The 70,782-nt window shown below is 38.2% G+C and overlaps 1 protein-coding gene across 1 annotated transcript; it reads left to right on the top strand.

The window, feature by feature from the left end:
- Positions 1–10,896: 10,896 nt before the first annotated feature.
- On the top strand, positions 10,897–21,254 carry LOC149770782 (nucleotide triphosphate diphosphatase NUDT15-like). The gene is made up of 3 exons (XM_089949125.1): positions 10,897–11,260; positions 13,559–13,755; positions 20,664–21,254. The coding sequence occupies exons 1-3, from the start codon at positions 11,106–11,108 to the stop codon at positions 20,786–20,788; spliced, it is 477 nt and encodes a 158-aa protein (XP_089805251.1). The 5' UTR covers positions 10,897–11,105; the 3' UTR covers positions 20,789–21,254.
- Positions 21,255–70,782: the final 49,528 nt, after the last annotated feature.

The following is a 70,782-nucleotide window of genomic DNA, read 5'->3' as shown; positions in this document are numbered from 1 at the left end:
TTGTTAGACATCGTAGACTAAAAAAACCAGTTGGATGGAAAAATAATCACGGATATTTGATATTTGGTGCTGGGAAAAAATCTATCTTGTTCACAGGGTGGTATATGAAACGTTTAAGGGGCCAATCGAGGATGGTTTCGTTATTGATCACATTGATTCTGATTGTCTAAATAATTCTCTTATAAACCTGCAATCCATTACTCAAAGTCAGAATAACAAAAAAGGTAAAACAGGGAAACACGCAAAAAAGGCAAAGAGTGTCAAATCGTTTGATACAATAACGCACGAAGAAAAAATATTTCACTCAATGAATGCGGCTGGTAGGTACTTCGATATTTGTAGTAAATCAGTTCGAGATGTTGCAGAGAATATAACTAAAACAGCGATCTCAAAAAGACCGGGCACAGAATTCGATTTTCATATATAACATCAAAGGGGAATAACTCGTGATGGTATATCACCGAGTGACGAAGTTACCGACAGTGTGAACGCTACAGTCTATTACAATTATTAAATTGTCTGTTTTAAAGAAAACTGATGGAATAAATTGTCTTTACAAACAACTGTAACATTCTGTTTTATGTTTCATCGAAGTATTTAGTGTTGTTTAAACGCTATTGATAGCGTTTTTTAAGTAATTTAACGAAATACAATAACACACCTTGTGACTGACGCGGTTGTATTAGTCACCTTATATATAAGCCGACTCGTTATAAGCCTGGGGCTTTCGAAAGCCAATTCAACCAATCAAAACTAACCCACGCTCTTGACCCGGGCGTGTGGTTGTCTTTTGTTCACAATCATGCAACCGGGTTAATTTAATTGGGTTGCTTTTGATTGGTTGAATTGACCGTAGAGTTCCGCCCCGCCGTTTTATGTCTGTGCCGTCTTGTGCCGTCCCATCATTAATTAAGTACATGTAGTGATGTCCCCCCAAGCATATCTTCTGGGCGGTCTACGATGACGTTTGTCACCCTAGGCCTCCCTCCCGGAGATGTATGTTTCGGGGTCCCCTTGGGCTCAGATGGATGCGAAGGCACCCAAGGGGTTCCAAGATGTGTTGTTGATGGCTTGTCCTTAATTAAGTTAATTAAGTAACCTCTGGGTCTCTCTGACGTCATAGGGCGCCAGCGAGATTGCCAAATGGGTTATAATCGCAATCATATAATTCTCTAGGCAGTAAAGATGTTAACAGCACCTTTATGTGCCTAGAGATCATTTTGTAAAAATAATTTTTTTTATATTAGAAATAAGATGTTTATAAGAATATGAATATCGAAGACATCAATAATATATTAACCGAGATTTCAAAATTAAAAAATCAAGGAATTGAATTTTCTGATAGTCTCAACAGCGAAAGAATATTATCCGATTATGAAATTATTAACGAACAATCGAAACGGGGTCGTTTTACCCTGGCCCGCGAGTATTCTTTTATAAAACGATTACAACATACGATTAATGAAAACCTGTACCTCAATGACGTAAATGCATTCATTGGGCTATTCACTGCCGTTGAATCAATACGAAAAAAACTTGGACGTGCCTATGAACGACGGCGGGAGATTTTTAGTAAGATTAAAAACATTAGAAAGATTATAGACGAAAACTCCGTGGAGCCCCAATTTAATGGCATACCTGTTCACGTAGCGTACGGAAGTGAATTTTTACGTTGTATACATTTTTTTTCCCCCCGATAGGTCGTGGTAACGTTTTAATTACAATAGTCCTGTAATACTAAAATAGTAAGACGATTGCGTCTGACGCGACAGGTGTTCGGGTATATTCCTGCCACAGGATGACTCGGCGGGAAATTAGAAATTGCGGAGCAATTTGCAATAATGGTAGGTGAATCACTTACTACTCGGCTAGCCAGAGAGCGGCTAGCAGCGCTTAAAAAGTTCATACCGTTACGAGACAGGGTCCGAAAACAACTTCAAACGCGGCAACAACTACAAACTGATTTTGCTGTTGGAAGCGAACAACTCTTTGCCCCGGTAAAAAGTGCAACTGTGCCCGTCCTCGGTGCGCTTGAAAAGATAGCAGCTCAGACCGAACAAACAAAAAAGTCTCTGGAAACACTTCCTGCGGAAATAGCAATCGCTACAACACACCAGCGGCGAAGACCACCACCACTTGCTATAACGGACCCACAAGAACCTTATGTTACAATGGCTGATGAAGAAGAACTAGGCGCTACTGCAAGAGCACCAGAAGAAGAAATACCGGAAGAAATACCGGAAGAAATACCGGAAGAACAAGAAGAGAGAGGGGGGAATATACCCCGTAATGTACTTACAAAGTCCGCAATAGATCGAATTAGAGCCTTCGACAGCGAGGAAACATTAATTAATTTTATTGTTGTAAACTTTGATAAGGATTTTCGAGAGGGGTATATCAAAAAAGGTTACGAGAAAAATGTAAATTCGGTGGAAAAATGGACAAGAATGGTGTATTTAGCAAGTAGATATAAAGATACAATACCACGTGGTGATACCGATTACAAAGCATTCCTCGAGAAAGTAAAAAGTAAAAAACCAAAAAGAGGGAAAGGATACTCTGTTGGAAACTTTTCTGGTAAAAAATCCTACGGTTTTTCAAACGCTAGTGTTACTTGTCCTGGTAATGTTCTCAGTGATATATCACGGCTGGAAGTACTAATCGGAGGAAAACGAGCCGGAAATAACTCTCGTGAAATTATTAATGAAGCCGCTGATATTTGCAGGCGGTTATTTGCAGGCGGTATCATGGACATTAATGTATATCGAACGCTCATAGACGAACTCGTGGATGATTGACCAATCAATTACTAATTGGAAAACACTAGCATGATAATAATAAAGATGATCATACACTACAACCATGATAAACCAGTCAGCGTCTACGTGGTAAACTCACGATTGCCTGTATACCGCGCGTGGTACGGAGATGGTCTCGGTAGCACCATTGCGGGGTTATTTACAAGAATGGCTCCAAAAGTGGCGCCGTTAGCTAAACAATTATCTATGAAAGCCATTGATGTTATTCGTGATAAGGGAATCAGCGCTATTGGAGATGTTGCCGGAAAGGCGTTTTCTGCAGCAAAGGACAAACTAATGTCGTTGGTGAGAAGAAAAAAACAAACGCCGTTGCGTTCTACAACAGTGATGCCTGCAAATGTCAGCAGGGTAATAAATAAGGCGGTGAAAAAAAAACTAGCGTCGATGGCTTCGCCATTGGCGACTTCGATGACTCCGCCGATGGCTTCGCCGATGATGGCAACGACGGAGTCGTCGTCCACTGATGCAACAACCAACGCGCTCATGAACGCGATAGCTGGAAGTGGTCTTAAACCGAAACGAAGACGACGCTGAAAATCGTAGATTAGTTTGCAATTGAAAACATCAACATGATAAATAATAAAATGTTTGCTCGAACCGCTGATCCCGCGTTTGATATGGATGCCCCAGTGCGCAAGGATGATTCTGTCCGTGATTATCAATTTTATTCCTATCAACCACCACAAGCCGACCTACGATCGCGAATTGAACTTCAAGTCCAAGATACCAGTAAATACTTTTTGCCGTGTGAAGCGTTTATCGAAATCGAAGGGGAACTTGTAACAAATGCTGCCGATAATGCACCATACGCAAATGACGGTCGTGTTCGAGTTGGTTTTGTCAACAACGGTATCATGGCGTTATTTGAGAGTGTCAGATATCTTATTGACGGGCGAGAAATTGAATCAATAGAACGCGAGGTTGATGTTGCAAAGACGATAATTGGGCTAGCAAGATACTCAGATGATTATACAAGATCGGCGGGCCCATCTATGATGTTCGCAAAGGATACCACTAATAACGCTGACCATCTTCAGTACATTAACGTGCCGACGGGAAGAGATAACGCAGTTGACCCACAGGCTGAAGCAGCCAATCCAGACCGCAGGGCAAGACCAGGTGACAATTTTACTATTATAAAAAGTACTAACGATAATTTTAATCTAGGATTTGCAACACGAGTAGCAACATTGCAAGGACAACGCCGACAGTTTTCGTGCGCGATTCCACTCCATCACATATTCGGATTTTGTAGAAATGTCAGAAAAGTTATCTATGGGGCTAAGCATACAATCGCATTAACGCGAAGGGGCGATGATAACAATGCAATATGGCGTGCTGCTGGCGTCACTAACGGTAAAGTCGTTTTAACTAAAATGGCATTGTGGATGCCGGTGTTGACTCCATCAGTTACCACGGAAGTACGATTGTTATCATTTATGGAACGGGGGGAAAATCGTTGTTGAGTTGGCTAGCGGTAACAACTGATGCTAAAGAGGATAATGTCGCTGATACATTTACATGGCACTTGGCATCAAAACAAGGCGTTTCAGCCCCGCGTCATATATTTATAGCGCTACAGAATAGGGATCGATTGGGTAATCAAGAACGCAGCCATATGATATTTGATCAATTAGGAGTCAGGGATGTTTCACTGAGAATAAACGGACAACAGGAACCATCCGAGGATATACAGCTTAATTACGGTGACAACCATGTCGCACGTGTGTATCATCGATTGCTGTCATATATGGGTCGCGATCAAAACGTCGACACTGGTTTGCAAATATCACAACTTGATTTTAAAAACCTGTATCCGATTTATTATTTTTCGTTGGAACATCTTGACTTAACGAGACAATCCGTCGTTGATATACACTTCCGAGCTCGTATAGCCCCGGGTGGTGTTAATTATAGAGCGGTTGCTGTCATTTTCAGCGATAAATCAATGCTGTTGGAAGGTGTTGGTGGACGAATGAGAATCGTTGATGCACCAGTGGAAAATATGTAATTAAAAACACAAACGCGTTTACAATAAAAATGTCGTATAGTGTTGTCAGTGTAGAGTTAACCGATGGTCAAGTCAAGAAATTACAATCAAAGTCCGCTAAACAATGTGGAACCACAATAACGTTAAAGCCGTCACAGATGACTGGTGGCAAGCATAAGATATCGTTGACGGCGCGTCAAATAAAACATTTCAATGATGCAATGAGGAATAAAAAGGGTATTCGAGTAACCTTCTCAGCCGCAGCGATTAAAAACATGGAAAAGACCGGCGGGATATTTCCGCTGTTAGCTGCGATTCCAGCGTTGATTGCCGCGGCGGCCCCAGCGGTGGCGAAGGCGGCGGCGTTAGGAGCCGTTGGTACCGCGGCGGGAATGGCATTGAAGAAGGCAACCGGGAGAGGCTATAAAAAAAAGAAACGAGGACGATCCGTAGCCGGAAAGGGTCTAAGACTACCGGGAACCCCGTATTCATGGTACTCGGGGAAGGGTCTAAGACTACCGGGAACCGTTTATTAACGCAAGAGTCTATGGTTCCGTTATCCAATTTTGATTTAATAGATGCCGCAGACGCGTTAGCGATAAAAAACTTCAGAGGTGTTTTTATGAGGGATCAATTACCGACAAAACCAAGGAATGTTGAAACCGGCATAATTAACCTCGATAAATCCTCCGGAGCGGGAACTCATTGGGTTGCATACGCGATTGATCCGCGTGCGATCGTCTATTTTGATTCATACGGGTTAGCCCCGCCAAACGAGTTCATGCGGTATATCCGGGCGTGTTCAGCCCCGGTTTTTTATTCCACGCTGCCAACACAACAATTAAGTGACCCACCGATATGTGGCCGTGAGGTATTGAACGTACTCGCGGCGATTTCATCATCGCGGAAACCACCTCATGTGGTTGTAAACGAATACACTAGTGGGAAATTTAGAGACAATTACATTAGATAACAATGATTGATATCTGGGGACGACCGGTTTCGGCGCTGAAAAAATCCACGGAAACGCCCGCCACCGATGACATAAAAAAACTAATCGAGGATGAAATCGCTGAGACGTTGAACCTAACAAGTGTTGACCCGGGCGAAATAGTTGTATTTCAAGACCGCCAGGGTAAATTAAAATCCAGTAATGTGTCGCTGGATGACGTTTTAATACGACAGCGTGATGCCGCCGAGAACACTATCGCGTTGTATACCAGCGACGGACGACTCAAACCGGGTGAACATATATCGACGATAACGGATAGGGTAACATTAATCCAAGACGGTTTTATGATGTTAGATAGATCGGTGACCAAACTTGACGCGCAGGTGAATAAATTCGCCGAGGTGGAAAAGTCTGTCACCGATATACAACTCACTAACGCTAGTTTTTTTGGGACCCCGACGGTGACCGAACCGAATCTTGCAGGGATAAAAAATACTATTTTGGAGTTTACAACGCTGTCGGGCCAATTTTACACGTTACGAAAAAATGTTAACAGGATCGATGACAACTTTGATAAATTCTTTGGTAAAAAAAATACCAAGCTGGATGAAATTACAACAACTATAAATGATATCACTGCGTATGGACAGGAAATAAAAACAATCAAAATTGATGTAGCAGCAAACAAGAATAATGTAGACGCGCATACACAGGAAATAAAAACAGTCAAAACTGATGTTGCAGCAATCAGGACTAGTATAGACGCAAATGGACGGATAATAAAAATAATCAACACTGATGTTGCAACGATCATGAATAATATAGACGCGCATACACAGGAAATAGGAACGATCAAAACTGATATTGCAGCGAACAAAAGGAATGTAGACGCGCATACACAGGAAATAGAAACGATCAAAACTAATGTTGCAGCGAACAAAAAAAATGTAGACGCGCATACACAGGAAATAGAAACGATCAAAACTAATGTTGCAGCGAACAAAAAAAATGTAGACGCGTATTGGGGGGAAATAGGAACGATCAAACTTGATGTTGCAGCGAACAGAAGGAGTGTAAACGCGTCTACACAGGAAATAAATATACTCGTTACTAAGGTTACAGCGAACAAGAATAATATAGACGCGCATACAGGAAATAGGAACGATCAAAACTGATGTTGAAGCGAACACAAAAAATGTAGACGCGTATTGGCGGGGAATAGGAATAATCAAAACTGATGTTGCAGCGAACAAAAAAAGTATAGACGGGCATACATATGAAATAGGGACAATCAAACTTGATGTTGCAGCGAACAAAAAAAGTATGACCGAGAATACACGGGAAATAGAAACAATCAAAACTAATGTTGCAGCGAACAAAAAAAATGTAGACGCGCATACAGGGGAAATAGGAACGATCAAAACTGATATTACAGCGATTAAAGACAGACTACCGAAAATGACAGAGCAATTTGAAAAAATAAAAATCCCTCATGAAAACGCCATCAACACAGTATACACAATTCGGCATGGATCATTTACCTGGACTCCTACACAGAATATAGTAAATATTACCGCAACTGTTAAGGGCATTTATCGATTGACACTGGTTTCAATGATGCAGTTTAATATATCATCGTCGAGTTCATCCGGGTTTAACGGTACAATATCAACAATCATTGACAAGGATGCAACTGAACGGTTTATAATTAGAGCCGTTGATAGAAATTTAAATACTACAAACATCACATGGTATGTGGAATTTGTAGTGGATCTAAGTAAGTAATTGAAAACACTAGTTCTTTTAAAATAAAAATGACCACCAAGGTAATTGAATCAGAGGTATCACCGACGTCACATCAATATCGATTCGATACCGTAAAAGAATTTTCCGCGAACTTGAAAACGCTTTCCGAACAATACCGTGTAAAAATAAAAAAATACCGTCGAAAAATAACCACCATCGACGTGGCCGTATACTCGGTGTCCGGTATAGTAGCTGGTACCGGTGTCATTTTATCTACGGTGACCATGATGGCCCCGATCGCTGTTCCAATCGCTATCTCCGCGGCGACAACAATTGCTGGAGTTGCCAACGCAATCACTAAAAAGATATCATCGTGTTCTCAGAAAAAACTCAACGAGTATACAGTAAAACATCAAATAGTATCCGACGCGTACTCGAAATTATCCGGGTTGATCTCGTTGTCGATTGATAATTCGTTCATATCCGATGTTGAATTCTCCACGATGGTCCAGTTGTATGACTCCGCGATGTCAAAAATCGAGGATTTTCAACTGGAAGCTGGAAACCACGTCGCTGAAACCACTTCAATGGGCTTAAAACATTCTCCTGAAAACAAGCAAGTTGTTAATATTCGGTGTTGAAATTGAACACTAAAAACAGCGAATAATAATAATGTCGCTGAACCCCGAAGGGTTTCAATTACTTCAACGGATCGCGGAGAACACCACTCCGGTACAAACAAGTATGATATCGATAACGTCAACGAAACCCGAATTCAGTGTGAACTTCCCATCATCGGTTCCAGTAAAGGAAATAGCGCTGACAAAATTGCGAGTATATCACAGTTGGCCTAATATCCGAGCGGATGCATTTAACGGACAACAACCTAATAACTCGCTGGTTTTTGCATGGACAAATAAACCCGATGGGACCCCAGACTGGAAGGAGGTTACAATACCAACTGGGTCATACCAAATAGAACAAATCAATAAAGAATTTCAACGCAGGATAAAATCAATCACAGGAAAAGAATCAAAAATCGCTATTACGGTTCATGAACCGACGTTATCGTCGACGATTGAAATAAGCACACCGGGGTATATGGTTGATATTTATAACAGTTCAATAAGAACCATACTAGGATGGCCTGAGAATCCACCTCATGAAATCGCCGCGGACTTGCACACGAATGCGCAATCGTATCATGAGATTTATCCAGGGTATCGAGATGATTTGTCTATTATAAAAAACACGTTATTACCCAGCAGGTTTATATTTCAAAACAGGAATACCATGCAATGGTATTTTCCGTATAAGGAAACTCCTGAATCGTCCGCCACGGTCACAGTTAATTTAAATGATATCGCTGGTGCTTTTACCGAGATTAATTATATTTACCAATCACAACTAGAACAGCTACGGAAAACAAAAGCACGAAAACACGTTGAGGTGTTAAATCAACTTATATCAGACATGGAATATATCAATGAACGAATCGTTAAAACAATATCTGCTAACAGCGATGATAATAAACAAAAATTCCTAACCGAGTATAATATCACAGAAGCCGATTTACCCGATTTCAAGCTTCCAGGATACAACGCGCCAGAACTAAGAAAATCTCTTAATGATTTTCTCGGCCCATCAACTATCCTCAGACACGATAACGGAGAGGGTGGTAGGCATATTGCTCCATACAACGTAAATATTGCATCGGTGATAGCAATCAATCTAGTGTGTGATGTTATCGAAGGGAGTTACCAGGTGGATACCAAGCAATCAAATCAGGCTCAACAGGGGTATATCCTTTATTCATTTTCACCAACAGCCCCTCCGGGATTTTTAATTATTGAGAGTCCGATTAATCCGGTCTATATGCGATGCCATAATCGGTTTTTAACGAGAATTAATTTCAGACTTACCGATCAGTCAAATAACCTAATTGATTTACAAGAGGAGGAGTTAGTGATCACTCTGTTTGTAAGATCATAAGGATTTTCATTGTAAATAGCCCCTTAGCAGCAGAGGGGGCGATGACATCGACGCGGTCGTCGCGCTTTTTTACCGGACGCTGACAACGCTGGATCGCTGAGTGCAGAAAGTATATTAAACTAAATGACGTTCGATTTGCCCCCCCCCCCCCCCCGACGACTACGTCGTTTTTTTTTTACCAGGCGCTGACGACGCTGGATCCGCTGAGTGCAGAAGGTATCAATTAAACCAAATGACGATTGGACAAAATGTCCGATTCGCCCCCTCTGCTGCTGCTTTGGAACATAACTTACGCTAGACCTGTTATATGTGGTAAGCACTGTGAGAAAAGAATGCGTACCCAGGAGGTAGGTATTTGTAGAAGTGCTTCGTATGGGAATGACCGGTGATGAGAATAGAGTGAGATATGATATTATTTATTAAACTTTGTAACTGTACTGAACGAATTCAAAAGATCTTCGTAAATTTATAGATTACTACGAAACTTTATATCACTTGCAACCAATAAGATTTAAAACTGGCCTGTTTGTTTAGGGATATATTTAGACTTCAAACAGCCAAAACTATAAATGCTGTCGTGTGGAACGATAACAAAATTACAAATGCATTCGTGTGGAACGATAACACAATTATAAATGCAGTCGCGTGGAACGATAACAAAACGAATAACTAAAAAAATAATCTGAAAACTATACACAAGCATTTCATTGTATGCGGAAAATAAATAAACAAATATACAGACAAGCCCAAGCTCAAAAGAACTCTTAATTGTTTGGCGGGTCATTATAATGGCTTCGTGACGCTTGCAATATATATGAACATTTAAGTAATCAAACCTCAACATTGGGTGCGTAGAGTAATATTTAATACACGGATTATCAATTTGTATACTAACTGTATACATGTTTAATTCCCTTATTATCTTTTTTTTTTAAAGAAACAAAAGAAGGTGAAATTTTCCTCAATTACCAAAAATTTCAACTTTATCCCATTTGTTATCTATCATAAAATGAAACACACTATCCTTATGCGGGCCAGCAGTACTAAATTTGTCTTTGTAGGGTTACACATTTTAGTCTCGAGAAAACACTGTAAAATACGCAAAAAGTTAAATTATATATATATATATATATATATATATATATATATATATATATATATATATATATATATATATATATATATATATATATATATATATATATATATATTGTTTTTTTTCTTTTTCTTAAATACATATTTAAATGTAGTCCCAACAAATATATTTTTTACAATTACTTACCAGATTTAACGAAAGATAACGTGTTTTGTGTGCGGGGAATTTTAATACGGGTACGTGTGCGGGTTATATCTTTTAATCTACAGCACGTTTACCAATGTAAGGGAAAAAACTCTTCCGATCTTAATCAACAATTAGACAATATATAAAATTTGCTAATTTTGCAAACAAACAAATGAAAAGCCAGCTTTTTGCATTTATTTTGTTTTCATTTAACTGTATACATGTGTTTTAGCTAGTTAAGCCTGTTTTTGGGACAGTCTTGGGGTGTTGGGGGTTGTTCAGGGGTGTTTTGGGGTCTTTTAACGGACCGTGTCTCTTTTGAACATGTCAGAATCACTTTGGCGTGAGCGGCCCAGAGTTGGAGTTGGAGTCTTCGTAACAAGTCCCAATCATCCAGATTGTGTATTAATTGGAATGAGGAAAGATCGTTCGCCGGGTTCAGGGCTGTATGCTCTTCCAGGGGGACATTTGGAATTTGGGTATTTGGCCCAGAATTACTGATACTTCTATTTAGGCAGCTGCCATTCCATGATTCCATTATGAATCGTACCCTACCTTCAGTGTCCAAAAGTATATTGACCTGGAATACTTAGAAGCCCTTCAAACCTTGAAATTTTCAAACCATACCTTGCATACCACGTAAATTTGTATAATTTATAAAAAATATGTAATATTCGCTGGGTAACTAGAAACGCCGAAATACGGTACAGTATAGCTAAATTATGTATACGAGTCATATCCGTGGATATGACTTTACTGCTGCGAATATGACTCCTTTCATTGAAATGGTTGATAAATTATAAATAAAACGCTGAATTTGATAAAATTAAAACAAAGAATAAACACATATCGATCGAATCGGCGCAAAGTAATTTTTTTAAAAAGCTATTTTGCCGAGCATATACAAGTCGTATGCTGATATGACCACCTTGGCATACTATGTACACCATCGATTATTCGGTGATATTTAGTTATAAAATCTTAAAGTATCATATCAATAAGGATGTATTTGATTCACAAGTTTTATTAAATTAATCACCTAGAATTTGCCGTGCTCATACATTGGAGTGTATATGACATTTTTTATGTCGTTATTTTCAAACAATAATAAATTTACTTCCTAAAATATGAATTAAAATTTATCATACGTATAGTGTACATCCTGATTAATAATAATAAAAGCAAAAACATCATTGATTTAAACAATTTTGATAGGAATTATTTACTTTTTACCAATTTATATAACAATTCATGAAATTATGTCGCTTGGGCCTACTTGATTTTACTTGATTGGCCAGGTATGACAAATGGTGAATCAGTCAGGACTTAAATTATAAGAGTGAGATTATGATTGTGAGATGCCAGAATGTGTATTTACATATCTTCAGTGTGTAGATCACATACTCGTGTCTTTTAAAGTAAACAAAGATGAAACTTACACACAAAATGAGGTGAAAGGCTGAAATGCATCATACAAACATCCAGCAGAAGGCAGATTAGATCAGGGTAATTTTCTTGACATGGGAATATTGGAGTAATTGTTCTTCATTGAATGGATTCCATGTGGCTTAAAAAATGTCTTCTTCATTTGGAATAACAAGAAAAACTTTTCTTCAGTCAACCATGATGTGGGATACATCTGTCAGTTAATTCCCTAGGTCATTCCTTTCTATCGGGCAACATGAATCTGTGCATAATTATTTTTATCAAATAAATGGCAGCTTGTCCTGATCCATACTCAGCTGAAAAAAGGACCACTTTTATACAAGAAAAAGGTCTGGTAAGAATTATTTTTAATCACCGAATAATCTATGTCATACATAGCATGCCAAGGTGGTCATATCAGCCTCGACTTGTATATCCTTGGCAAAATACTTGTGTATATGTGTGTTTCTAGTAACCAGTATTTGCTTAAGGTAAAGTCACTTTTATTCAAATTGCATTATTGTGGAATGTTTTTCACATAATAAAAAAGGATAAAACAAAGATATACCTTTAAAACAAGCAATGTTTTGGATTCAGATAATTTTGTCATTTGTGGTTTTATCTCCTCGATCTCAGGAGGGTATCGGATCATTTTATTCAGATAGAAATACTGTTCTTGTGGGGCAGGAAGATTATGAATCCAGATGACTCAGCATAAGGCAGAAGGGTCTTTGACAATCATTCCAATGCTGTCATTACCTCATAAGTATTGATCTTGGGAGGAAGACCCCAAGAAGAGAGTGAATGTACCCCTAGCCAGAGGTGAACAGCATATGTTCAGAAACAGTAGTCCAGTAAAAGCCATGAGCAGATTGCATCTCCCTGAAAAGAGACAGCAGTGATCTTGCTGTATAAAATCTTCTGATATGAACTGCTCTGTGAGAATGTTGAAGAATTTTGGGATACAGTGATATTTCATTAATATAAATACAAAACGTCATCCAGGCATTAACATCAGAAAGCATTAACTCTGTAAACAGCAGAACTAACTAAATAACAATATATATATATATATATATATATATATATATATATATATATATATATATATATATATAGAGTTGACTACTGTAAATCAATTAATTTTAAAAAGCATGAACATTTTACAAATTTGCAAGGAAGCTAAATTTGTAAAAATACATTTCAGTGCAAAAAGATTAATTCAAGATTGCTTGGATGCATTTACTTGATCATTAGTTCATAATTTTAATTTTATGTGGCAGATGTACTTCATTTTAGTCTAGTAAGAATTTATTGACGCTAAAATATGATTTTCTATTAATCATAATCAGGGAGTCATGGGAAGCATGTGGTAAAAGGGAGGCCATGGAGGAGACTGGATTACAGTTGAGATGTGTTCATTATGCCACAGTGGTGAATGCAGTCATGGAAGAAGATAACTTCCACTGCGTCATTTTGTTTGTACAGGGTGAGGTTGACACAGAGGTCAGCAAGGAACCAGTCAACATGGAACCAGACAAATGTGAGGGTAATTATGCTTATTTTGTTTGCAAGGACCAGTTCATTGTACCAACTACTTACATGTTACTATAATAATACTTTGATAACACTGGTCAACAGTGAAATCATTACTGACTTGAAAAGGCCCTAATCTGTAGTATTTTGGTGTGCCGAACACGAATATAACCGTGAAAAATTTGTATTGGCTCTCGTTTTGAAGATATTCATATACCTCATTTTCTATGTTTCACTGTGTAAATTTCTCCAGTAGGGCTGCAGCAACATCCGGAATAATGATGTAACATTGCATAATACCATCATGCTCACATCATCCACAGTTGATTGCATCATTTTCTGATGCAGTGCAATACTAATGCCATGCGGCTGCTGAAGTAAGTTGACGTCAGCAGTGTACTATACATGTGTAGGCCTATTATACTAATGCCAGGCGGCTGCTGAAGCTGACGTAAGCAGTGTACTATATAAAGCCCAATCAGATAGGTTCAGCATTTAAAATATTTTAGACGTTGTGCGAGACAGTTCAAGCTACTGTTACATAAAACTTATTATTTTATCCATTTACGTACAATAAAGAACAGTAATGCCTCGAAAGTGTGTTAATACCGCGGACAATTTTTGCTATATTTGTGGGGAAGTGACATTTGCCAACCAGAAGAAAAGTATCAATTCTCAAGTGAAGAAGGCATATCATCTTTACTTCGGATGCAAGGTTGGTGACCAAGACAAGCCTTGGGCTCCGCATATATGCTGTGCTACATGTACAACACAGCTTTCACAGTGGTTGAATTGCAAAAGGTCATCAATGCCGTTTGCAGTCCCAATGGTGTGGAGAGAGCCAAGCAACCACCTAAATGACTGTTACTTCTGCTTGGTTCCTCCTCTTTCCGGCGGAATAACGAAGCGAAAGAAGTCGAGAATAGTCTACCCAAACATTCCGTCTGCATTGAGACCAGTTCCACATGGTGAGGGACTTCCTATTCCAGAACCTCCAGCAGAATATTCTCTTGATTCATCTGACGAAGACAAAGGTGAGTCGACCTGTTCTTCTCCTGGTCCATCAGCATGCAGTGATCCAGATTTTCACTGTGGTGCATCATCAACCCCACACAGAATAACACAGGAAGAACTAAATGACCTGATTCGTGATTTGGACTTATCAAAGAACAAGGCAGAATTGCTAGGATCAAGACTCCAACAATGGAATCTTCTAGAAGAAGATGTCACAATTACTGCATATCGAAAGCGCCACCAGCAATTGGAGCCTTTCTTCAGAAAGGAAAGCAATCTGATATTCTGTTCCGATATTGAGGGCCTCATGAATGCTTTAAAAATCACTCATGACCCACAAGAATGGAGACTATTTGTGGACTCTTCGAAACTGAGTCTCAAGGCTGTGCTTTTGCACAATGGAAACATTCTTCCATCTATTCCAGTAGCGTATGCTGTCCACATGAAAGAGACATACGATAACTTAAGGCAGCTACTGAATTCCATTGAGTATAACAAGTACAGCTGGCACCTCTGTGGTGATTTGAAGGTAGTTGCCCTTTTAATGGGACTGCAGCAAGGATATACAAAATACATGTGTTTCTTATGCGAGTGGGATAGCCGAGCAAGGGAAATGCACTACATGAGGAAGGAATGGACTCACAGGCAGAATGTAGCCATTGGAGAGAAGAATATCCAACACCCAGCTCTGGTTGAGGCTCAGAAAATCTTGCTACCACCCCTTCACATCAAACTAGGTTTGATGAAGAACTTCGTGAAAGCCATTGACCGGACTTTGCCAGCATTCCGATACCTGCATGAAAAATTCCCTCGACTCAGCGAAGCAAAGATTAAAGAGGGAGTTTTTGTGGGTCCTCAGATTCGAGAGCTTTTCAAAGATGACCGGTTCAACAACTTGCTGGAAGGTGACGCAAAACAAGCATGGAATGCTTTTCGCCTAGTTTCTACAAACTTCCTGGGAAATGTTAGGGCAGAAAACTATAAGGAACTAGTAGAAGACATGTTGATGAAGTATAAGAAACTTGGCTGCAATATGTCTCTAAAGATTCACTTCCTTCATTCCCATTTGGATTTCTTTCCTAGCAACTGTGGTATTGTTAGTGATGAACACGGCGAACGTTTTCATCAAGATATCGCAACAATGGAACAAAGATACCAGGGAAAATGGTCCACTACAATGCTGGCTGACTACTGCTGGACACTCCTCAGAGATGCTCCCGAACAGCTGTACAAGAGACAGGCGAAGAAATCTAAGATGTAGTCAATGACTTGATTTTTTATAGGTAGGCTATTACAGTTGACTTTTTACTATTGGAATGCATTTCGTTATGTAAACATTAATTTCTTGCAGATTACAAAAAAAACTAGAGCCAATTTTGCAATTTGACTGTCATATTCGTGTTCAGCACATAAAAATTGATAAGAATTGACTAATTTTATTTCAGTAACATGACTTTTGTAAAAATTTGTTGCCCAGTGTAAGTTGTCCCAAAACTTTTTGCACAGGCTACTTGAATGTTTGATCAGCATACATCATAGAAAAATCATGGAACCATGGTAGCTCAATGGTTAAAGCATTGGACATGTGATCGGAAAGGTACTGGATTGATTCCCACCATTAAATCATCCAGAGTCTGGGAATTGAACCCACATGGATAGAAGTGAGATGTTATTAATCTGTAAAGCAAGTGCCTTAGACCAAATACCATTCAGGGCCTCTGTTGGGTAAGTAAAAAATGTTCACTGTTTGGACGTTTTATGGTTTGTTCCAAGCAGTTGCTTGTAGAGATTTGTTTACAGTTAGTGTTCATTGTGGAGAAGTGAGTTTTAAAGTTTGTGGTGAAATTAAAAAAATTCAGAATTGGCACCCATGAGTTTGCTCAGGGATGGGCAAAGGTTTCACTATTACTTACAATAAAATTGCAGCATTAATGTTATACTAACAGAACAATGAAAAAAAAAAGAGTTTTGACATTGACAGTTGTTGTTTCTTGAATTAATTGGCTGTACTTTTGGAAAAAAGGGAAATCATTTTGTTATGAATCAACAATAACACTTGCATATATCCACAATAACACTTGCATATATCCACAATAACACCTGCATATATCTAGAATAACACTTGCATATATCCACAGTAACACTTGCATATATCCACAACAACACTTGCATATTATATATCCACATTCAATTGCAAATAGCAAATGGCATAATGCATACAGTTTGTGCAAGTGATGTAGGTTAAATCTCTTGGAATAAAGTTTTAATGATGGTTATCTTGAAACAAAGGTAATTTAGACAGAATGTGGACAACCTCATTGGACAAAGCATGTTATTTTACATTTATTCCCAAGGTGTTTATGAAATGAGTATTAAACTCAACAACTATCTTCCCATTGTCACTGTTCAGCTGTTCAGCATATCTGTCTTAATTGTTCAGTGGTGCCTCCTTAATTTGCTCCCTTACTTATACCTCAGTCAATGTTTTTTTACCTTGTTGTGTGCTCAAGGGAGAAGTGTAATCTGAAATAATTATATTAAGCTGCGAATTGCTACAAAGTCTTCATAAGACATTTTTATCTCTTTTGACTACAATATGTGGTTGTTATGTATATTTAACTTTTATTTTGTGCTTGACTTTTGTGCATAATTGAGGGTAGAATTTTGGCCTACCTGACTAATGTAATGTTTTGGTTTTCTGATTTTTATCATAATTATAAATGGTAAACAAGATGTTGATTAAACTTAAAGTTCACATTCTAAACTTTCTATGATTCAGTTGTGTCTTGGATCAAGTGAAATTAGTATATATGTTTTGTAAACATCAGGATTTTGATTTTGGTCTGTTTCATGTGAATTGACATTAAGTCAGCAGGTCAGTGCTTTGAGTCTGGTCTGTTCATGTGAATTGATAGTAAGTCAGCAGATCAGGGCTTTGAGTTGGGTCTATTTCATGTGAATTGACAGTACATTAGCAGATCAGGGCTTTGAGTTTAGTCTATTTCATGTGAATGGACAGCAAGTTAGCAGATCAGGGCTTTGAGTCTGGTCTGTTCATGTGAATTGACATTAAGTCAGCAGGTCAGTGCTTTGAGTCTGGTCTGTTCATGTGAATTGACAGTACATTAGCAGATCAGGGCTTTGAGTTGGGTCTATTTCATGTGAATTGACAGGAAGTCAGCAGATAAGGGCTTTTAGTCTGGTCTGTTCACGTGAATTGACAATACATTAGCAGATCAGGGCTTTGGGTTGGGTCTAATTCATGTGAATTGACAAAAACTCAGCAGATCAGGGCTTTGAGTCTGGTTTGTTTCATGTGAATTGATAGCAAGTCAGCAGATCAGGGCTTTTAGTCTGGTCTGTTCATGTGAATTGACAGTAAGTCAGTAGATCAGGGCTTTGAGTTGGGTCAGTTTAATGTGAACTGACAGTAAGTCAGCAGATCAGGGCTTTGAGTTGGGTTTGTGTCATTTGAAGTGATAGTAAGTCAGCAGATCAGGGATTTTAGTCTGGTCTGTTTCATCTGAATTGATAGTAAGTCAGCAGATCAGGGCTTTGAGTCTGGTCTGTTCATGTGAATTGACAGTAAGTGGGTAGATCAGGGCTTTAAGTCTGGTCTGTTTCATGTGAATTGACGTTAAGTCAGCAGATCAGGGCTTTGAGTCTGGTCTGTTCATGCGAATTGACAGTACATTAGCAGATCATAGCTTTGAGTTTATTCTATTTCATGTGAATTGATAGCAAGTCAGCAGATCAGGGCTTTGAGTTTATTCTATTTCATGTGAATTGATAGCAAGTCAGCAGATCAGGGCTTTTAGTCTGGTCTGTTCATGTGAATTGATAGTACATCAGCAGATCAGGGCTTTGAGTCTTGTATGTTCATGTGAATTGACAGTAAGTCAGCAGATCAGGGCTTTGAGTCTGTTAATGTGAATGGATAGTAAATCAGCAGATCATGGCTTTGAGTTGGGTCTGTTTCATGTGAATTGATAGCAGATCAGGGCTTTGAGTCTGGTCTGTTCATGTGAATTGACAGTACATTAGCAGATCATAGCTTTGAGTTTATTCTATTTCATGTGAATTGACAGGAAGTCAGCAGATAAGGGCTTTTAGTCTGGTCTGTTCATGTGAATTGACAATACATTAGCAGATCAGGGCTTTGGGTTGGGTCTAATTCATGTGAATTGACAAAAACTCAGCAGATCATAGCTTTGAGTTTAGTCTATTTCATGTGAATTGATAGCAAGTCAGCAGATCAGGGCTTTTAGTCTGGTCTGTTCATGTGAATTGACAGTACTTCAACAGATCAGGGCTTTGAGTTGGGTCAGTTTAATGTGAACTGACAGTAAGTCAGCAGATCAGGGCTTTGAGTTGGGTTTGTGTCATTTGAAGTGATAGTAAGTCAGCAGATCAGGGATTTTAGTCTGGTCTGTTTCATCTGAATTGATAGTAAGTCAGCAGATCAGGGCTTTGAGTCTGGTCTGTTCATGTGAATTGACAGTAAGTGGGTAGATCAGGGCTTTAAGTCTGGTCTGTTTCATGTGAATTGATAGTAAGTCAGCAGATCAGGGCTTTGAGTCAGGTCTGTTTCATGTGAATTGAACGTAAGTCAGCTGATTAGGGCTTTGAGTCTGGTCTGTTCATGTGAATTGAATGTAAGTCAGCAGATCAGGGCTTTGAGTCTGGTCTGTTCATGCGAATTGACAGTACATTAGCAGATCATAGCTTTGAGTTTAGTCTATTTCATGTGAATTGATAGCAAGTCAGCAGATCAGGGCTTTTAGTCTGGTCTGTTCATGTGAATTGATAGTACATCAGCAGATCAGGGCTTTGAGTCTTGTATGTTCATGTGAATTGACAGTAAGTCAGCAGATCAGGGCTTTGAGTCTGTTAATGTGAATGGATAGTAAATCAGCAGATCATGGCTTTGAGTTGGGTCTGTTTCATGTGAATTGATAGCAGATCAGGGCTTTGAGTCTGGTCTGTTCATGTGAATTGACAGTACATTAGCAGATCATAACTTTGAGTTTATTCTATTTCATGTGAATTGATAGCAAGTCAGCAGATCAGGGCTTTTAGTCTGGTCTGTTCAGGTGAACTGACAGTACGTCAGCAGATCAGGGCTTTGAGTTGGGTCTATTTCATGTGAATTGACAGTAAGCCAGCAGATCAGGACTTTGTGTTTAGTCTTTTCATTAAAATTGACAGTACGTTAGCAGATCAGGGCTTTGAGTTGGGTCTATTTCATGTGAATTGACAGTAAGTCAGCAGATCAGGGCTTTTAGTCTGGTCTGTTCATGTGAATTGACAGTACATCAGCAGATCATGGCTTTGAGTTGGGTCTATTTCATGTGAATTGACAGGAAGTCAGCAGATCAGGGCCTTTAGTCTTGTATGTTCATGTGAATTGACAGTAAGTCAGCAGATCAGGGCTTTGAGTCTGTTAATGTGAATGGATAGTAAATCAGCAGAGTTGGGGCTGTTTTGTGTGAATTGATAGTTAGTCAGCAGATCAGGGCTTTTTGTCAGGTCTGTTTCATGAATGATTTGTTAAGAAGCTGAGTTGTGATATCTGTTTCATTCTGTATCATTATAGGGATATTTAGATGAAGTGTTGAAGTAATCTCAACAACTATTGGGCTGTAATACACATTATTCATATATCATGCAGCCCAGTCTCATTGCTTTCTCAGCATGTATCTTTCTGTAATTATAAAAACAAAGAAGGAATTTATTTTTAAATATGATCATTTGCTGGATACATGAAAAACATACATCCTTCTTTGTAATTTTGTTATTAATTAGGTCAGTTAAAGAAAAAGAATTATTATCAAATGAATATGGAAAAGTATTACTAACTGAATAAGTTATACATTGAGATATGCAGATCTGTATTTTACATTTCAGGATGGATCTGGTGCAATTGGAATGAATTTCCACCTTCAGAGAAACTTATCTGTTCACTGAGAGTTGTTAGAGAGCAGGGGTACAATCCATTTACATCTACATATCCAGTTGACCATATTTCCTGATAGAGAGAGAGAAAGAATTATCAACGATGGAAATGATAACATAGTTATTGCAGCCAGTACAGCATGCTTAGTGATGGATTTAAAATGATTATTTTAGAGATTTATAAATAATATATTTAAATGAGAAGAAAGTATTTGAAAGTCAGTTGTTTGATACCCTGGAAATGGGACATGGTGTCAGAGAATTTTGAACATCGTTGTACCCAACATTGAAAATTAAAATAGAAAATAAGCCAAATACAAATTTGATGGTTAAGAATCTGTACGATGTGAGCACAAAAAAAATATTATATTATTTGCCTCTATTCAAGTTTCAATAATCTGCAGTTTGCAAGCATGGCAATCATTATACATTTGGTATACACATTACGCTTTTTTCACTAAATTACATTTTACGCTTGAATGGATAAGCATTAAGGTTTTAGGGTATCTTAAAAAATAAAATAAATATAGAGCAATAAAAATTTGTTTTTGTCAGTTTTATTATTATTGCTTTGTGCTGCTCATATAATTTTGGGAAGATTCTTAAAAAGAAGACTGGTGAATAAGAATAGTGTAAAGATTACTTTCCTTATTTACTATTTATAGCAACTGTATATGACCCATTTATAGCAAAAAGGATGTTTTTTTTTTGCATCACAAATTCATTATGTTGATAAGCTAGTTACTTTTAAAGAAAATGGCACTAGATGTTAACCACAATGTGTTACAGTGTGAGTTGTGGATGTTATGTTAGAGCAGATGGATCATTTCAAACTTCAAAAAGTGTCTGGTGAGAGAAAAGGACAGAACTGTGAGTACATGATCATGCTCATTGCAGGATTCCAGTTCACAATCATTCAGTGAAAGTTACACATGTAGACTAGTTGAAGTGAGTGGTGAATATAATATTTTTTCTTCCATATATTCTGGTTCTAATCTATATGCTTTTAGCCCTTTGTGGCAAGAATTTTGATTAGGAACATGACCAGGTTAGTACAAAAAATAAATATATCTTTTTCATAAGTGCTGTAATTCTGGAATGCCATATATAGATTCCACATTTTATGCCAAATGATGTTTTTTTATGCCACTTATAATAGCAATAATTATGATTATACTTCTTATATTTCTCATGAGGTGGGGGGGGTTGGCATGTATGACTTTGCAGTTGGTCTCAACTTATAAGCGATTATATATGGTATATAAAGCTTTCATATTAAATATTCAGTAGCTCTTTCATGAATACTGATAATGCCTTTAGATAAATTTAACCTACAAAAATTGATCTAATAGTGTGGATTCTTTGTAGCTAGTTGCATACTTATTGGTAGCCATTTACATTTTTTGAGAATTTCTGATATCCATTTTTTTCTGATTGGCTATTTAGAATCTGTTTAATAATCATGATGCCATATCAACTTCCAGAAAGTCAATTTACTTCAGTGGTTCTTTAAATTGACCTTGAAAATGACACTTATTTACCACAGGCATTCAAAAGCATTTAAACTGATAAATGATTGGGGTTTTATTGCAATAGGTGTTTGCATTTAAATGTGGTAGGGGTGTCCAGATGTGCTTATATGTAGAATAGTATTAATCTGTGTTAGCAAAGTGTACAACATGGATCCATGTGACCTTCTATGATTGTTAGGGGCTAATACAATTTGTCAAGTTTTGTGATTAAAAAATGAACAGCACCCAATAAAAGAATTTCAAATACAAAAGTTCATCAAAGTCACTGAAACATGAAATATTGACCACCAAGACCTCATTTTGCAATACGTTTGTAGCACTTATCAAGATGCATTCCATCACCAAGTGGCATGTTTAGGATAGGATTGTATGCATACAGCCTGCCAAATATTTCTTATGGCCATGAGTTAAATGCAGGACCTAAACCAAAAACTTAAACAGATGAAATATAGGTCACAATGAGCTTCTTTTGCTGCAGATATGTGGTACTAACAGAGTTACATATCATCTAAAATATCATTCTAGTTTGAACAGTGCTAAAAATGGAGCATAAGACACAAACTTTAAGCAAGTCAGTAAAGTGAAGAATTATGTGCTATACAAATTTGCTAATCCACTCATTTCAAATTTCAAATTGCTTAGTATGTACATAACAATGTATACTATCAGGTCTGTGCTGAACTCTACTGTCTGCGGTTGAGTACACACCGTTAGTATGAGGGGTAATACTGATAGATAATTGATTGTATTTACTATTCATTAATTATCCATGGAAAATTAGGTATTGTAATTATAATCTAAACCTGGTCAATTAGGGATAACTCAACATTAAAATTGCCTTCCCTAGACACCAATTATGTTTTACTGGAACAGTCCTCAGTAGATTTATTAAAAACAAGACAGGCATGGTTTTAATTGTTTTAATTATATACATATTTCTTATATAGAAAAGAACAGATAATGAGACTTAAGCTAAATATTAGTCTTTGAAATTTTAAGTAAATTCAGTTTTTACATTGTTTGTTCTTAAGATCTAGGATGTTTGAGATAATATTCAAAATTTCAATCAATGTCTTTACTCTGAAGATATAAAAAATAAGTACATATTTAAAATATTTTAAAATAAATTAAAATTCAGTGATTTTATACAAAACAATTCTTCATATAAATTTCAGTCATTATTCATTACTGTCATAAGTATTGCATTACATTACATTATTATAAATTATGTAGTATCCAACATCTGTTATCAGAGACTTTAACTTCATGTCAATATCAAGATTCACAGAGACTTTAAATGTATCAAAATATCAAGCATCTCATAGATTTTGGATTGTATCTCAATATCAGTATGAATAGAGACTTTAATTGTATTACAGTATGGAATCAGATCACAAGTATTAGTTCTGGTTTGGTATCCATGAATGTGGTCCCAGTCCGTTTTTAGAGCATTTTTCCTGTCTCAGTTTGGTTATGATATAAGAGTTAGAATTAGGCATTCTTGGTGTTAGTATAAAGGTAGTTGTTGATTCTTTAGAGTAATACGATGTGGTTGTCTGTGTGTATTTTGACAAAAATGCACAGTGAGTAACGAGGCATTGATGATGATCGAGTGATAAAATCTGTGACCAAATGTGTGGTACTTTGTCTATAGTCCAACCTCTCAGAAAAATGCTGGGTAACCTATGACAAGAACTTCACAATGAGTTCATCTTTAAAGGTATTTTAGAATAAGATATGATTTATTAACATTTGGACAAAGAAATGTTCGTTACTGCAAAAATATATGGAAAATGCATAGATTAAAATTAATTGTGATCTGAATCCTGTCATATCAAGCACCATAGAGGCTTTAATTTCATCACAACATCAAGCATCTCGGAGGCTTTAGTTGCATCACAATATCAAGTATCTTGGAGGCTTTAATTGCATCACAATATCACAAATCACAGAGGCTTTAATTTAATCACAACATCAAGCATCTCAGAGGCTTTAATTGCTTAACAATATCAAACATATCAGAAGCTTTATTTGCATCAAGGTATCAAGCATCTCAGAGGCTTTAATTGCACAACAATAACGAGCAACTGAGAGGCTTTAGTTGCATCACAGTATGAAGCATCTAAGAGGCTTTAGTTGCATCACAATATCAAACATCTCAGAGGCTTTAATCGAATCATAATATCAAGCATCTCGGAGGCTTTAGTTGTATCAGAATATCAAGCATCTGAGAGGCTTTAGTTGCATCACAATATCAGGCATATCGGAGGCTTTAATTGCACAACCATATCAAACATCACAGAGGCTTTAATTGCATAAAAGTATCAAGCATCTGAAAGACTTCAGTTGCATCAGAATATTAAGCATCTGAGAGGCTTTAATTGCATAAAAGTATCAATTATCTGAGAGGCTTTAGTTGCATCAGAATATCAAGCATCTGAGAGGCTTTAGTTGCATCACAATATCAAGCATCTCAGAGGCTTTAATTGCATAAAAGTATCAAGCATCTGAGAGGCTTTAGTTGCATCAGAATATCAAACATCTAAGAGGCTTTAATTGCATCACAATATCAAGAATCACGGAGGCTTTAATCGCAACACAATGTCAAGCATCTTGGATTCTTTAATTGCATCAAAGTATCAATCATTTTAGAGGCTTTAATTGCATCACAATATCAAACATCTTGGAGGCTTAATTGCATCACAATATCAAGAATCACAGAGGCTTTAATTGCATCACAATATAAAGTATCTTGGAGGCTTTAATTGCATCACAATATCAAGCATTTCAGAGGCTTTAATTGCATCGCTGTATCAACCATCTTGTTGGCATTAATTGCATCACAATATCAAGAATCACAGATGCTTTAATTGCACAACAATATCAAGCATCTCAGAGGCTTTAATTGCGTCACAAGATTAAGAATCTTGGTGGCTTTAATTGCATCACAATATCAAGAATCACAGAGACTTTAATTGCACCACAATATCAAGCAGCACTGATTTAATTGCAGCACTGTATCAACCATCTTGGAGGTTTTAATGGCATCACAATATCAAGAATGACAGAGGCTTTCATCACATCACAAAATCAAGCATCTAGGAGACTTTAATTGCATCACAAGATCAAGCATTTCAGAGGCTTTAATTGCATCACAGTATCAAGCATATCAGAGGCTTTAATTGCATGAATGTATCAACCATCTTGGAGGCTTTAATTGCATCACAATATCAAGAATCACAGAGGCTGTAATTGCTTAACAATATCAAGCATCTCAGAGGCTGTAATTGCTTAACAATACCAAGTATCTCAGAGGCTTTAATTGCATCAAAGTATCAAGCATGTCAGAAGCTTTAATTGCACAACAATATCAATCATTGGAGAGGCTTTTGTTGTATCACAGAATAAAGCATCTAAGAGGCTTTAGTTGCATCACTATCAAGCATCTCAGTGGCTTGAATTGCATCACAAGATCAAGAATCACAGAAGCTTTAATCGAATCATAATATCAAGCATATCGGAGGCCTTAGTTGCATCAGAATATCAAGCGATTGAGCGGCTTTAGTTGCATCACAATATCAGGCATCTTGGAGGCTTTAATTGCACAACCATATCAAGTATCACAGAGGCTTTAATTGCATAAACGTATCAAGCATCGGAGAGGCTTTTATTGCATCACAATTTCAAGCATCTCAGAGGGTTTAATTACATCACAATATCAAGCATCTCAGAGGCTATAGCTGTATCACAATATCAAGCATCTCAGAGGCTATAGCTGTATCACAATATCAAGAATCACGGAGGCTTTAATCGCATCACAATTTCAAGCATCTGGGAGGCTTTAATTACATCACAGTATGAAGCATCTCAGAGGCTTTATTTGCATCACAAGATCAAGCATTTCAGAGGCTGTAGTTGCATAACAAAATCTGGCTTCTTAGAGGCGTTAATTGCATGACAATATCAAGTATCGCAGAGGCTATATTTTCATCACGATATCAAGCATCTTAGAGGCTTTAATTGCACAACAATATAAAGCATCTCTGAGGCTTTAGTTGCAAAACAATATCAAGCATCTTAGAGACTTTAATTGCACAACAATATCAAGCATCCCAGAGGCTTTAATTGCACGACAATATCAAGCATCTTGGAGGATTTAATCGCATCACAATATCAAGCATCTCAGAGGCTTTAATTGCACAACGATATCAAGCATCCCAGAGACTTTAATTGCATTACAATATCAAGCATCTCAGAGGCTTAATTGCACAACAATATCAAGCATCTCAGAGACTTTAGTTGCATGACAATATCGAGCATCTTGGAGGCTTTGATAGCATCACAATATCACGAATCTCAGAGGCTTTAATTGCAAAACAATATCAAGCATCTCAGAGCCATTAATTTCATCACAATATCACGAATCACAGAGGCTTTAATTTCATCACAATATCAAGCATCTTAGAGGCTTTAATTGCTTCACAATATCAGACATCTTGGAAGCTTTAATTGCATCACAATATCAAGCATCTCAGAGGCTTTAGTTGCATCAAAGTATCAAGCATCTCAGCAACTTTAATAGTACAACAGTAACAAGCATCTTTAATCAACTGATAATATCAAGCATCTCGGAGGCTTTAGTTGCATCAGAATATCAATCATCTGAGAGGCTTTAGTTGCATGACAATATCAGGCATCTCAGAAGCTTATATTGCACAACAATATCAAGCATATCAGAGGATTTAATTGCATCAAAGTATCAACCATCTTGGAGGCTTTAATTGCATCAAAGTATCAAGTATCTCAGAGGTTTTAATTGCATCACAATATGAAGCATCTCTGAGGCTTTAATTGCATCACAATATCAAGCATCAGAGACTTTAATTGCATCACAATATCAAGCATCTCAGAGGCTTTAATTGCATCAAAGTATCAACCATCTTGGAGGCTTTAATTGCATCAAAGTATCAAGTATCTCAGAGGTTTTAATTGCATCACAATATCAAGCATCTCAGAAGCTTTAATTGCATCACAATATCAACAATCACAGAGGCTTTAATTGCATCACAATATTAAACATATTGGAGGCTTTAATTGCACCACAATATCAAGAATCACAGAGGCTTTAATTGCATCGCAAGATCAAGCATCTCAGAGGCTTTAATCGCATCATAAGATCAAGCATCTTAGAGGCTTTAAGTGCCTCACAATATCAATCATCTCAGAGGCTTTAATTGCATCAATTTATCAACCATCTTGGAGGCTTTAATTGCATCACAATATCAATAATCACAGATGCTTTAATCGCATCACAATATCATGAATCACAGAGGCGTTAATGGCATCAAAGTATCAACCATCTTGGAGGCTTTAATTGCATCAAAGTATCAAGCACCTCAGAGGCTTTATTTGCATCACAATATGAAGCATCACAGAGGCTTTAATTGTAGCACAATATCAAGCATCTCAGAGGTTTTAATTGCATTAATGTATCAATGATCTTGTAGGCTTTAATTGCATCACAATATCCTGCTCATGAATTGCCAAGTTAACTTCACATTTACATATGTCTTTGTTCATGAATTGCAAAGTTAAGTAAGTAACATTATTTATTCTGTCAATGTATTGCCATGCTAACTTCACTTATACATGCACCTTAGCATATGATATACAAAGAAAGCAAGGTTGCCAAAGTAATTTAATTTATACATGCATCTTAGCACATGAATTGCAAAGTTAAGTAAGGTAACATGTATTATGTCAGTGTATTGCCAAGCTAACTTCACTTATACATGCATCTTAGCACATGAATTGCAAAGTTAAGTAAGGTAACATTTATATATCCTGTCAGTGAATTGCTGTATTAACTTCGCTTGCACATGCACCTAAGCATGTGCAATGCAAAGTTATTTTTGAAACAACAAAAGGATTAAATGGTAATTAAAATTGCCTCGCTGATTAAAATTAGTCCAAAAGTCATAGGCAATTTTGATTGGCTGTGTCATAGATCATACGGCTGTATATATGTTTTGAAAAGGACATTTCAAGGACTTACAAATTTTTTTATAAACGTTTTGTCTTCTGAAAGTTTAGCCTTCTCCATGTCTTCTTTTAACTACCAGTGCTCTATGTCATTTGAATTACCATATTTTATTCCATATTGTTTATTTAGTCATTATTTTCGGATGATAGGTCTATAACAAATGTTAGTAATTGAAAAGTGATATATTTTATTCAGTTGTAAAGGATGAATCCAATTTGATTTAAATGAAGGACCTTTATTGGTAACGAATTAAAGTCAATGATTTTTCAAGTTTGCCCAAACTATGTCTCCTCTACAAACTGGCCACATATTTTGGTTCTAGCAAGGTCATTCGATAGATTAAAGCTTTTATCAACTGATTGTAATTGAGGTCAAAACTCTTCTTGAAATATGTCCTACAAATTTTTCCACCAAATTTTTCAAAATTTGGCCAGAATGTCTTGGATGAGACATCAAAAATATGCTTTCCAACTAGCTGCAGTAGAAGTCAAGCTACTGTTAGGAAGGTTAATGAAACAGTATCAAAAAACATGTTTTAAGAACAAATCAAATGAATTTTTCAAAGTGAGGACAGTGTAAGTAAAACATATTTCCAACATGGTTACTATTGAAGCAAGAGGTTGTTATAGAGACCAGGTGTGCTAAACACTCAACTAGTAAATAGAGGATCTCAAATGGGTAACGGTTTACTATTGAATTTATGAAACAGTTTGAATAAAGCCCATTTGAGTTTCTTTATATCTCATTGTTTTTATTTCGGTGTAAATTATTTAGATAGAAAGAAAACTGACTAATTTCATTTATTCTGACAGATGTTGCACCTTACATTTGTTGTACGTAAAAATAGACCCAAACAAAATTGAACTAGTAAATTTTTCTTTTACAAAATATAAATCAAAGAACAAGTTTCCATCAGAATAATCAGAATATTTTATAAAGACAAAATCATTTTTCAACACAGAATAGCCAATGCATGTGATGTCGTATTGTTTGATATGGTACACAGTATTGGTTAGAGTAGGTCTAGAGTACACGTCCATGTTGACCCTAAAATGTCACTTTCACAACTAAATATTAAATCACTGCGATATTAATATGAAAAGAGGATTACTGGATGCAGACATTTCCACTGTACCGTATTGGTGACGGATATTTGCAGCAATAGACTACAGAAGACTTAAACAAGTTTTTTTTTTTTAAAAGTCGGATTTGCATCATTTTTTTACCACGAACATATGTTGCCACCCCCATTACTTACATCTGTTATCAAATGAGCAATACCCTCAGTTTTAATTCTTGTTGTTCTTGTCTAGGGGTATTGGATCATTTGTCATGATAATATTGTTACACATGATATAACAAACTCCCGTGGGGGTAAATTGGCCATATTCAGACAGACATAACCATTTCCCCCAATTCCCTTTGGTAAGTTGAGTCGAAAAATGGCAGCCAAAATGTTAATTGAAAACAAATAATTCCAGAAGGTAGTGTTGAAAGGTTTTCCCACAATTGCAGCCAATCATTAAAGAGAATACTACATAATAATTTCATGGGCTTATTTGGACCAATAAGAATCACAAAAAGTGATACGTAACATGTTATGATCTCAAAAATATGAAACTGCACATACTATTGGAAAACTGTACTGACCGTGATAATATCAGTTCAAAAGTTTAAAAACTGAATTTTTTTAAAAACTTGTGGATGCGTATGCCAAAAGGTTTACAGCACAGCCACACAAATGCATTGAAAGTGTAGTACATAAGCTCAATATTATATTTTAATCGAAGCACATAGGACACAACAAGAGAAATCTGTAATGGGTGCAACAAAGTGTAGAGCCCACTCACTAAAATTTGCTTAGCAAGGCATAAAAAACGGATAAACTTTGCAGTAACAAATGCTGGTGTTTTCAACAATTAGGCTCCATAATTATACGAAAGGATGTGGTACGACTCCATGGTCACAAACTAAGTAACATAAAAAAGCAAAACCAACAATTATTGTAAAACTTAACAAACAATTCAATTATCAAAATTATAAATGAAAATGTGAGAGGAACTTACAGTATTATGATGTGAATTCAAACTAGACCTTACAAAGGCCTGTGATTGTCCTAAACGAATGAAAAGTTCCTTATAAATTAAAAAAGTTGGGAATGTACTGGTCCTCCAAGAACCATGATGTTGCCAAGATGGCGTTGTTCAGAAATCTTGCAAATAATTTATAACATTTCCAGAATGATATTATAGTCCAAATAATGAGCACTTTCTTTTCCCACTGAACAGTCCAAACAAATGTTTTTCCTTTCGAATAATATCCAAGTACAGCACAAAACACGTCTACAAACTTACAACAGGAACACAAAAAACGTGAACGATTCTCAAATCGAAACGAAACTGATTGCTTACATCTCTCGTTATATACACCATATATTGCGACTGTATTTCACAATAGTCCCCAGGTGACATAACACACTACTCATGTAGCGTCGATTTGGCCTATTCCCATCCACTGGAAAGTTGCAGAATAATTCTAGAAATGTTGAAACCCCATCAGCCACTGAGAAATTAAGCCAAAGGCACCATTCAAGTATTATTTTAAGATTATTATTAATAATTGTCAACACATTTATAAATATCTCTTTATAGATCTTATAGAAGTACTACACTTGTGAGATACTCGGGTCACAGGCAAAACTAACTAAAGATATTTTGTACACTTTAGAGCCATGAATAAAATTATACACGTTAGACAAAACCATGTTCCAGAAGTTATAAAAATATTGATATTCATAACAGATGATAAAAATGTTGGTAATCAAACCATTGCAATAGTTTATTAATAGAATGCAGAATACATAATTGGCTCGAAACCCAATGCTGTCTGGTTCTGTCATGCTGCAAAAACAAATGTTGGAAAAAAATGGTCAGTAAGGGTAATACCGTATTTTGTCACTTAATATTCTCAGAAACGGCTACAAATTAGTTTCATCCGGATTCTCACTAATATAAAGAGCTCTGCCCACCAAATTTGGTTGAGCTACATGACTCTGCAGAAATCAATGTTTAGGAGAATAGGGAAATCGAAAGTTATACTTTTCTAACTGAAGCAGTTGCATCAATACAAAGCGGAGAAGGATCAGTACAATAATGTCTGGCAAAAACGGGTTACATTAAAATGAGAGAAATGAGCTTGGGATGTGATTTACAGGATTGGTTTTGGTGTTTCCATACTCTTTACACACTTTTAAGATGATGTTCCTTGCTGTTTTGTTGCGACACAAATTGTTTTATTTGTTTCATAAAGTCACCTTTTTCATATTGCTGTAGTATCATCATTTTTCGTGGGGGACCAATTTTCGTGGTTTTCATTGTTGTCCCAAACCACGAATTGAAATCCACAACGAAATATGAGCCACGTGGGATGATGACCCCCCCCCATTGTTTTCTTACATTGTTTCATTCCTATAGATTAACACAGCTACTAGTATTTGATAAATGAAGGTCAATAATGTAATCATGTAATTAAATATTAGTTTTTACATGTGTTTGTTTTATTTTTTATTTTAACCTTTTGAAACAAGAACTATATATCATTTTATGTTGTTTCAATGCACACGTTCGATAAGGTATCCGATGGCCGTAATTTTACACTTAACTGCCTTAAATCGATATGCGAGGTAAGTAAAGATAGAGAGAAAATAGAGAAAAGGCATAAGGTATTCAAACAATAGTATTACTGAAAATGAAAGAAAAAAATAATACAAAATAATAGCATATGAAAATTAAGTTTAATACTTTTTCAAATCGATCATCATTCCAGTACAACTGTTATTGAAACATCTACGTCCTTTTAAAAGAACATCACATTTTATCCATGCATTTTTAATCCAAAAGAACGGCAATCCTGTAAAATACAATAAATATTTCTTGAAACACTATTATTAATGAAACACTATGTATATACACTAATTACAGCAGAGTATTAAAGCTCACACTTCACAGATTTTTGGACAAAGCCAATGTATCAACTTCGTGTCAATAAAGTCTCATGGTACTTAACCTCCAAATTGCTGAATTAAACAAGTCCAGGTTTCTCAAAACCACTGATAATTAGGTCCGATCTTTCACTCATTGTCGCGTGAGCTGCAATTATCCAGTCAACGAGGGGAGGGAGGGCTAAGTTGAATTTGACTTTTTTCTATTGAATTTTACCACTCTTAAGCCACTGTGTTAACGTCATAATCGTCAGAAAATGTTGATGGTGCAACTTGATGGACAGTGGTTTAAGTAAGAGATCATTCATATGTACTGTAATAACCGATTGGCCTAGTGTTGATCGCCGCGTCGGCTTCCTTTGATGTTGAGTACTCAAACGAAAACATGGCGAAAGCGATTAATCGTGACAAGTGTTTTATTTATGCTTATAGAGATGGAAGTATTGTTTTAGTGTTGTTGACTGCGTCGGCTTCGACTGATGTTATTCACTTGGTTGAACACACGGTGTAAGCATTGAACTTGCCAGGTCTTTAATTTGTGCTCATACAGGTGGTAGTATTGTTTAAACATTAAAGTGACCGCCGTTTGCGATGGCATTAGTTTTATTCTTTTGTATTCTTTATTTTTGTAGAGGTTAAACCATGAACTTAAGTACCTACTAATATGCCAACTTTTACAGGGAAAACCACGAATTTAAGTACCCACGAAAATGTTTTGTTTTTTTTTTAAACAAAAAAATCCAAGAAAATTGAGCCCCCCCCCCCCCAATGATGATACAGTATCTAATCACTATGGTAACATTGCCTCAGTGAAACATATGATAATTGAACTGCTTGTGGTCAATATAATACCCTTTTTGTTGTTTTTAACGGCACTTTTAATACATAATTGGCTAATTATTCACATGGCAAGGGAGTTAACATATGGTAAAAGAACTACTTGTAAGATACCATACACGAATACAATTAAATAGCTGCATATATTTAACTGTGTACATGTTTTAAACTCTGGTGGTGTTGGTGTTTTGCGTTTGTTCATTGCTGCGGCCTTACAAGGCAAGAAATGTGTTGCGTAATTATTGACTTTTCTGTTGCGTCAGTCGTCTCTTTTGTAAGTCAGTTTTAAGGGCGAGTGTAGACGCATTACGAAGCATCTGTCTTTGCATTACCCACGTATTCAACCAATCAATTGTAAAATGTCTTTGCATTACCCACGTATTCAACCAATCAATTGTAAAATGTCTTTGCATTACCCACGTATTCAACCAATCAATTGTAAAATGTCTTTGCATTACCCACGTATTCAACCAATCAATTGTAAAATGTCTTTGCATTACCCACGTATTCAACCAATCATTTGTAAAATGTCTTTGCATTACCCACGTATTCAACCAATCAATTGTAAAATGTCTTTGCATTACCCACGTATTCAACCAATCATTTGTAAAATGTCTTTGCATTACCCACGTATTCAACCAATCATTTGTAAAATGATGCATATGCACAAACAGATTTACTGAATGTAGAAGATCATTCATGATCAAACATCTTTTGTTTTATTCAAGAACGTCTGTGTCTATCAAGAAACGTTATCCAGACTCGTTGAAAGAGGCAGCACGAAAAAGATCATGAATTCTTTTAAGCTAATTCTTGATGGCCATATCACTATTCAAATTTGTAGGTGCTTGCATTTGAGAGAATACATATGTTTATCAGGATCTACTCATTAGTCAAAAAAATATTTGCTTTGTAGATACATTTGTATATGTTGCAATAAACAAATTAAAATACAGATTGATATATAATATTTATTTACACATTCGTGCCCAAACAGGAAAATTGTCTAAATCTAACAATTTCCTTTCGGACCTACAAATCGGACTTCTTGCGGATGGACATGGGACATAAATTATGATCAGAAATATATCTGCATGACGAGTATCCGCGACAACGAATTAAAGTAATCTTAGAACAATTAAAACATTTCTCTCAACAATCTCATGCGATTGGAATTATTCAGGAATTATTCTTTTTTTAAAATTCTTTCCTGCAAATAAAAAGCAGTATTGCATTAAATTACATAAGACATTTGTTACGAATTAGATACTCGATGTTTCTTTGATAACCTTTAAATATGACACTTATACCACACTTCAGGGGAAACAACAACTACTTCCGTATCATGTCTCAACTGGCAAAGCTCAACGCTTGTCTCCCTTTCCTGGAAACCTTCATGACCGACGGTGTAAGGTATCTCAGACGTCAATCAATCTTTAACATATATTTAGATCTTTCTGTTATAATTACACGTATAACTAACTTAAGTAAATATTCCAAAATTTCATTGTAATTGTATAATTAGGACTTCACTCACTATTTATAGATTGGAACCTTTAAGTATGTAGTACCTTCATTGCAAATGTGGACATAGCTTTAAACACACACACACACACACACACACACACACACACACACACACACACACACATATATATATATATATATATATATATATATATATATATATATATATATATATATATATATATATATATATATATATAATGACTGTACAATTTTGAAATGATTTTGACGATGACGAGTGATTAGTTATTTCTATATTTATTTAATTTAGAAAAACTACGTTTACCTTTCCCACCTATTATTGACAATCCATCACCTCTGCCCATTTGGGGGCATTACACCGAATCCGTTCAACATCATTGACGTTTCTTCTCCCATCAGGGGCACACCATTGGCCATCAGTGGCATTCCCCCTCCCATCATTTGCATATCCACAATTCCTCTGCCCATCTTTGGCATCATTAGTTTCCACATATCTTCCTTCATCACTGGCGTGACCATTCCGCCTATTCCACTGTTTCCTCCTCCCATCAACATACCGCCGTTCATGCCGCTACCCATTCCTAGCACCATACCATTGCCTACATATCCTTATTTAGAAATATAGGTTGATTATGAAAACAACTTCCACAGCATTCATATCAAAGATAAGAAATATATAATGATAAGCAGACTAAATTTCTTGTAAATAATCTCTCTCTTTTTCTTGACCAGAATACATACTGCATTTATTAACTTCTGACGTTTGTTTAGTGCAATTGGTCTGGATTCGTTTAAGTACTATGATTAAATATGTCTAGCAATGACACAATTGTTAGACTCGATGTGTATATCCTGGCCTACTATTTTTATCATGGATCATAGAAGAAAATAATACTACTGATAATTCTGCTACTAATTCTAATACACTGCAACATATGTCTCCTACACACTGACATTGACGATAATCAATTTGGTAATTGGACTCTTATTAAAGTCACTTTGTTGTATATTCATATTACAGGTTAAAGATGTTTGTATGATGCGTTAAACGTCAAGATAATTCTATTTCGATCCTACAGCATGGATGCCAGAGCCACTCGTACTTGGGTGCAAGTGCAGCCAAAGACAAAGTATGGAGACCTACATCTAACGTCATGTAATGCACAGAGAGATTAGAGTCGACGCTCTTCGCTTGAAAGTAGCTGCATAACAAGCAACAAAGAGTCAGACAGCAGGGTGGACATGTACGATCAGATACGAGACTCGTAAGATTTACTGAACAATGGTTTCACTACAGGAAATTTCCAAACCAAGCCCAGTATACAAGCGTGGTGTATCGATAGACCGTTTCCATCTGTCTCAAAAACTGGCCAGTCACCTTGCGGTTATTTTCAAATAAAATCTTTACCCATGGAGTGTTATGAAGAAATTATGTGCAGACTGAGTTTGCCACTGGCAGTGGATTTCATGGCAAATAATTGTACAGCTTCCCCTTTTTCACAGAGCGACGCATTGATTTGAATAGAAGACTAAAGATGCGTCTTAGTGACGCGATAAAATCCCAAGTCTTCCTTGTAAATAAATCCGAATGACTCTTCGATTCTGATGCTAATTAGCAATGTGACATTTTGCTGAGTAAATGAATACCAACAGTTGAGTTTACTTTTATATCTGAGCCATTGCAACCCATAACTTTGAAAGCCACTCTGTCGTAAATATTCTTATTTAAATAAGGAAAGAGTGAAATTTGAAAAATAGTGTAAACTACGTATTGATGTGCAATAAAAACAAACCATATAGCCCCGAAATGAATGTCTGCTTCGGAATAGAATAACAGCTTGCAATATTTTGAACTATCGAACTATCAGATATGAAATTTATGAATACTATTCGACCATTTTCATCAGCTTGTTATAATCAGTAACGGATAAAAGACATTATATAGAGAATATATTCAATAATAATTCTAAGCAATGTCTTAAGGTTGTAACGTTTGCTAATTAATAAGAGCTGTGCAAATATTAAATATATCCCACGGACAACAGACGTCATTGTGGCAAGCAAACTGTTAAGGTATTCTAGGGACATATCTCATAGCTTGTCCAAGCCCCAAGTGAAGCGCATCTTACATGAAACAAAAATAACGTCCGATTGGCGAACATAGCGATTACGTACATTGCTAAAATGGTGCATTACTTCAATAAAGAAAATATTAAATGCTTTTCTGGAATCGTGTAACGCACTTAACGATATAATATTTTAGACTTTCCCAAATATCTTTTTAAAACAAAAGACACGAACTTTTGTCAAGTCATAAATGCGTTAATTGTTTCAGCTCTGAACACATCAGTTTATATTCTTTACAATGTTTATGTGATTTTCGAAGAGAAGCCTGACAAATAAATCGAAGAATATACCATTAAATTCGATCCTTGTATCTCTAAACGCTACAGAGCATTTTTTATTTTGTCTTTAAGGTGGTAAGGTGTGAGCATTGAGGGCTTCATTTTCTGCATTCGAGACGATTCTATCTTTTTAAAATGTAAATACGGTTGAAATATATTCTTACTAATTTGTAAATAACTGAGAAAGTTTTAAGATTTGTTTTTATCATTTAGTATCTAGTACAATGTGTTTCATAATTTCCATACTTTAGCTGGTCATATTGTAATACTCTTGACATGTCCTTCCAGCCAATTAATTTCAGCTTTAATCCTCAATCCGTGTGGAAATTTGCTAAACTTTATACTTGGCATACCGAGGAATAAACCATATGCTGGAGTGGTATAGTATATGTGCTCCCCCCATCAAGGCCAGCTGGAGGTGAAATGAACAAAATGAAATAATTTTGCATGCAGTCATATCGTGAGGATGCGTAATATGTCCAGCTATTTGGATTTACGAACCCTTAGGCAAGGTCGGGGAGATGTGTTTTAAAACATTGTGATGATTTGACATTATTCTATATTAATTAGCATATTTTAGAAATATAATGTTTGAAATTTGCAAGGTGACGGTACATGTCTTGGTTCTGTGATAATTTATTCAGATCGACTCGTACGATTTTTCAGATTTTGTTTTGTTTTCCAAAACTGAGTCTGTTATAATATATGCAAACAAAGGGTGGGGAAAGCAAACTATTCTTTCAAGTTGCACAGCATGTACATATTCATCATGGTATAATCTTATATATGTATTAATAAACATGTCTACACTTTCTATATCCATCATAACTGATGTATTAAAATCACATATCGACAAATAAATAAATCAGTAAATAATTTGTAAAGAACATTATACTTATATCGGGCTTTTATTCAGCTAAAGTCTTATATATAGTAAGTAATTCGTTTGCTAGAAATTAGACTGAAAGAACATAGGCAAAGTGAGAATATCCGTGACTCCAGGAAGACGTTATAATAATGGATATGTCCACCAGGATTTACCTGCTTAAATCTACTTACAATTTTTGGTCACCCCTTATTCTCGTTTAGTCATGTTTTTCTAATAACGTCATGTGCTTGTATCTAATGTCAAATTGCTATCATCTCATTTCCATAAAGATAATAAACATTGAAGATATCTACCGAATAGAGTCATAAATAAGAACAAGAATATTTCACCTCCGCTGGCCCAGGTACTTGCCACACGAGCCATAGTGCAGAAAACAACGGATTCAGAGTCTTGTTATTTCCATGTAAAATTACAAGCAACATATGAAAATTTATGCACAATTTCAAGAAAAGTGGCAAGTATTCATGCTTTTGGAAGTGAAAGATATAAAATAAAAAAGGTGCTGGACGAGGACAATTTTCTATTGGGTCACATAACTAAAAAGATTTTTAATGGTAGATTAACTGAAAATAATAATTACTATTTTGCGTTCCAAATATAACATCTGAAAAGTTAACATAAAGGTAATATATTTGATACGATGTTGGCATTGCTTGCTCTGCAATTCAAAACTTATAACGTTTTCTGTTAAATGATTTACTCGACCCATGCACCTTCGAGGAAAAGTCAATGTTTAAACCAATTAAGATGGATTAAGACATTTTTTTAACAACAACAATAATAATAATAATAATAATAATAATATGAATATCAAAATTAGCAAGAATAATAACACGAACGGTTGAAATGAACCTTATGCATACATGCTTTATGTTATTCCACAGTTTTGTAAAGCTCACCTTGATATGCATGGAATTGCAATGCGATGCGCCTGAGATGATATTCTGGTTTTGTGTGTAAATAATGTGGTAAATTTATACTAATATTCAACGTAAGTATGGAAGAGATGATACCATTAAAGAGTGATTTAGGGTGGAGATCTGTCGTGGTCGTGTCTTATGCCCGTTTGAACCGTAATTGGCAAATTTGGTAAAACATGTTCTGACGTTGTTGGAATACATTATGCATTGTATTCTATTCTTGGTAGGTTTGTTTCTGCGCGACATACCAACATTACTATATAATGTGCAGTTTATAGTTACATTACATCGAAGATGAATGCAGTACATCTGTTCATCATGCCAAAGGATAGAACTGGAATATATTTAATGATATTTTGCTTAATTTACATTGTTTTAGCTTTTTATTACGGACAACTATAGACTCTAAAATTCACTCGATAAGTATAGAACTAAATATAAAAATGTGTTAGATGAGATTTCTATCTGAGTTCAATCAATAGTACAGATAATACAGCAAACAAAATAGAAAGTACAGTAATTAAATGTGGGAAATAGAAAGTACAATAATTAATGATGAGAAATTGCTAATTAAACTATTTGGAAGATGAATGCAAACGGTACATTTGTAGTTCATTTGTTAATGACGTCTGACAGTGTACATAGACTGATTCAATGTATATAGTGATCGTGGCAGAATGTCATGCGTTATTATAAGAAATCATACGGCAATTAAATATTGGTTAAAACTTACACAGCTACATGAAAAATATATATAAATCTTGTCTTCAGTATTATTTTAAATGGATGTATTGTGTTACAAGGAGAGCCCGGCAAGAATTGCATTACCTAGTCTACTTTCATTTTGAAGCGAGGTGCTCGTGACATAAATTACTTACTACATATCGTAAAACAATTTTTTGTGAGATCATTTTTTTTTCTAAAATGGAATACTGCTCTTTTGAATTCATCAAGACATTTTTCTGTGGAACATTTTCTCAGGTTTTTCATCAGTCATATCTAGAATAGATCATTATTCGAAAAACATTAATGCGTTAGCATTAAGAAAATGATTACAAACATAAGAAATCACACGTGATTGACAGAATAGACAAAATAAGACGTCAAAGAAAATATTATATGTATATTTTGCTCAGTTAGAGAAGATTAATGTCATAGAATTTTCATTTTATTTTGAACTTAGAAAGAAGATGACACCTATGTATTATTTGAGGGGACATAACATGTTTAAATGCGTGGCAGTAATATTTAGAGAAAGTACGCATTGTTTCATATATGTGGATATAGTTTTTAATCACATCAAATAATGAATATGCTGTGTTGAACATTACAATAAGTTAATGCAATACTACACTGCAGGATGTAAGAATGGTAATTCCTCACCACCTGCATGAAATTATGATTTTTCTTTGCTTTATTTACTAAAACCGAATAGTATTAATCTGAATTTCGTCCCTAAAATGTGTTTACACACACACACACACACACACACACACACACATTATGAGCGATTGGTTTCATCCACTTTTTAGGAGATCCAAGGTGAGAAAAATGTACAGCATGTGTCTTTCTTTGTGTGAGATATTCCTATTTGATCGAAACCTTTTCAATGAAGACTCAGAGAGAGAGAGAGAGAGAGAGAGAGAGAGAGAAGGGGGAGGGAGGCATCCACAAATAAGGAATAACCCGTTTGAGTGCCATAGTTCATGGAAGTAGTTCAGATATTGCAGTAGTCAGTCTTCCTGCTTGTCATAAATGACATGTTGCACTAGCGTTGAAAGCATATACACGTACCTTACGTAGCTAAGTGCACATTAGTCACGTTCCAGTTATAGTAGTTTCTGTGTTTGGGTCTGCATTCGTATTTAGTAGTTAATTCTGTGAAAGTACATTATATACTGTAAGAGGCATACATTTTTGTTGATACATCGGTGTCAAACCAAACACCTTACAAATGCAAATTTGATTTAAACCTGTTTGGACGGTTGGATTGTTACATAAATGCAATTTTCTAGTGATTTTTGATAAACAGAGCTTTAGCATGTTGGAGAATGACTATATTGTAACCTCGTATTCCATTGCAATGGATTCTGCATTGAACTGAAAGCAAATTATTGAAATATAAATTCTGACAAACGAATCCAGATGTTAATTAAACAGGATGTAAATTAACATAATGTTTGAAAAAATATGTTCTTCTCTGAAAAGGAAATTTTATGTTATTTTTTATTGTGACGTACAAAACAATGGCTCGATTAGTAGACTTAATGTTTATCTGATTATAACATTTTACAATTAATTTATCGAGGGTTATCCAAACATGATACTTGTAATCTCATTATAAACGCACCGACAGTTTCAAGTGAAGCGCTTTATTTCGTATTATTAAAACTAGATGAATCAGAATACCGCTTGGCTAAGTGAAATTCTTAGCTTAATGTTTTTCTATGATCTCACATAGTCAGGTGTAAGAATTTTCATCTTGATGTCCCATAGATGTTTCATCTAGATGTAAAGACACCTAAACAATGCTAGACATATTCAGATAAAGCTCATACGTCTATTTATTCTCCCAATCATAGTGTATTCAGAAGAGTATGTAGGTGTATTCCTTATCCTAATCATTGTGGTGTTTGAATTCTTAATTTGAAGTCCCACAAAATTGGTACGACTAACGTTTGTGCAATCAATGTTTACTATTCTTCTTCTTCTTCTTCTTCTTCTTTTTATTATTATTAATCAAGGATCATTTTAAAGTTGGCCTTGATGTCTTCTCAATATCGATACCTTCATATTAACCGTATTACCATATTATTTTGCACAGAAGTGATCATTGACGGGTTTATATAATGAAAGGTTTTACTGAGGACAAAGGAAGATCTGTACATGTACTTGTCATTCATTAATTAGTGCTATAACCTAGCCTTTGACATATTTGTGCAGTTAATTTGCAGGTGACCTTGCTATCTCAAGGGTGTTCCCTTTTCCATATCAATCGACTGCAGGATCAGTGTAACATTTTAGATAGTATCATTCCTGGACCAGTGACGCAACCAAGGTTGGCTAACGACATGAATACCTCTCGAATAGCTGCACCTGGATGTGACAGTGTGTACAAACGCAAGCACGTGATTGAGCAACACATATGTTACCGGATTCTGACACCGTCAACCACCGTTGGTGTCCAGAGGATACATTTCTCTATTGGAGATTAAAACTATCATTAAAGCCTTTCATTTTTGGAGCAACCATTATATCAGACAACTCGGCATTGGTGACACCTCAAACAGTGCGGTACCAAAAAAAAACCCAAATATACAAATCTGGTCTGGGCAATCAATAGACGGTACGCACAACGCAACACAGATATTTAGATCAGACACATGCCCCGCAGACTTAGAATCTTGGCCGATTATCTGAAAAATAGGGAACACAATTTCCATGCAGACTGGTCCCTCTATTCTTTGGTCTGTCACCAAATTTGCCAGCAAGGGGGGGGGGTCTGATGATTGATATTTTTTATAGCCAGGTTGAATCAACCTAGTTTCTACATTACAGGATCCCAGGGCTTGGTCAATCGGCGCTCTTTCTCTCAGGTGGGACGGTCTGTAGCTCATTGCCTATCCATAACAATCTTAGGTCCAATATTATATAGAAGTGAGTGGCCATGAGTTCAAAATGATCCCGATTTTGATGATTCCGATAGGTCAAGTCCGGGATCAACGACCTTCTCAATCTAGCGATTGATGTACCAAGTCTGCCAAGGAAGAGCCTGGCCAGGCAGAACCGTCTCAACCAGCCTCGGACCCACGTGTTCCAACCTTGCCTGGACCGTCTCCTCCTTCACGCTTTCTTCTTGTCCGGATAGCAAAAACTAATGAACTCTTTATCATGGAAAGAACTGCACCAGCTAGAAGGCCTTTCACTTTAAATGCTTACGGAGAGACGTGATACGTTTTCAGTAAGTAAGGTCCGAAGGACTTTATATAAACTTTGTGAGTGATTAGGTAAAATTTGCACATCGATAAATACCCAATCATCTAATCCTTATAATTCCAGTTTGCTTAATTTCTTACATCAGATCAGCAGAGTTAACCAAGAAAACAGTCACTTTTGTATACATCGAAGTTTTCTTTCATTAGCCTCTTAACTGCGGTAGGATACGTAGCCCTATCTTCGCTAGCCTAGATTCATCGATTCTTTATACAGTGATACGGTGTAGAATGTCATTGCGGGTCATGCGAGTGATATACTCGTATGATCAATATTTAAATATATGAAAAATGGTTATTGCGGTCTAACTAGGAATATTCTTTTTTTTTTTTAAATTACGCTTGCTTATGACACGTGTTGTTATAGAAACGTCATTGTTACTTTCTACGCATTCGATCTTTCAAAAGCAAAATCGTGTCCATTTTTAGTGACATCCCTTGTTTGACATATGACCCTGACTTTTAATAACCGCTGCTGTAACATTTTGTCGAGGTGAAAAGCTATAATTTCCGAAGACTGGCTTCTAAAGCATGTTATATGCATTCTTCGGCAAAAGGGAAGAGTATTGGAGTGCAGGAAGGTCTGTGCAATTACATTGCTTTAACTTCTAATGGTCGATTTGAAACTGTGACTTGCCCTTTTTTATATCGGAAATCACAGGAATGGGTGGGTGGGAGCTTGTTATTATTATTATTAGGGTGTAAGGCGTTGATATAGATAAAACTTCACATCAAATAATTTGGTAACAGGGAACCAAAAGTAGTCCGCAGAATTTATCGATGTGTAAAAAATTTCAGACCAGTATCACGTGACCGTTTACTGGATGTAAATGAGGCAGTGAGCTACAGATGGATAAAAAGAAAGAGAAAAACCAATTCGAAAATAAAATAATGCAAACAGTGAATCTTTAAATGACTATAATTCCAATTATTTTAAATTGACAGCGTCTTCTACGCTTTGATTGGATATCTCTTTCTTTTTGTTGGTTCATTGAATAATAAAATGAAGAAAAAAATGCCTTGCAAGCTATGAATCCGAGAAAAATCATTCTTATGTTTGAATATTTTTGGTTCGTCCTTCTGTCCTTATACAAGAAATATACATGTAATAGTGATAAAACACTAATTAAAAATATCAAAAGGCCACTATAACATTGTTTAATCTTGCACGAATACATGCAGAATAATAATCACTGACGGCAATTTAAATACATCCACGGTAATTTGTAAACAGCCTACCAGAATTGAGCAACCATGGACCTGACAACATGGCACAAACTCACCATTGCACTAGTCCATGCACCGAAAGTGAGTCGTGGTTGATTAAACACGAGTAGTGAATGGGGCCACTTTACGTACAATGGGAATTAGCATTAAAATACACCCTGGGCCACTTTACGTACAATGGAAATTTAACATGGAGAAAAATCGTATACCACTTTACGTACAAGGGGAATTAACATGGGAATAAATTGTGGGTCATTTTACGTACAAGGGGAATTTAACATGGGATTTTTCTTTTTAAAAATTTTTTTTTTTAAAAAAGGGTAGGCAATTGAAAAGTCATTCTCTTTTCGAGAAATATGGGGGCCCTGAAAAGGGCCTTTGGTTTTTCTTCTTCTTCTGCTTCTAATTTCTTCTTTTTCTCAACCAACTTCTTATTTTATCTCCTACACTCTTTCTCTTCTTTTCTTTCTTTCTTTTCTCCTCCTCTTCTTTCTTCTCCTCTTCTTTCTTCCTCTTCTCATTTTCTTCTTCTTTTTCAATTTTTTCGTTCCATGCTCTCATCCTTATCTTTTCCTCTTCATCCTCCTTCTCCTCCTTTATATCTTTCAACAGATCACTGATGATTACCTTCATTTTTCGTAAGTTGTTTATCTCCATCTTCACTCGATGGGGACTATAAGAATAGTGATCCTCGTTTAGGTTAACCAACATTTGCTCCATCATTCCTAAATTGTCCAGGACGTTTTGCAATTTTTCCATTTTGTCAAGGTGGTTCGAAGCCATCTTCTTTTTTATTCTTTGCAGAATGGTTTGAACGACGAATACTGCGGGTTCTTATACTAAAAGCGCGGACGTGATGGAAAACATCCCCCTAAGACATAAAATTGATATTACCTAGATTACAACCAAACAGCGCGCGGACGTGAAGGGAAACATCCCCCTACTTTCTCATTTCATATAATAAAACCCGAACTATACTATTCACATACGCTAAGAAACAATAAACAAACCCATAATCTACTATTCACACAAACTTACGTGAGCAGTTACAAACACAAACACAAACACAAACACACATACACTCACACTATGAAAAAAAGAGTTAGTGTTTATATTCACACTACTCTACCTACACACATTGGCAAATTAATAGTTATTTCTTTTCTAGAGTATTGGGTAGCCCTGAAAAGGGCTGTTGGTTTTTTTTTTGAACTCCAGATACATCTATCTAATGGTTGCACCTTCCTGGCCTGGCGCCACACACGCATCTTCTTCCCCAGTCTCCTTTCACCTTTCTTCTTGGGAGTGCAGAGGCAGGATATGTGGCTTCAGAATCCCAATTTTCGGTTTCTGGGATTCTGAAATTTCTTCTTCTCTCCTTTTCCTCCTCCTCTTCTTTGTTTCTTCTCTCCTCCTCTTCTTTTCTTCTTTCCTCCTCCTCCTCCTCTTTCATTCTTGCTTCTTCGACAATGGCCTCCGCGGCCAGATCATTTAGTATGCGCCTGGCATATTCCAGGTGCATCTGGAGTTCTAACAGTTTCACAATTCTGGTGTTCATTCTTCTGGTGGTGTTGATCAATCAACAAGGGTAGCTAGACTGCCGAGCGAGTTTCAATTTATACTGAAAGCGCGGACGTGATGGAAAACATCCCCCTAAAAACATAAAATTGATCTTACCTAGATCATGACCAAAGAAAAAACGCGCGGACCTAAAAGAAACACTCACTCACTTTTTTATGCTACCCATCACTATTTTAAAACTTTTTATAAATCACTTCAATAGACTATCCACATACGCAAAGCAATCCAATCTAACCCCAAATATACACCTCAAACACCAAAAAAAAAGACATCATTTTAATCTACTATCCATACAACGTACTTGAGCACTTACAAACACAAACACACAAACACATACCCTCACATTTTTTAAAAAAGAGTTAGTGTTTATATTCACACTACTCTACCTACACACATTGGCAAATCGATGGTTATTTCTTTTCTAGAGTATTGGGGTAGCCCTGAAAAGGGCTGTTTTTTTGTTTGCTATGGCATTCTTTTTTAGTTTCTAAGAATGCGATGTCCTCTGAGGATAGACTTTCTGGCGATAGGTCTGTTTCTTCGGAAAGAGAAGAAGAACTCTTTGGTGTCGATACGACAATCGACAAAGCCTCTGTCAGCTTCAGGTTGCTGCTGCTGCTGCTGTTGTTGTTGCTGCTGTTGCTGCTGTCTCTGAAGTCTGTACTTCTCTGTCCATTCTTCTTTTTCCCTGTTCATTTCTTCTCTGAAGAGTTCTTCTATCAGGTCTTCAGTGACTTTTAACATTCTCACATTCTCTATTTCTTCTGGCTTCGGTATCAGACTGTGTCTGACCCTATGCAAATTCACGTAGGCTTCGTTGAGCTTAGCTAGTTTGGAGCACATCTTCGTAGGAGGATGAGTCGACAATGGATGGTTAGACTGGAAACAACCCTGGTTCTTAAAATCAAAGCGCGGACGTGAAGGAAAACATCCCCCACACGGTCGCAACGTTCAATGAGTGTCATGAGAGGGATAGTAAGAAGTGAAAGAGCATCAATCCAACATTCTTATAGCCAAACAAAAGACAAAGGCATTTTTTTCAAAACACATTTTTTATTCAAAAATCACTTAACACTAAACAACAACTCTAACATTTTTAACAATAATCCAACAATATAACATCAAACAATTTTTTCAAATCACATACATTTTTTCTCAATTGACAATCTACTTTAAACAGGGCTGACAACGTTGTGAATGAAATTGTGATTTCCACTGTTGGAAATCATTAGGCCATTGATGGACACTACGTTTCCTAGCTTGAGACAAAAGATAAGCATAATGGTCACAAAACCATCGATCTACTTTCACATCGTTTCTAGAAGAAGAACGAGGATCAAAATGAGTCACTAAATGTTCTAAGGAATAGCCCAGGCTGCGATGATGCAGAAAATACACACAGTACTGTCCACACACCAAGGAATCTGTGCCTTGTAATTTCACATTATTGAATCGGGTGGTCTGAACATTTCTTCTCATAAAGTCAATGATATCGTCTTCCAAAGGGGGCAATCCATACGAATCGAAATATTCCACACATCCTTCTTGAGGAAAGTAGACGGCTACCCAGTGGGTTCCTGGGAGATGACTGTCGTCCGTGTTGATCACGTAAGCTTGATGGTCTTTAGGTTTGCGATGAGGGAGTTCATCTTTAGCACAGACGACAGGATTCCAAGAAGCCGTATACGAACTGTGGTTCAAAAGGTAATAAAGTTCCCAGGTATCCATTGATTTGTGTGTGTTTTTTTTCTTCTTCTTCTTCACAGGTAATAATAAGTCGTCAATTCGATCCTGACTTTTTGCTTGAAAATGTCTGACGAATAAACGGTTATTCGTTCTGTTTCCTCACTCTGATTCAGGAGAGCTTCGATACGATGGATCTCTTGAGTGGTTAATGGTGGACAAGAATGTTCACGCAAGTCTTTATACCACTGGTGCAACACGTCTTCGTCCGAGATGAGACTCCAAGCTTCGTCCAGATACTCGTCCAATTTTTCTTCTTGACTTAACATTAGGCATTTATCGTGTTGAATTTGACTGGGATGATCGTTTTGACATCCATAACAATTTTTCTTGATCAATTCCGTCATTTTTTCGACCAAGTGTTTGGCAAAACAGGAGACTAAATGGGCTTCTTGTTCTGGCCATCTTGACTTCATCATGATCACTTCTTCTTTTTCCACGGTCTCCTCACATTTCATCTCCAAAGTTTCTCCACTAGGTAAAGAGGGATAACAGTCTTCCATGACTTCTAGTAATCTAGAATGACTTCTCTCAAACTGTTGATTTCTATGGTATTGTCGAATTCTGCATACAGGAGGACGTTCACTGTGTTCCCTGCATCCAGTGGACTCGCAAACTGAATTTCCAAACGAATTTGGCCGGATTTTATAGGGTGGAAATGTCCCTCGTCGCTGCCTTGGTCTGGAGTGAAATCGAAAGCCCACAAAGCATAGCCTCCTGCATAATCCTCGTACGTAATGCCATGACTGGTGTTGGTTCCTAACTGACCGGTAGCTTCGTACAGCGACAAGTACGATCTCAAATAATTCCTGTCACCAAACTTAGGCTCAAAGGGTCGGGTACACAAGGTCTTTCCATCGCGACTGACTTCGATCTTGGACACATTGTAATGATTAAACTCAAAAGGATTTTCGCTGTGAAGTCCATTGAAAGCTGAATTCTTGACGATACCAACAATCAAACGTTTGGGTAACTGGCCTTGGAACAGATGATCTTCGATCATGGATCGCTGTCCAGCAGGAATGGTGAACGTTTTCACTTCTACGCGTCGTATCGGATACTTGGCGGTCGTTCTGCTCAACGTCTGACTGACGTCGTTTCCCACTTTAGGTAACACTTCCACACGACGCACGTAAAGTCGGGCTTCTTGAATGATAGTTTTGTATTCGTTGGCATGGGCCATCAAATGGAAAGCGGCACTGCTACGATTCAGTCTCAGACGGATATCCACCCCGTTCAGCAAATACTTTTCTTGTAACCACATGTCCAAATGCAAACGATCCATCAGTTCTTAACTTCGCCCTTGCAGAATTTTCTTACGACGGTCGTTAAATCCCACATTGTGAGGATTGTCATCTTCTGTCAGGACTGTGTCGCTAAACGTGCCTACACCTGCCGTGTCAGGTTTCCATACCACGCAAGCATCCAGATGAGTATTCTTGGCTTCTTTTCCGTACGTCAAGAGATTTTCCAAGTAGGCACGATATGGGTAAGTATCCATGCTGCTGCTGACCAGTTTGTTATTCAAGTACAAGTCCACTTCGCTGAACAAGGAATGCATGAAATTGTTGACAGGAGCTACTCTAGCATCGCCTCCTGGATTGGTGTTGTCCGTTTTGATCACTTTCACCTTCAAATACAGGTAACTGCTATTCAGATCGATGTAATCTTCGGGCTGACCTTTGATTTCAAACTCGATGGGAGCGGAATCGGTCAATGAGGAGACCGGGTGAAATTCCACCCACTGGGATTCTTGCATGGTCATCATGGTGGGGGGCATGGCAAACAGATCCAGTTCCGTCTTGGAACAAGCGCAAGACTCTCGGTGCATCATTTTTTTCTGTGTTTCAATAATCGAAAACGTCTAAGTCTCGAACGGTTCTTCTTCTCTTGGCCTTTCTCGCTTGAAGTCTGGTGAAAGGGTGTTTTCTGCGTCGTCTCTTTCTGCCTTGTCCTTGCTGAATGCCTGACTCGGTAGCGTGCAGGGCATTTATAGGTGTGTCTCGGCGTCCCAAAATGTCTTTGCCCGTTTGCAGCAAGACATTTTTGCCAGCCCTCATGAAGGCTTGTTTAGGGTTTTGTTTGTCGATGATGACATTTTGGAGAAATTCTTTGCCTTGCGTCAGTGCCGCATCTTTCAAGGCGTGCAATCCGCGTGTCACCATCGGTTTCAACACTGGGGCCACCGAACGAAAGGCCGATTTTAACATATCTCCTAAACCGTGTCCTCGCTGTCGAGCAACCCCTCGGTACACTGGATACATGACTTACGAGTCGTGAGAGAAACGTTTTCGAAAATGGAGTTTCACCGTGACTTTTCCTTTGGTGAATGAAATATTTTGTCCCAAATCTCCTTTTATAGCAATGTTGACCGTGTCCAAATAAGACTTGCTGACAGGCAAATAGTGAGGATGGACAAATTCGCGGTGGACGTGGTAAGTGTTTCCACCTTCCTCGTCAGCGTTCGTGGCAGAATCCACTTTGAAAGGAATGACACGCAGTAACGGTACGGAGGTGTGTCCCACCACGTTGTACTCCACCACATCGGAATACACGAACATCAAATTCAGTCCTTGGTTCATTTCTACCGGGGCACGAAATAACTTGCTAAAAGACTCGTTGTCGTAAACGATGGGTAATTCGTTTTTCTTGATCATGGTCATTCTCATGTCCATGTCTCCGCCCAACATGTCAAACAATTCAGGACAAAATAAAATGGACAGGATTTTACTCCCGTCAAATTTCATCAAGAAGCGACGAGCTGCTTTGTGGTATTCCATGGTGACACTTTTTTTGGCATCCTCCAAAGCTTTCAGAAACACGACATTAAACCTGGAGGTTATGGTGCTGACCAAATGTTGACCACTAAAATAATAGCCTGGGGGAATGAACAAGTGATAGGTGGTGTACTTTTGATTTTTTGTGCCAGGGGTTTTCTTGTCATATTTGCCCTGGGTATCCAAGTACTGTTGCACTCGCTCGTCATAAACTTCCACATCAAATTTATTTTGATTGGGAAGGACATTGAGGACTTGGGTCGGGTGAGTCATTTCTACTAAAGCCACTTCCCAATGGGCTTCGTGATCTAAGGGGATGGCCTGAGGTAATTTGGTCGTGTAACAGCACAACGTGTTGTGGGGAAACACCTCCATGGAACTGTCACTGGGTAAGGTTAAGTAAAATTGGTTTTGGTGACTCATAATTCCAGAGTTCTGTGGCTGTCCGAGGGGTTACTGGACGTCAGAGGCGTGTCTCCGCCCAAAATGGAGTTCTGGTTGTTGTTGTTGGAGTGGTGACTGGCACTGGTACTGGACACAAGGTTCCCGTGGTTCCCGTTGGAAGAGAATTTCAGGGAGGGATTGGGAATCAGGTAACCGATGCAACTGCTCAATAAAATGGTCCACAATTGTTTGTCTCCTTGTTGCAAACTCAAATTGGCAATGGCTGCCCCGATGACACAATACACCACGAAGATTTGGCAGAAAAAGACGATTTGCGTTTTAGGCACACGTTCTCCACACCACACCCACAAGGGTTGTTTTTGTAAATCTTGCACAGAAGAACTGGGTGAAGGAGGAGTGGTCGACGTAGCTGCGTCTGTGTGAAAGGGCATGATGGTCACTTCTTTTTATAGTCGATGACTTGCGAAGCGTCGATCCAAGAATCAAAACTGGGTGGATATCCTTTCCAACGTACTTTGACTTCTTTGACACGTCGTTTGCCCACTTTACGGGTTCTGCGTTCGAGAATACTTTCGATGTCGTACACGTCGTCTTCTTTTTTGGTGACACGTTGTAACTCGGGCAAATAAAACGTTCCTTTGAGTACTTCTCCGTTCATGTCTTCCAATTTATAGACGGTAGGATGACGGCCATGCACTCGTCCAGTGACGCGAAACAATTCGGTCGTCCAGTTAGGTAAGTAACCTTTGTCGAAAGTGCGTTTGGTTTTGCCAATGCGCACCCAATCTCCTACGGCCAACTCTCCACTTTTCTTGGGGACAGCCCTCGTCGGGGACGTACCAAACAGGCGCTCAAACACCAACACTTCGTTCTCGGGAGTCACGTCTTGCGGGGCACGTCCGATGCTTCGATGGTAAGATTGGTTGTACGCAAGATTGGTTGTACGCTTGCACCAGGTGAGGTAAGATGTCGATGTACTTCCGAGTGTGGTGATGCGTAAAATATTTCCACATGCGTTCTTTCAAAGTGCGTTGAAAACGTTCCACGATGCTGGCTTTGGTTTCGGGATTCTCGGTGGTAAAAAAATGAATGTCACGTTTCTTTAATTTTTTTTGGAAAGCTTGGTTCAGAAATTCGGTGCCTTTGTCCGTTTGCCATCGAAGAGGGTGACGACCGCTTTGTTTCAACACCCGTTGCAGGGCTCGCACTAACTCGCTGCTCGATTTGGAAGTCAAGGGCACGACCCAGGCAAATTTGGAAAAGACGTCGATGACACAAAACAAATATTTGTAGCCACGATTGTAGCTGGCCAAATGAGAGACATCGGCTAAATCGGCTTGCCATTGATGATCGATGCCTTCCACTCGGGTGCGACTTCTGGCAAACTTGCGACGAATGGGTTTGTGTAAAGTGTAGGTAGCTTGTTCTTGTAACCATCGTTGCACTTGAGGTAAACGGAGACTTTTTAGTCGAGTTTTGGCAGCACGATACAATTTTTGAACTCCTGCGTAACCTGCAGGATGAGAGGGATCGTAGTAAATGCTAGCTAAGACTTTTTCCATTTTTTATTTTTTGTGTTGGTTGGTGTGTTAATAAGTCACCCACTCTTCGGTGATGCTACTTTGGGTGGGTCGAAAGGGTGGTTTGGAAACGGATTTACGTGTCCGATGGGCTACGGGAGTAGAAGTCGAAGGTAGTGGTGGTGGTGGTGGAGGTGGCAATGGAATGGCTTTGGTTTTCTTTTCTTTTTTCACTTCTGGTTTCCCTTCTTTCTTTTTCACTTCTGTAGAAGGAGGAGTGGACATCATCTTTTTAACCCAAGCTTTCATTTCTTCTCGTTGGGGTGTGGGGGACGGGGTCAACAAGGATGCTGCAATCTTACTCGAAATGGGAGCTGCTGACGGTGTTTGAAACACTTCTCGCATCTCTTCTTCCTCAGGTCTTCGTGGGGTAGCATCTCTGGTGACCCCAGGGGATGGCAGTAGTGGTGGTGGTGGTAATGATGATGGTGCTGGACTTTTCATCAAGGTCTTAAAATCTTTCAGAGTGGGTAAAGCTGTTTCGTCTAAAGCTTTCTGGTGAAAGAGTTGCAGTCGTTGCAAGAGTTGACCGTACTTTTGCGATTTTTCTGTTTCGGACAAATCTTGGCGATCCATCAAGGACTGCAATTCGTGTTGTAACTGGGACATCTCGCTCAAATTGGGATTGGGAGGTAAATGCGGGGTGCGTTGTTCTTGCCACCGATGGTATTCCATCCATCGTTTGTAAGGCACTAAAGCTAGTTTTCGTCCTTCCATGGGGTTGTCAGCGGTCGATTCTGAGATCTTGGGACTTCAGAGGGCCTTTTTATCTTGCTCCCACCAGTCCTCCCAACATGGTTCCCAAGACTCCTTTCAGTATGGGGCCTAACAAGAGAGGTAAAATGCCTCCACGTTGGATCAACATCTTCTTTTTTTGACGAATGGGAATTTTCTTTTGAACCATTTTCCGAAGAACGTGACGATGTTTGCCTAAGCATTGTTTCTGGTGTTTGGACAAAGGGATCGTGCCTTTCAAAACGTTCAAACAACATTCGCACACGGTATCGATGACCTCTTTGGAGGCCGTTTGAATGAGTTTTTTTCGTAGGGGTGGAGAAGCTTTGGACAGGACAGATAACATGTCCACATGTTTGGCTAAACGTGGTGGCAGTCCTTTCCTTTTCTTTCCTTGGGGTTTTCTGGAGGGTGACATCTTTGAGTCTTCAGGAGCACCAAAAAAAGAACACTGATACCCTACTTGGTCACAGACCTTTTTTATACTGGAACGCGTCGCCACTGATTGTCTTTACGTCGTATCAGTTTGAGGACAGGCATGACACGTCGTGCAGGGGTACGTAACGGACTAAATCGAGCCAGTTCTTGCTTGGACAAATCCAGTAAACTTTGTAACATGACCGATCTTTCATGGACTTTGATTTTGGGAGAAGGTACTTTGTGAGCAGCAGCCACTGCCGCTAAATTGGAGGTGCCTGCCACTGGGGAAGTTCTTTTGGGGGTCATCAACGGAGAAGTTCTTGGTGTGATCAACGTCTCCAAGTACTCTTCAGTTCTGGGTGTCATTAACGGAGAAGTGGATAAACGTGAGGCTGCCGGAGACGCAGTCACCGCTGTGGCAGGTCGTGGTTTGCGAGTGTAAGGTTGCGTCCTGGCCGAAGTGCCTCTCTTGCGACTAGTTTTCTTCTGTGGACTTTTCTTTTTCTGGGGACCTTTTCTCTGTTTCTTTTTCTGGGGGCTTCTTTTCTTTTTCCGGGGTGGTGGTGTCTGGTCAGAGGAGGGTCCTGCCACTGGAGAAGTTCTCCTTGGGGACCTGGTCTTTTTATTTTTCTTCTTGGGGCTTCGTTGGACTTTTGTCTTGGGGATAATTTTGGGGGCATTAGTATCCCATCTTAAGAGAGAGCGAATGGTGACCCCTCCTAGAGTACCGCTCCCTCCAGGTTTCAAAATGATTTGTTTTTTGGTTTGAGTGTCGATGCGGGGATCGGCCAGTTGGACCAAAGCGACTTTGTTTCGATCGAAAAAGCGTTTGGTTTGATGAGGAATCTGAATGATTCCTTGGAGTATTTGACGTGCCGTCACCGTGAACCATCGTAAGACTTCTTTGAGACTAGTTTCTAAGACACGGGCTCGTGTTTGTGGATTTTGTTCTCGACTGATGCCATACAAGGCACGAATCAATTTGACGGGAAGATGCGACTGAAGGGACGTCATGTTGACGCTGTGTGAGACAGACGAAAAGGGTCTGAGGTTTTTATAGATTTTTTATGTGGAGTGAAATGAAGTCGAGGACGGAGACGTGTACAGGACAGGCCCTCCGTCTTGGCACCAGTGGTGAAACAAGTGGGTACGAAATCGCAAATCCTCGGGGGTCGTAGGTTTCAAATCGACGAGTAAATAGGCATGTGGCGTTTGAGTGGCATCGTCGTACGCCTCAGTCAGCCAAGGCGTTCCTAACTGTTTGGCTAAGACTTGCACTTGCGATATATCTCGAGGGCTTTTAAACAAGACCACGTAATGCGCATTGAGACTGATGGTGCGATGGGCTTTACTTTGTTGAAACAAATTTTGGGTGATGTAAACGACACTGGGATTACGGTGATGCCCTTTGCGCGTGAACCACAGTTTAATTTCTTCTTCGTCTTCTCCTAACATGTCGTCGAAAATGACCAAATGGGTTTGACGGGAGTCAGAGACGATGCCGTCGTCTTCTTTAGGAATGCCTTCCACAAACACGATGGAATCGCCTTGACTTTCTCGCAAGAGGCTGTACGCCGATTGCCACTCTTTGTAACACCACACGATCCGTTGAGGTGGTGGATCGATCAAATGATGTTTATGTTCGATCAAACGTTTGACGAATTCGGTTTTGCCTGAACCGCTAGGTCCAGCAATGAGCATGTTAAAGGGATGGCGAAGATACAAAGCCTCCCAACTGGCACGATCTAAGTGTTCGTCGATGACTTTGACAGTAGAGGAAGAGGGAGCAGAGACAGTAGAGGTAGCCATAGTGTGAGAAATGTCACTTGTGACACGAAAACAAACAAGACAAGAGTTTATATACTTTTTCAGAACACGTTTATTGAATGTTTTTTTTTTCAAACATGAATACGAAAGACAAAAATACATAAAAGCCAAAGGCTTAAGTACAAGAATAAAAGGCACATGATAACCATGAACGTGGAATAAAAACAAGTGTCTGTACAACAACAACATGTTTTGGGTAATGTTCTAACCAGTCCTATAGTAGGGGGTAAGGTCACACAAGTGTCCTCCCGAAAGTGTCTTTCAGGCCTGTCCACGACAGTCCCGTCCTGGGTGACGGGTTCTTCTGGCACCGTCACTAACACGGGTTGAAAAGTAACTTTTTTCCTTAAACAACTCTCGTGCATACTGGGCCACTTCTTGGGTCCAAGCCTCAAAACCCCATTCTTTCCAGGCACGGACATCTGTCCAATGGGGATGTAAGTCACAAGCTACACACACATCGTCATACACGTCTTGGGTAGCTAAAAGTTGACGAATCTTTTTTTCCTGTTGAGGTCGAGAAGTATCCAGATGAAAACGCAAGGCTTTGAGCAAAAGGAGTTTTTCGTGACCATTTAAGGCCATTGAGGTGGTAAGTACTGATCGTAAAGAGTCCACAAAGAATCGGCTGGTAAACGAAATCCCAGAAAACAAGTCACTAAGACAAACACCACTTGTCGTCCCAAATTGAATGGATACAGTTCTTGTAATAATCGATGGTAATGATCCACGGTTTGAATATGGTCATTGAGAACCTTCCACGGAATCTGTTCAATGACATGTGACATAAGTCGTGGCATGGCAGCCTGTTTTTATATTCTCTTTTTTTCGGATGCAATACACGTACTTTCTAGCCAGAGATCTTCGTTCTCCAGTAGGGAATTTAAATGTTACATACTGTAACCGAAACGTCAGAGTTCGTTTAGAAGTTTCGTCTTCCGCTAAGCAGATTCCACGTAACAAATGCTGGTAATCCTTTAACTCGTCTTCCTCAATACGTTGCAGTAAGTGAATGTCGAAGTAACCAAAATTGTGAACATGTACATCATTGGCGACCTCAAAGTTTTGAACAATGTCTGACCACTGAAACAATTTCTGACGAATCAGTTTTCTTATACCATTCAGGTACCAGTGGTTAAAGATCTGGTGACGTAACGGATGCAATTGTTCTTTACGTTTCACTTGTATTTTCACCAGCTCTCGGTAAATCCTTTCTCTCAACTCCTCAGGCAAGCCCAAAATGTTCTCTTGTAAAGTATCCATAAGTATATACACTGTTTTTGGAATCGTTGGGTGGTGGCCAATAGCCTCGTTTAACTTTGTGCCTAATGTAATATCCACTCATAATCAGTCTTCTTGTACTTTGGAACAGAGCATAATTTAAAAACGGATGAATCACTTTGAGTTTGCGTTTCACTTGTATTTTGATCAGTTCTCGGTAAATGCGTTCTCTCAACTCCACAGGCAAAGCACGAATGTTCTCTAGCAAAGTATCCATGAATAGGTCATACTAAATCCTCTTTGGTCTGACACAAGAAATGTACTGTTTGCACAGACATAGTTTTACTTCATTGTCGAATCTAAATCCTTTAGTCACTAATTTGCACATTACAATTCGTTCAGAAGTTTCCTCTTTCACTAAGTTGACATTGTGTTCAAGATGTTGGTAATTCGTTAACTTTTCCTCTGGAATTCGATGCAGTACGTTTACAATGTAGTAGATAGAGTCGTCAATACCAAACCATTCCTTTTTAAAACCAGGGGCTCGTTGATCAATGTCTGTCCAATGGAACACTTTCAACTGAATCAATCCTTGTATAGCATTCAGGTACCAGTGGTTCAAACACCGGTGACGTAACGGATGCAATTGTTCTTTACGTTTCACTTGTATTTTGACCAGCTCTCGGTAAATACGTTCTCTCAACTCCACAGGCAAAGCACGAATGTTCTCTTGTAAAGTATCCATGAACAGATTATGGTAAGAAGTTACTTCAATGTCTCGGTCCCACTAAGGGTAAGTAATGACAATTCGGTGACCATCGAGCATGTTCTACGTAGGCCGAATCTTGCGGTTCCCAGTGGTGAAGTGACACACCGCAACTGAAGCACTTGACTTTATCTCCTTCGCCCAAGTAGAAAAATCCGGCTCTGGCTAATTCTTCGGGGGTCGGTCCTCCCAGATACTTAGGCCATTTTCCTTTGAACGATTGAAGACGATTTTCAAAGTCGCAGTATTCCGACAAGCGCACAGGAAACGAATATTCGTCTTTCACAGGTTCGTTTCGATGAGGGTTGGGTGACATGAACAGGAGTTTGCTCAGGGCTGGATGACATCCGTAGGGGGGTAGACGTGAAGGTGAACGTTCCCCTTTAAAACGAAACCCAGTAAAATGTCCAAGAGGACGAGCAGCATCACTTTCGCATCCCTCAGGTTTGACACGCACAGCATCACTTTCCATGATAGGGGTAGGGACACTAAAGTTCCCATGATGCTTTATGGCATCGCTAAGGTCACAACGTACAGCATCGTACCCATCGCAAGGCTCACAATCGCATTCCACTTCCGAAGCCTCACACTTGAATTGTGCCTTTCTAAACAACTTGTTCTGTGTTTCTCTGAAAGTATTCATCTTGTTCGCTCGGTCTTGGTAGTCCCAATGAACTATCGATCTTGACCATAGCCCCTTTTTATACTAATCGCAAGGTAGTCTCCAGCTTGTACATCTTTCCTTTTTTACGTTTTTTATGTCCTGTTCTGGAAGGTACCGTCTCTAAGGTACCGTCAACATTGTACCGTAGTGTGATGGGTGGAAAGGCCATAGAAAGGTAAGGGCAGTGCGGAGACCATCGAGTATGTTCCAGAATAGCTGAATCTTTATAGATACATAGATCCATTCGTAACTTCAGTCCGCAAGCGAAACACTGTACCTCGTATCCCAATCCTGACTCAGGTCCCAAGTAGACAAATCCTGTTCTAGCTAAAACATGCGAGGAAGGTAATCCTTCCCTATCCGTAGGCCATTTCTGAAACGTGTCCAATCGTCGGGCACAATCACAATAGTCAGGTAAGAAGACTGGAAAATGGTAGGGTTTGAACTTGGAGTTTTCATCGGGTTTCTCACTCGATTCTTGCTGTGGGAAGTCATCTTTCTGGTGGGGTAACTATCCTCTTACAACCAATGTTTTATACCAACGTGTCCATACGGTAAGGTGAAATGATTGGGAAGTCGAACTCGCTTCTGGTACACGATTTGATAGACTTTTTCCAAGGGCCGACTGACGATGTGATGAGTAGGTAAACGTACAATCTTGTTCGGTTGATAGGTGGTCACTTTAAAGTTTCCATCCTCTCCCGATTGTAAGGCTTCTTTCAATACCCCAAAATTGACCACTCGACTGGTACGATAATTCAGAGTCAGTCCTTTCACTTTGCACGTCGTGTGCACTTCTCCTTGTTTGTCCCGGTATTCGTAGCCGTAATTTTTGGGACCGCCACTGACGAAACTTAGAATCTTGTCGTCGGGATGCTCGTCTGTCCAGGCTCCTAAACGGTCTCCTTCGATGTCAGGGTGATGTTGAATCGGGTGATGGATGTAAATGCAACTGTCCGTGTCAAAGTACAGGACGCGTTCTTCTAACAGTTCTAAAGCTTCGTACAATTTTAAGTGAGCATGGGCTGTCACGTAAGCCGCAATGATGACATTTCCAAAAGGGTCGTCTTGTACAAAGTCCAGATCTTCTTCGTAATTGACCAAGATCAAATTCTCTCGAACGACGTCCACGTGTTTCATGTATTTGGTTTTGTCGTGAATCATCTGGAAGTAGCGGGAAGGTTCTGTCAAATATTCCGTCTTGGGTAAACACGGTCGTTGTGCCATTTTACCCCACAAGCAATTTAACATCACTTTGGCAAACGATCGCCTGCCTTCGTTTTTCTCGATGTGGTCTAAAGTGATGCCTTCTTGTTCGTAGCATTTCTCTTTGAATTGTATTTGGTCTTCGGGAGTGTGACACCAGGAAGGATAGCCGCTGGCTTCTTGATTCAGTTTCAAAAAGGCATCCACGTAGTCGGCGAAAATGCCTTTCTGACTGGGATCACCCTTGTGGTATTGTTGTGTCTTGGGAAAGTGGCAAATTTCGTACACTTCTAACAGTTGGTATCCCATGTCCAGAGATTTGAACAATTCTACGCTGACCCAGGTTCCCGTCAAGGCACGTTCTTCCTGGGTGTGCTGACAAGGTTGGTCTTGGTTGCACGTTTCGGCACAAGTACGACACAAGGGAAACATCAGTTTGCCTTGACAATGGTGAGGTAAGACGGGATGGTATAGGTTCGTGGGAGGCAAAACTTTACACTTGATCAAGCCTTCGTATTGTCGAATGTTTTTCAGGTCGATGTGTTCCGTCAGCAATTGCGGGTGCCCTACAGGAAAGCGACAATATTTGCACACGTAGGGATACAGCGAACACACGTCCAAGTATTTGATTTCTTCTCCTTTCTCTTCGTCGGCTTGGTACAGCAAACAAGTGGCATTGGTCCTTCCTCCGTACAAACTATCCCTCGGGTTCAGCGGGTCCATGAACTGGTAACTTTCCACGAGGCGTTTAAACTCGGGATCGGTTTTCATACTGTGATCGTACTCGTGTTCCCACATTTCCACCACTTGGTATCCTTCCTGTTCCAACTTTAGGCGTCGCTGACAAGTGTCCTGGTACAGGTCTTCCATGGTCCGTTGTAAAAACTGATTTTTAGTGTCACGGTCAGGGTAGCAGACGGGACATCCGTGAAATAAGGAACCGTTAAACTCGTACACGATCTTGGGGTTTTCTAAGTCCCAACCATCGACCGAATACGTTCCGATGGTCTTTTCACCCCCTCCGTTGCGGGCATGCTGAATCCACTTGTCTTCCTTGTCGCACAAGTAATGTAACCAACGTAGGGCTTTCACCGAGTATTGACGTTTGACAAAGTGGGTCGTTTGAGGGCTGATGACAGCCACGGTGTTTTCAGGCATGAATCGTTGTCGGTACACTAAGGAACACGCTTTGGCAATGGTGCAAGCTTCTGTCAAAGGATCAACCCCTCCGTGTTCCATGAACAGTTCTCGAAATTTTCCACAGCAACGTCGTAAAATGTCAACGTCGGAACGACAATACTTTAGCATTTCTTCCTGAAAGTCGAAAGGGTCCGAGGCGTGAGCCTGGTACCAAGCGTAGAAAGCTTCTCGTTGTTCGGTACGCATGTTGTCTGGGTCGTAATAGTGAGCCTCAGGTAAATGGGGTAGAACGGCGTGTTGATTGGCTTCCGTATTGAAAAAGTGTGGAAAGTACCCTTTAGCCATTTCTGTCATTCCAAACGTTTTAGGCGTTCGACTCAAAGGCATGGCCAAATAGCTCATCGAATCTTTAAACTGTACTTGTCCCACTTGCATGAAAATGATTTTGGCTCCGTTCAAAGTCACTTTAGGACGTTCGGTGCCATGTTCCGTATAGTATCTGAGAAGAAACTGTCCATCGTATCCGGAAAAATTGTGAGCCATCACCGTGGCATGACGATGACAATCTCCGTAACGTTCGATGTCTTCTTGGCTCCATGTATTGTCGATGGGGTCTAAGACCCATTGGGCAAAATCGGCTAACGTGTTCGGTCCCCGAAAGATTTTTTCACGCCCTCCAGGAATCTTGCTGCAGTGAGGGCAATGACTGAAGATAGGTTCTTGAATGCACTTCTCGCACGCTCGATGAGCCACGCAGAAATTAGGAATGTGAATGCCGGTCTCTTGCATACATTCGAAATCGAAAAAGATGAAATTGCCTTTCTTCTTGTGACCGTCCTCTTTCTCTGGTGGGGGCTGGTATTTTTGCACGTAGCATTGGTGTTCCAAGTCCACGATGTGGTGACAAATGTGACATTTTTTCTTTCCTCGACATACGTGTGCCTTGGTACTATTGGTACGTATGCCTTGTCCACAGGTAGGGCAGAATCTCAGCAGTTGACAAGCACATTTCTTCTGTGAACCTTGCGTCTTCAGATGTTGTTGGTAACAGGCAGGGCTGACAAACGTGCGCTGACAAGTTGAACAAGGCACTGGTTCTTCGCTCAGACAGGGTGGAGAGGCCAAACATCCTGGGCATTTCATTCCACAATGCTTGTGTTGCTCTCGATTGTTATAACCATAATCACATTTCTCACAGTAATATCTGTATCCCAGGAATCCAGTGATGGTGGTAATGGTATCGAAATGGTCATCGTGATAATAGACATGAATGTATTTTCCGTCCTTACAATCTTGGCCTCGAAACAACAGAGGCCCGCGCATTTCTTGAGGGTGCACTTTCAAGGTGTAGCGTGGAGCAAGGACATCTTGCAATGTTTGCATCTCAGGAATGTCACAGGGTGCGTCTTTGGACAGGCCAGCTTGTTGCAACAGGAGTTCTGCTTCGTTTCGTTGTTTGGCTCGATGGGAACGTTGAATAGTGTTCCAGGTTCTTTTCCATTCTACCGTGTCGTTCTTGTTGGCATAGGTTCGTCCCACTACGATGGCACGAGCTAAACACATCTGGTCATGAGTGTTGTTAATTCGGACGAGACTCTTTTTGGTGTTGCGAAGGTCGTCCACCAATAACATCTTTTTGCGTCCAGTTCCTTGAGGAGGAGAGACGTGGGTCATGTCGAGCGTGGCTTTTCCATCGGTGATGTCAAACTGGTCATTAGATTGTTGTACGTGTTGAATCTTGTCCATGACTTTGGAAGCAGTCAATTCTGCAGGGGTGCTAAACTCGATCCAAACAGGGGATTTCAAACCGTCGTGTTGTATGGAAAGTCTCAAGCGATCGCCTTCTTTGGGTTGACATTGTCGCTTGAGTGCAGTGAGCAAAGAATCCCACACCCCAGTGATAAACACTTCTGCTTTCTCTAACGGCACTTCAGCCTTGAAATCTTTAAACTTCACCGTGTACTTGTAAGCCGTGGTTCTAAATTTTCTAGAGGAGCGCTTTTCCGTCTCTCGAATGGAATAGTACTTTTCAGGGTTGACTAAGGGTGGTGAACTTGGTTTAGAGGTTTCAAATTCTGGTTCACTCATGTCCTCTTCAAAATCACTGACATGAATTTGTGCCAAGATTTCAGCCCTGGTACGAGGCGATAGATCACGTTTCTGCCTCTTACTTTCTTCTTCTTCTTTCTTCTTAAATGAATAGGATCGTTTCATCTTGAGTGCAAAACGTCAAATGACTCAAGTTTAAACACCATAGACTAATTTATAGTCATGGCAGACCAGCGTATATAAAAGGGTGTGTGTCTTGTCCTTTCACTATTCATTTCACTCTCAAGCCGAGCACAACGATGGAAGAGACTAACCAAATCGAACGTTTCGTCAGAGTTTTGCGAGGGGTCATTAGAAAATTCTCTTCAGACCAGCCGACGGACTACTCTCCTTCCTTTCGAGATAAAAGTCAAGATACTTGCTATATCTGTCAGAAGAAAGGGCATTGGTCTTCAGAGTGTCCAGACCGTCAAAAAAAAACAGGGGCTAAAAAAGACAAAAGTAAAGATACCTGTTATTATTGTAAAGAAAAAGGACATTGGTCTCCAGATTGCCCAAAAAAGAAACAAGAGGAATCAGAAGAAAAGAGGAATTCTTCAGAAGAAGAGAGAGATTCTTCAGAGGAAGAGAGGGATTCTTCAGAGGAAGAGAGGGATTCTTCAGAGGAAGAAAGCAGACAGGTGAAGAAAAAGAAACAGGAGAAGAAAAGAAGAAGGGAAGAAGGTGAGGAGGAAGAAGAGGAAAAGAGTGTGACGGTGAAGAAATTCAAAAAACAGAGAGACTAAACAAGGAGACAGAAGAAGTCAATGAACTTTTAATTAAAGTTTTGAGTTGTGAATTGTGAATTGGATTGTAAAAATGGAGAAAAGAATAAATTAATGATATAAGGTAAGTGTCTTTGAGTTATGATTTTAAAATAAGAACGTACACTCACGCACTCATACAAAAAGAAACGTACTATAAGGGTAAAATGGGTGGGTTATTTTTTTTTTTTGTTGAGTTATTGGCAAAATTGAAGGGCTATCTCTTTTCGAGAAATGTGGGTGGCCCTGAAAAGGGCCTTTTTATTTTGGTGTAGGGGTGAGTTTAAGCAATCAACTTTAACTGCCTTAAGCCTTTGCCACTGCCAAGGCCTACTTCTGGACTGCGTAATGATGATGATGATGATGATGATTGGGTTGAAATCACTAAGGGTGGTACGGTAGGCTTAGTCACAGGGTTGACGTGTTTAGCACGGGAAGGTCGTATTATCTTCGGTCGTAATAAAGAAGTCTGATACATTTGTTTAAGACTTCTTAACTCCGCTAAAATGTCCAACAGTACCGTGACCGTTTGATTTTCACCCTCTTGTTTCTTTGCTGCTACTTCTTCTTGCTGTTGTTTTTTTCTTACCTCTTCTTCTTGCTGCTGTAGGAGAAAAGCTTGTTCCGCTTCCTTTTGTCGTTGTATAAATTTCTCCAATTCTTCTTTCTGTCTCTGTCTAAAATTCTCCACTTGCGGTAATGAAGAAGGTAACGAAGGTTCCGGAACAAATTCTTGCGAGGAGAGAAAATCCACAAAATCCCAATTCACCTCTTCTGAAAGTAAGTCCGGGTTCCCTTGGGCAGTCTCCCCTGTTGGTGCACCCCAATGGATCGTTTTCTGAGTTTCCGTCATGTTGAATCACTGTCGCATAGATTGACTGCACACAAGCGCTAGCGAATCTATATAGACTACGTGACGTCACAGACTGCTCTCTTCGGATTGGATGCGGGCTGACTGAATTTTGTAACGCGTGTTCGGATTGGTGAATGAACTCAATCCGTTTCAATCCTACCTCTACCTATAAATAAGCGCAGTTCACTGCATTGATTCACCTGTTCTCGTCGCTTCAAGATGTGGACCGATGTGCAATCTTCTACGCTTGTGTCTTCCATGATGTTCAGGACGGACATGCTCATGTATGTCCGATCCAAGTGGACCGTTGTCCACAGGACAAACACCAGTCTGTGGATACGTAGGATCTACGTTGAAAGACAAGGATGCCTGAAAAGAGTGCTGATTTACGGGCCAACAGTGAGACGCAGCCTAAGAACAAGAAGAAGACCAATACGGTGCCATTTATGTTAATGAATACATTAACATAAACCCAAAGGCCCTTTTCAGGGCCAGCCATATTTCTCGAAAAGAGAATGACTTTTCAATTGCCTACCCTTGTTTAAAAAAATTTAAAAAAAAAAAAAAATCCCATGTTAAATTCCCCTTGTACGTAAAATGACCCACAATTTATTCCCATGTTAATTCCCCTTGTACGTAAAGTGGTATACGATTTTTCTCCATGTTAAATTTCCATTGTACGTAAAGTGGCCCAGGGTGTATTTTAATGCTAATTCCCATTGTACGTAAAGTGGCCCCATTCACTACTAACACGATTAAACAAAATAATATTTTCGATTTGTTTAATTACTTCTAGCCTTATTTCTTGATGTCCAAATATAGTCGTAGTGCTATATTGCCCCAGAAAGTGCACACCATTGGGAATTTTAAAAGCCTATTATTCCTTGGCTTTTGCAAAATAGCCTATCGTTTACGGGAGATTCCAAATATGTATACTAAAGAGGAAGCTAGTTTCAGAAAGGGAACAACAGAGATCGCTGCCATTGTTTATGGGCCTCATACATGCACCAAATGACCAAATCACTCAAATTAAATCAATTGAGGTTGATAAATAAATGTTATAAACGATTTTTAGTGGATCTGCGAAGTAGAACCATTATATTGTCGTGAGTGGAGAGGCCACAGGTAATAAAGTAAAATATTTCCACTTCACGAGCGAGGATTGCGGATTGAGAAAGTGAATATTATTGTGCGTAGGTACTGTAGACTTATCAGTGGCCTTTTTAGACAGACTTCAGAGCGTAACATATTTCAGTAACACATTTTAATGATTGTGAGCTTGTCTATAGAAATTTTGACTCTTTATTTTACTTATGTCTCCAAGCAAACAATGCTCGTGTAGCCTATATAATTCGGTGACAGAGACTACACCCAAATTTCGATCATCTTTAATTTCTGAGTTACCATTTAAATTTTGGTGTTAAGTTAAGTAACATAATTTTTGTAAAATCCAACAACAAATTAAGTTCATCAAAGTACATAACAAAATTTTAAACATTAACCTACTGTACTGTGAATTCAATCCCAACTAGTTAAAGTTCTATCACAAGTCCATAATTCGTGTTCTCTTAGATGTAGACATGAAATTGTCACATTCCTTGCCAAACTGTGGAGATATCAGTTTTCTCCCATACATGCGTTGCACTATTTGTTTTGGGAAATATATCACAAAATCTAAAGCGGGTTTTGATTGGGTTGGGGTTGACTGCTTTTGATTATTATAGACGAAAAATCTGTTCTTAAAAATACACTAAGCGGTTGTTGATGTTTAAAACAATCACGCTAGAATCAGCATAGCAAATGTCAAATGAAATGGCTATATAAAATTTAGACCGATGTAGTTTTATAGACAACAACATATCGAAAATGTACGTTCGTGTGTATGTAAAATAATATGTGAGATATAGAGAGAAAGTGAATATTTATAATAAACATACAGGACTAATCATTGAATGTTAAATGGGGATCTGGTGGGTACGGTTCTATGATAGCTGAACAATACTATTCCGTATGTGATCTATAGCAAAAGGAACCCTATTATATCGATTGAAGTAGCTGATGATAATTATATTGTCCTCAGGTGGAAGAAAAAATTGTAAAAATAATTCGTGTTAAAAGAACATCCCAGGCCCTCCATGTTTGAGAAATTTTTTGGCAACAAACTTGTTTTCACCCAACAGATCCAGAACTCAATAGTTTGATTCACTAAGTCCGTTTTACTTCTGTGCTGTACCAGGCTCTATCCACTATTTTGAATGCCTTCCCAAAACACCCTTACTGTCTCCATAAATCACGACTCTAGCGTTAGTGTTACCTGATCGCTTTGCAGAATGAAATATTCCGTACTGACCGAATGAACGACGTGCCATCGATCGAGAACACAAATCACGCCTTACTATTAATCAGAAAAAAATTGGAAAGAAATGACGGTTGATTCGAATTGAGAAAGCCCTTGATTTTATCATATATTGACTGATATTGCCAATGTTAGCTTCAACAACTTATCCATAATCCAAAACGAAAAGACAAATATTAGATCGGGTGGGGTTTCATTTGATAGTATACTTTCAATGGTAACCATTCTTGGTATGAATGATCACTGAGTGATCAGCTCCTCGTTGAACATGCCATTTGGATGAAACATCCGATTTGGAAATAGATCGGAGGTCTTCTCTAAAGGATCTATAGTTTAGAAACGTACCAATGTAGAAGAGGCATATTGTAATGGAATCGATAAATCTGTCACTAGATGCATAGATCGTGAGCGATTGTTAATATGCAGACATGTTTTTTACAGATAATATAAACAATACTTACTTAAGTATACTTTTTCTGGTTCTCATAATATTTTAATGGATAAATTAATAGTTTTAGTTCACTTTATTACAATCTTATGTGATCATAATTTAGTCCAATTAGCTAAGATGTGTTTTAAAGATATTTGCACAACATGACATGTAGTGCGAGGAAGTTTAACGCGATGGTTCGGTACGTGCGCTGTTTTATTGAAACAGTGGACGTAGTTGCTTTTGTACAAAAACCTTATCCCAACATCTTAAACCTGTTGAGTCTAATAATTTAAAAATGGAATAGAGCGATTTCGGAATGATGTTGGTTGTACTCTCCTGTTTAAACGTTTGATTTTATTTTTATAAAGTGTCTTGTCTTTCGCAATAACAGCACATTAAAGACTATTTTTACGCCACGACGATGTGGTAAAGAGCTTTGCCCAGCGACACATCAAGATGACCACCCTGGTTAGTCTGGACAGCATGCAAACAAAGTGAGTCCCTAATCCATACAAATTCAATGTGTCCATTACGAGTGCTTTTCTTAGGTATGTTTTTGTAGGTATATATGTGTGTGTGTGTGTGTGTGTGTGAGAGAGAGAGAGAGAGAGAGAGAGAAAGAGAGAGAGAGACAGAGAAAGAGGTTATCAATTTTTATCATTATGTGCGTGTGCAAATTCATTACAAGTTTATTTATGAATAAATAAATGTACCCTTGCTTCAAATATCTATATGCAATAATAAACTAAACAGAATCAGACTTTCTAGTAACATTTATTTATATTTCCAAAAACACATCTTACATTATCGAAAATTACTTTGGACTTTTGACTTGCCTTACTTATCTAGTTACCAATTGCCATCCCATGTATGACGTCATCACGACTATTTCTATATTATATAGTACTGAGAAACTGTATAAAATATTTAGAAAAGACAATTTAAGCAATTACATTGGCAATTATTAGCTCATTTGTTGTTTGGAGTCATTTTTGAGTTTAATACTTTCCTGAAAAATATAATATAAATTTTTTCATGAAAAGACAAAAGCATATATGCTTTACATTAGACTTATAATGATTTCACTCATTATCAATATTATGTTAGATTAAGTGAGCATATTATATTTATAACAAACGCAGAAAGAAACGACGATCCTATAATATGGTCAGTTCAATTATTTCGATACATAAAATGTGATTGAAAGAAGTGGCAAAATAATTTCTACTCAGCAGAGAGAGATACAATTGGGAAATAGTTGTGAGATGCATTTTGCATCAGTATCTGTACCGCCCCATTACTTAAAAAGATGTTTTGATTATCGAGGTAATTAACTCAAGATTCAATGTAACATTTAATTCTCGTTATAAGAATAAATTATGGACACATCGGCAAAACATAGGAAGGTTATTTTATCTTGCATTACTTGATTATACTGACAATCTTTCAAGATTAAGAAGATTTCCTTACGGAAGGTACAATATTTCCATAGTTCTGACTTTAACCGTTATATATTTATTTGCCTTTGACATCACCTGTACCTCCCATCATTGGCACTCCACGAGTTCCACCCATCGCGGGCATTCCAGCAGCTCCGCCCATGGTGGGCATTTCACCCGCTGCGCCCATCGTCATTGGCATTTCACCTCCCATCAGTGGCATACCTCCTCCAATCATTTGCATTTCTGTCATACCTCCGCCCATCTTTGGCGTCATCATGCCTCCCATTCCTCCCTTCATGAATGGCACCCTCATACCACCCATTTTGCCTATTCCAACTATTCCTCCTCTCATCATTGACACCATGGGCATCGTGTTGTCTCCAATCATTGGCATTCCGCCCATTCCACCACCGCCCATAATTGGCATTGTCACACCACTGCCCATCACCATGTCACCTCCCATTCCTCCGCCAATGCCTCCTATTTCATGAATATTCGTTGATTATAATACAAAGTTAACACCTTTCTATCGAAAGACGGAGAAAACATTGTAGCACTAACATATTAACGGAAATATATGTAAAATAAATTTATATTTGCCAGTTTGTCTGTCTACCATTGTGTTTTTCTAAGTGCCTGTTTCCTTTTCTGTCTGTCTGTATGTACGTCTATTTGTCTGTCTGTCTGTCTGTATGTTTCTTGGACCAAAATATAAATTGCATTGCTATCCTTTTTTTCTTTTTCCAAGTGTTCAAAGTGTTCAATTTGAATATATATATATATATATATATATATATATATATATATATATATATATATATATATATATATATATATATATATATATATATATATATATATATATAATTCATACGTTAATACTTTTTCTTCTTTCCATCATATAAATGTTCTTGACATAATTCGAGTCTTCTCGTAATTAAATTTATTATTCTAATCAAAAGCAAAAATGTGATTGGAAAATGTCCATACAAAATAATGGTTCGAATAGTGATTCATCTATGTCATATATAATTTGCTTTATTTGGTGACTTTCGGTTGAGTAAATTCAGGGGCAAGTTTCAATTAGTATATGATCATATGTATCTCTCTTTTAGTACCTTGGCGAGGAATATCAGCTCAGTCCAGAATTAAAACAGAAGCAAATCTTAAACTGTTTTCTATTTGAACACGGCTCATTTCATGGTGATTTCAATCTACAGAATCTGCTATGCAGGAATTACTGTTACCCATTAGATAGACAAATTTATATTTTTTCATCACTTCTAAGATTTCCCTTTGCATTTCTTCACGCAATCGAAGTATAGCATTCTAGAGCTTTGATAAGGTAAGTTACACATACACCAAAAGTTGATATTAAAGAGACAACCTTGGAGTATCTCTGATGATAAAAGATTGAAACTATCGCCCGGTTTCCGTCTAATACTTTGATCATATGATTCTATATGTAATTAAATAATAATATCACTACTGTTTAAAAGTCATCATAATTCTTTTGGTAAAAAGAACAAAACGTCAAACTTCGGAATAAACTAAAACAATCTGGACACAATAACCTCTTATGTAATCCTCAAAAGTTAAAGAATATAAACATATTTAATTATTTGGCAATTAATATGAACGTTATATGTTGCATATGCATTACAAATATATTCCTATGAAAGACAATAGACATTAAATTTATCAAGGAAAAATTTACCAAAGTTTACTTACGTTTGCAGTATTTCCTTTCTCCGCTCATACTATCCATGATTGGCATACCGTCCATACTTCCCATCACTGGCATACCGCCTATTCCCGCCATCATTGGCATACCGCCTGTTCCTCCCATGACTGGCATTCCGCTTTTACCGCTCATCATACTCGGCATGCCACCTTCCATCATCATCGGCATACCACCTCCAATCATCATGGGCATACCGCCGCTCATGCCACCCGTTATTGGCATAACACCGCCCATCATTCTTCCACCCCTCATCATCGTCGGTATTCCTCCGCCCTTGCCTAAAATAATAATAATAATAATAATAATAATAATAATAATAATAATGTTGTTGTTGTTGTTTGTCCTTTCTCCTCTTCTTACCGAGCCTTCATCAGGAGACTTTATTGAAAATATCTATTGGTTGGTAAATTGCTTCTCAGAAAAGTATTGATGTGGGTCAGTATTTTTTTTTTGTTCACTCAAGACCCAGTTGCACTGAATATTTTGAAACCCTTACCACAAACCAAGTTTGGTGAATGATTTCTCTGTTGTCTCGTTAATACGGTTATTTTTATTTTATCCTTCATAGAACATTCACCAGGCATCTTAAGTGAAGTTAAAATGCAATCATAAAATATTGATCCTTTTCTCTTATAAGGGCCTTGCATTACCTGGGAGAAATTTTGATGATTTACACAAATCAGAGGAATTTCTCATGTCTTTTCTCAGGATTTAAAATGTCAGCATGTCTTAAGTTTTCAAACTAAAACATCATTTTATATACTTTAAATTATCTCGCTGAACAAACCTTGGTAGCATCTAAAGTACTTTAAGCAAAATACTGCAAAATTGATGTGAAAAACAAATCTCGGAAAACCACACTTGAATTTTCGTGGTTCAGCAAAGATCTTATGGTGCAAGAGTCAGGTGAACGAGGCTATATCAGTCTGTATTATGTAGTTTTTATTGTCTCGTTCTCACCAAATTGTCTTT

Source organism: Sinohyriopsis cumingii, unplaced genomic scaffold, assembly GCF_028554795.1.
Source record: "Sinohyriopsis cumingii isolate HCF-2022 unplaced genomic scaffold, ASM2855479v2 utg002362l, whole genome shotgun sequence".
Lineage (NCBI taxonomy): Eukaryota > Metazoa > Mollusca > Bivalvia > Unionida > Unionidae > Sinohyriopsis > Sinohyriopsis cumingii.
This window is presented reverse-complemented; position numbering and strand designations above follow the sequence as displayed.

Excerpts from the sequence above, each read along its gene's own strand:
- LOC149770782 (XM_089949125.1), top strand. The coding sequence starts at position 11,106 with ATGTCAGAATCACTTTGGCGTGAGCGGCCCAGAGTTGGAGTTGGAGTC. Across the intron at positions 11,261-13,558 it reads GGGGGACATTTGGAATTTGG|GGAGTCATGGGAAGCATGTG; the intron begins GTATTTGGCCCA and ends AATCATAATCAG. Across the intron at positions 13,756-20,663 it reads GGAACCAGACAAATGTGAGG|GATGGATCTGGTGCAATTGG; the intron begins GTAATTATGCTT and ends TTTACATTTCAG.